A 72,089-nucleotide genomic window follows, 5' to 3' on the forward strand; every position below is an offset into this window, starting at 1 on the left:
ACTTCCCTATCTGAAGGCATTTTCCTACTTAGAAAGGTCACCCTTGGTTGGTCTGTAGAAATATTGCCCCAACAGGGAAAGCTCCCTGCTAAATCACTCCTTTACACAAGTCCCCCATGCTACCCTGTCCCTTGTCCACAGCACTGCCTGGGTCTCATGCTGGAAAGCCTGGGACATAAAAGCTCTTGCTCAGAACATCACCTACTCGATTCCATCTTTCCCAGCCCGCTTCAGCTGGACTTTTTCACATCACCCATCTGTTGACTCAGCCTTTCCCAACTCTTTAATCAGCCCCGACTAGGCTTTCAACAACCAAGATGGGGGGTATAGAATTCATCTTACTGCAGTAGACCCAGGGTTCAATGAACCAGGAATGAGGCTGGGTTTGCAAGCATCTCTCAGACATGCTTTGCATCAAGAAGTCCTCTTTGCTCTTTTTGTACCCCAGGGTCTCCCCAACTGGAGACCTCCACAAATTAGAGCCCAGGAGATGGCTCCTTTATCCTGTATCCCACGTGCTGCCTGATACCTTATTTTAGTCAAGTTTATTAAGATACAATTTAAATATCATAAAATTCACCCCTTTGTAGTGCACAGTTGTAGGAGATTAAACAAACACATGGTTGTGCAAGCACCACCAGCAAAATAAAGATGCAGAATAGTTCCATCACCCCCAAAAATCCCTTGAGCCCCTCTGTAGACAGCTGCTTATCTCATCCCCAGCCCCTGACCATTGATATGCTTTCTGTTTTCCAGACGGTCATAGAAATGGGATCATACGCCGTGTGTAGTCTCTCTCTCAAGCCTGGTTTCACTCATTTAGCAGAAAGCATTTGTGATTCATCCATATTATTGTGTATATCAGTTGTTCGTTCCTTTTTATTGCTGAGTAGTATTTTATTGTATGGATGTACTGCAGTTTGTTTATTCTGCACCAGCTGGAAGGATATTAGGTTTGTTTCCAATTTGGCATGAATATTAATAAAGTCTCTCTAAACATCCACAAACAGCTTCTTTCAAAAACATATGTGTTCATCCCTCTTGACAGCAATGAAGATGTAGATATCTTGTATATGTCTTGAAGTTAAAACAACAGGATTTGCTGATACATTGGATGAAGAGTGTGATAAAAAAGAGGAGATAAGGATTTTTCTAGCAGTGTGGGGCCTGGCCAACTGGAAGGATGGCATTGCCCTTAACTGAGATGGACAAGGCTACAGGTAGAGGAATTTGGAAAGGTGATGATGGTGAGACCATAAAGTGTTCAAATATGAGCATGGAAAGCTTGAGATGCCCACTAGACACCAAAGGGGAGATATCAACTAGACAGTTATTCCAGAGTTTGGAAGAGCAGACAGGCTTGGAGATACAATTGAGACCCATCATTAGCAGGCAAAATGTACTTAAAGCTATGAGCCAGGATGAGATTGCCTAGAGTTCGAGAAAAGATAGAGCAGAGATGACTTTTGTAGATGAATCCCCAGGGCACATTTTGAAGTTGAGAAGAAGAAAATAACTGGCCAAAGGAAAAAAGAAGAAGAAGAAACAGAAAAGGATCAGATTGGAATAAAATCTCCTGATTCCTCAAAGTCAAGTATAACAGGGAGGAAGGGACAAGCAACTGCGCTAAATGCTGTAATGAGTCAAAAAATGAGAGACATGAGGGAAAAGAATGATGCATTAAATTTAGCAACATGGAGGTCACCAGTGGCCTTGACAAGAGCAATTTCCATGAAGGGGTGGGAGAGAAGCCTGAGCAGACTGAATTGGGGGAAGGGAAGGGAATGATAGATATGATACAGTACAGCTATTTTTCTCAAATGGTTTTTTGAAAAGGGAGCAAAGAAAGGATTCATAACATGGAGAGGGATATGGGCTCAAAATTGGGTTTTTCTTAGGATGGGAAGTGTTACAGTATATGAAAATGACTTAACAGTATGGGGAAAAGTGATGATAAAGGAAGCAGAGGGGATAATTGCTGGGCAGAGATCTTGAGTAGGCAAAATGGGTTGCCAATGCTCACACAAGTGGAGAAGGGATTGAAGTGAGAGAGCATCATGAAGACTTCTTGTGTCATAACAGGAGAAAAGGTAATGTGCAGATTAGGATGTAGATTCGTTGATGGGAAAATGTGGAAATTCTTTCCAGATTGCTTTAATTTTCTCAACAAATGTAAAGGTGAGAAGCAAGTGGGGAGGAAGTAAAACAGTCATCTTGATGACGGGAGAATGAACTTAATAATGAAATATAATAGAATTTCCAGATAGAACTAAGGGCCTGCATGAGGCTAATGGCCGGACCAGTCAGCATGACTGTATTTCCTTCCAACCACGTTCAGATGGTTGGGTACTGGCAGAGAAGGTACAGAGAAAGATGCACCCACAGTTTGGGTTTTGCCAGGCAAGTATGATGGTGGAGAATAGGCAAAATAGAGCTATGGATGTGTGCAAGGGAACGGTAATAGAGTCATAGATATGTGCAAGGGAACGGCTCTGTGAGAGGGAGAGGAGTCCCAGGGGTGATGATGGGAGCTCTGCTCTGACACAAGCAGGACTAACAATGCCTCAATTCACAAGGCCTGTTTACACCTCACCCTTTGAACCGAGGTTTAGTTCCACTAGTACCAAGCTTGCCTAACTCTGCTTCCACCATTCAGTCCATACTGCAGACTGTCCATAAAAGAAGCTATGAAACTCCCTTGACAATCTTCCAAGCAACTTCCTATAGGATGGTAGGGTAGAGGAGCGGCCATCCACAACTCCGGCTCCGCATCTGGGCTAAGGCGAACGTTGTTCATTGCTGAACTTCTTAAAAGCTAGAGAGGAAAAAAAAAAAACCAGAGGGAATGCAAACAGTCGCCCAGGATTTGCCTATTTCTAGGCAAATGAACTCATCAAGGAAGGTGAAATCTCTATTTTTCCCTAGACTAATAATAATAAGAGGAACAACAAAGTAACTAATGATGGTTGCGCACACCACATACACACTGGACACCGTTTATTAGAAGCAGTTTGTATGCAGTACCTCATTTAAGCCTCACTTAATTTAGGTCCTCAATAATACACTATTATTGCCTCTAGCTCACGAATAAGGAACTGAGGCACAGAGAGGCTAAGTAACTTGCTCAGAGTCTTTCAGCTGGTAATTGGTGGAACCAGAATTTCTGACCAGGCAGCCGGGTTCCAGAGTCCATGCCCTCTGTCACCACAGTCCCCCACTGTCAAAAAATGCAAGAAAAATGATCATCTGGAGGAGACAGAGAGACAGGATCTGGGAATCCGAGTTCTGGAGGAAGCTGAATTAAGCCAAAAGTTCAAATGACAGCAGAAAATCACTTCCAGCGTGGAAAGACCTGATAGAATAAACAAACAGGAGCTCCCAGCATGTGACAGAAAATACAGTCCCAGAGGGTCACTAAGACACAGTTCGGAAACATCTGAAAACAAGGTGTAGAAGGAAGAAAGAACTCCAGGACTTCCGGGAAGGAGGCGGAGTAGAGGAGGCCGGGGTTGCCCGTCTCGGAGCGACAATTAGAGACACGAAAGGAAGATAGCCAGGACGCAGAGCTGGGGCGCGAGCGATCGTGGAGGGTCTTCTGCCCTGCGTGGGGTGGGGGTGGGGGGCCCTGGGCAAAGTACCAAGAAATGACGCCGGCGGGAACAGGGTGACTGGGCGCAGTGACCGCCCGCCTCCCCTGCAGCTGGCATGGGGTGCTTTTCCCTTTGGCTGTAGCTGGGAGAGCCCGCGGCGAACGTGGAAGGCAGCAGACAAGCTTTTGTCCGACTCCGCTTGTCAGGGAAAGTGCCTGCTTCCGCCCTAGTGATGCGCTGCTGTGGGCGCCTCCTATTTATTGGGGGAGGGGGGTGGGGGGGCGAACAGGGTTGGGGACCCAGCCCGGAGGAGGAGGGGGCCACTGGAGTGTGCCCTTCTGTCATCCAATCTGCAGAAGAGACCTGGGCCTTGGTGCCGCCCCCTTCCCCCACGGAAGACCACAGGTGTGTAAAGCGGAAATCCCCGGTCCCGGTGCCATGGTGGGGTGGGGAGAGTGTGGGGAGGGGTCTCCGTTGGGGTGCGTGTCGCTCATCCCCCTGTCCCAGAGTTCGCAGATTTGGGCTCCTGCTGTGTTCGGCAGCCCTGGCTGGAGTCCCGATTCCAAATCTTGGATGTGGAAACGTAATAAATCTGTAAAATAACCTTAATGAGACATTAAAATGCCCATCCGCAGCAGAAGATGATAAAGCCTGTGAAGGTCCGGCCAGACATGGCTCAGCGTAATGACCAAATTAAATCACCTGAGGAGACACAGAATTTGGAAAAGCTGCTTAAGCTTGTTCAGAAAGAAACAAAGAACATCAGGAAGATACCCGGGAAGCATAAAGAGGCAGATATGGCTCAAATGACCAAGTTCAATTATCCGAGGGGACTCAGAATTCAGCACTAATTAAGGTTATTCATAACAATATGAAAGATATCAAGAGGTTACTAGGGGAGCATAAAGAAGAATTTGAAAGAATAAATGAAAAAAATCAGACATAATAGAGAGGAAAGATACTGTAAACCAAATTAAAAACATATTAGAGACTCGCAAGAGTAGATTCCAAGAGACAGAAGAAAGAATAAGCAAATTAGAAGACAGGACAAATGAAGTTGGATGTTCAAAAGAACAAATGGCAAGAAAGTTGGAAAAATGCAACTTAATTTCAAGGAAATGACGGACAACATGAAGTGTACAAATACAAGCATTATTGGTGCCCCAGAGAGAGAAGACAAGAGTAAAGGGATGAGAAGGCTAGCTGAAGATAAAATGGGGAAAAACTTCCCAACCCTGGTAAAACACATTAATGTTCAAACCAAACAAACCCAACGAATCCCAAACAGAATAAATCCAAATAGGCCTACTCCAAAACATATACTTATCAGAATGTCAGATCTTGAAGAGAAGCAGAAAGTTATGAAAGCAGCAAGAGAAAAGAGATTTATTACATACGAGGGAATCTATGTAAGACTGAGGTCAAACCAACAGGCACCATGGAGGTGGGAGGGCAGTAGTATTATATATTTAAGATTCTGAATGAGAAAGACTTCCAGCCAAGAATTCTTTATCCTGCCAAATTGTCCTGCAAAGTTGAGGGAGAGATTAAAATCTTCACGGTAAACAAGTTTGCAAGAATTGGCCAACCAGAAACCTGTCCTGCGAGAAATAGCAAAGGGAGCTCTGTTGACTGAAAAAAGACTTGAGAGGAAGGTCTGGAGTCGGGCACAGAATTGAATACTGTTAACAAGGGCAACTTAAAGGATAAAAAGTGAGAGAGGGAAAAGATATATAGGTATGAAAAATAAAAGCTATAGGATAAGACGCCAGACCCAAGAATTGCTTTTACAGTTGTAAATTTGAATGTTGAGGGACTAAACTCACTAATTAAAAGACACAGATTGACAAAATGGATTAAATAACATGATCTACCTATATGCTGCTCAGAGGAGACTTATCTTAGACCCAAAGATACAAACAGGTTGAGAATGTAGGGTGGAAATAGATATTCTATGTAAGCTGCAACCAAAAAAAAGCACAAGTAGCTAAAATAATATCAGATAAAATAGATTTTCAATGTTATGATATCATAAAAGATCAAAAACTTGAAAATGTTCAGTAATATAGGTCATTACTATAACGAAGTTGGTGATTCTAATAACTTTCTACTTGATATTTTGAGAATGTGTACAGTTTTGATAGCTAATCAAATGGCATTTAAGTTAGGTTTAATATTTAGAGTCCAAGAAACTCTAGTGTCTGTATCTCTAGATTTTTTTTCCTGGTTTGCTTTAATTTTAATTTGGTTTATGAAACTTACTGTGCAGACATGGGCTTTACAATGATTCTATTTTATTTCTTCTGCCTATGGATAAGCTAACTAAGAAATCCACTTTTGGTGATTAAGATATTCATATATTAATTGTAAAAAATTTGTATCTTTATATTTTCCTGAAATCCAAAATTTGAAATTGCTCAGTAACATAGGTTGATATTTGTAATACATTTCTGCCTGATATTTTGAAAACCTTTCAGTTTTGAAAGCTAATCAAGTGGTATTTGTTAGTGTTATTTAATATTTAGAATTTAAGGAACTCTGATATCTGTATTTATAGATACAGGATAAGATGCTAAGGCCAAGATTTGCTTTTACAGTAATAATTTTGAATGTTAATGGACTAAACTCACTAATTAAAAGACACAGATAGACAGAACGGATTAAATAATATGATTTATCTATATGCTGCTCACAAGAGATTACTCTTAGACCCAAGAATACAAACAGATCGAAAGTGTAAAGATGGAAATAGATGTTCTATGTAAGCTGTAACCAAAAGAAAGCACAGGTAGCAATAGAAATACTAGATAAAATCTATTTTAAATTTTATGATTTAAAGATGAGAGATAAGATTTTCATATGTTAATTGTAAAAACATCCGTATCTTTATATTTTCTTGAAAATGTTCAGTAACATAAGTCATTACTATGGCAAAGTTGATGTTTCCAATAACTTTCTACTTGATATTTCTACTTGAGAATGTATACAGTTCTAATAGCTAATCAAATAGTATTCAAGTTAGTGTTTAATATTTAGAATTTAAGAAACACTGATATCTGTCTCTGGGGATTTTTTTCTTGTTTCCCTTCATTTTAAATTAGTTTATATAACTTATTGTACAAACACAGGCTTTACATTGATTATATTTTATTTAAAATGCCAAAAAATAAAAATGTACAATATCATGAAAAAAAAAAACAAGCAAGACCAAAAAAAAATCTTCTAAGTGAGTAAATGCCACTTAGTTACTCATTTACTAAGTGAGTGAATGCCAGTGAAAATGCCAGTTTTCAGTTAGATATCAGTGAAAACCTTACTCAACACTGATCACAGATTTTAGTCAAAATGAGGCTGGGCATTCTGATTTTCTCCTTTTGAACCCATGGTGTATCTACTCCCTTACTATGTTGTCTTCACCTCATTTAGTAGAGATTGAGAGTTCAGAATTGAAAGTCAGAATTGTTGAGTTTAAACCACAGCTGTGATGCTTACTGGCTGGTGACCTTGGATAGCTACCTAAACTCTCAGAGCCTCTGGTTCTCCTCTGCAAAAATGGGTGCAACTGCAGAACCTGCTCTGAGGGATGCTGTAAGAGCTGAAGGAACCTGTGTATGGAAGGCTCTCAGCATTGTTCCCACCAAGTAAGTGTCATCATTATTACATTTATTAAATGATTTCTCACTCCTTGAATTGCCCTAGCCATAGGTCTTAGACATGCCTAGACAAGAGGTATTTAAAAGCAATTGACCAGATTAAAATCTCACACAGAGATTTCAAAACCATTAACTTTTCTCTTCAATGAATAAATAAATCCAAGAAGTCCTCATTCTCTAAGAAAGAAAAAAGTTGCTCCAGGGAGCAGTCCGTCCTTAGAGGATCATTGAAGAGATGCCAGACTATTTTCCTTGAGGGCAGTGGTTGTTTGATGTGGTGTCTGCTCAGCTCTGCACATGTGGCAGCCACATCAGACCCTGGCAGCAGTGGTCAAGGTTTGGCCTGAAGTGGTTGCATCCCTGGGCACAAGCCCAGCCTGTGCGTGGCCACTGGGTCTCCTATTGCCCATTAGAGAGAGGACTCTCCCCTTGACAGTAAAATCAACAGGGTATAATTTCATTTTTGAACCATTTATCCCTTCTGCTGGGTGGGTGATGGGATATCTGTCTTCTTAGAAAGAATTGCCTAGCTCATGACATTCTAGCCCATGACAATTCTAGCCCATGACAAGTGATATATGGCTGCACCAAATAAAAGGGAAACAGATTCATACCAGGGTAAATAAGACGTTAAGTGATTCTGAACTCTTTTTCTTCAAACTCCCACCCCATACTTTAGGGCCAGTTTTTCAGGGCCTAGAAGAGTTTCAGGTACCCTCTAAGAACTAATTCTTCACGGTGTTTCACCATCTGTGTTAGAGTTATCTGGAGGTGGGGCTCAGGAACCTAAAATCGGACAGGCTCACTGGTCATTGGTACACACCCTCAGGATTGCAAGGCAGAGCTTTAGCAAATCATGGCCCCGGAGCCAAATATTGCCCACTGCCTGATTTTTTGTAAATAAAGGTTTATGGAAACACAGCCGTTCTTCTTCATTTACTTATTCAATCTACAGTGGCAGAGTTGAGTAGCTGTCCCAGAGATGGCATGGCCCCCAAAGCCTAAAATATTTACTCTCTGACCTTTTACAGAAAATGTTTGCCAATCCCTGCTCTGGACAAATACCATATTTGCATTAAAGTCACAGTGCGAGAAACAGGAAAATGCTCCAGATCCGTGACTGGTGGATTATTATCCTCACTCTTGTTTCCCAGATTATTATTTTAAATAATAATAACAGATAGCACATATATATTAGAATCCACTGTGGGCCAGGCACTGGCTGCATGTTAAAAATCTGGTGGTTTCTGTCTTCATGGAGCCCATTTGAGATTTGTATGTATGACTGATTTTATCAAGTCTAAATCGCCATTGATTACAGATATTATTTTATGCACCACTAAGAAAGAAAAACAATGTTGACAATTAAACCATGGCACAGTGTTTCCTTATGCATTAGAAATTTTATTTTCTAACTATTAAAAGAACTCTTCTGGATTTATTTTTATCACTTTAGGCATACATAAAAAATGGTAGGCAATATTACCGGTTAAGAGCTATGGTCTCTGAACTATTCTTCCCTCTCTGCAAGTTTTAATCATGACACTCTCACCATCTTATCAGAAAGTATCAACACAGAGTTTTCAGATCAAGTTCATGCATGTGCAGCAATGACAACTCTGTCACTTCTGCCACCTGGTCACCCGTGCTTATAAGAGGCCATCAGTCATAACCCAGTTTCAGATGTGCGCAATGGCTTTTAAAAGGCACGCATCATAGAATTGGTGAGATATCGTTTATGATCTGATGAAGAAGAAGTCAAAGAATGTCGGCTGGTTCCATGGGAAATGGTCTCCCACAGGCAGCTGAGCTGAGGCCAGGCTGAACAGAAGGAGAAGGAGGGTGGAGAACTCCTTCCCTGTGACAAACAGAACCAGAGATGGCCTCCAGCTGTCCCCAGCCCTCATCACACGGTGCCAACGTACTTGTGGGTGTCTGTTTCCCCTTGAGACCTCGATATCCTTCAGGGTGCAGGCCTGCTCTCGTTCCCCTCTGAGCCCTAAGAGACTTAGCAGAAGGCCTGCTTCTTAAACGAATGTGGGCTGGGAGGAGGGGTTCTGCAGTGGGAGCTTCAGGGACGCATCATGAGTGACCAAGTATGCTTGAGAGCTGAGAGTGGTAAGCTGAGCCTCTAAGAGAACTCATCCCGGGCAGGATGCTGCTTGGGGGATGGACATAGAGAAATTTTGAAGAAAGGTTCAGGCCTGTGGGGCTGCAAGGCTGTGGCTACAGCTGGACCTGGAGCTCCAGCCAACATGAGACTTGTCCCTGAAGAGCTTGCGGTGGAAATCTGATTTTATCGAGTTAGAATCTCTGCAGCTCCTGCAAACCCCATGCAGCGCATGCCCGTACCACTTAGTCCTGCTGGGAATGCCTCTTTCTTGAATAACTCAGCAGAGTGGGCAGCACTACCTTCTCCGTGGGTACACGTGGCTCCTTGCCTTTGGCCCACGATACTTTTAAGGACCCACAGAAATGTTTTAATTTCTTTAAAAAATCAGAAGGAAAAAATGAATATAATTGCAAGATCATATTAATCTTTATAACAACACAGTTGTAAAAAAAAATAATTTTGTTTTGTTTTTAATGGAGGAAGGAGGCCAAGAAGACAAACGTACTCCAGGTCCACCCTGAGAATGGACATGTGACATAAGTCGTGTCCATCAGACACTTGCCAAGGAATGGGACTCTCGGGAGATGAGTTATACCAACAGCAGGGCCAATACAGAGACTGTCTGTATACTGGTTACAGAGATGCACATAAATCAGAAACTTCGGCAGGATGCACTAACAGTGGTGTTTTCACCACTGGGCAGTGGGGAGGGGAATGAGCCTGGAGGCTGAGAAAAAGCTCAGTTGAGATTCTTCCATTTATTTAGCAAAACAAACAGGAGAAAAAGCCAAAAGAAAGAAACAAACAAAAAAGCCCCACCAAAAGCAAGTATAGCAAAATGCATAACTGGTATTAACTCTGGGTAATAAGGAAATGAGTGCTTATTTTATTATGGTTAATTTCTCAAAGAAAACCTGGCAGTTCATACATCCCCAAACCCGAGGTGACAGAATACCACTTGGCTACCTTTCCTTTTTGAGACTTGGTGGCTTCATTTTGCCTTGGGGTTTATGTGCTACCTTTCTCCCTTCATTCCAACGACAACAACAAAAAGCTGTCTCTGCTGTGTAGGGCCAAGGAACCCTAATTTATCCAGGTGCTCATTGTGGAAGTGAACATTTTGGGGGTGAAAGGGGCCCATTCACTTGGCTATCACTGAATCTGCGGCACAGCTGGCCTGGCTGAATGCTGGTCTCAGTTTCCCGTTGTGCCCGGGCATGCCCATTGGATCAGGGTCTGGGAAGAGGGTTCCTCTAGGAGAACCAGCCTGCCTGAGCGAGGGAATTGGATTTGAGGTATAGGAAGGTGCAAGGAAAAGGGCCCTTCACACTTACTGAGCATCGTCAATTAGTGTGGTGGGTACTTGTCCAGCATCCCCGTAAAAGCTGCCTCTCTGTGATTTATGTGTCAGTCACTTCATTTTGACAACTGAAGTGAAGGAACAGTGACCACGTAGTTTATCATCCCAACCAGGGTATGTTTCAGTGAAAGGGGACGCTGCTGTAAATGGGACAACGGACATAAGTGGGTCAGTCCCAGCCAAATCAAGACATTCGGTCACCCAGTTATGAAGCTTAGATCTATGCCTTGCCTGAGGTCACCCAGCTAAGCAACGGTGAAGCTGGGATTTGGGTCCCTTTGGCTTCATCCCCCGAGGAGAGCAAAGGTTCTGGGGAGCTCTGAGAATCACATGGTATAACAGTTGGGAACAAAGAGCAAGTCTAACGCAAACTCTGGGATCCCAAAATCTCTGCCATGCATCCTTCTTACCCCTGTAGAGCTCAGGCATAAAGCCCAGTTAACAATACAGATTCCTGCGTGCTGTATTCTTGGAAAGCGAGGAAAGGGGAGCACATGCCCCACTGCAGAGCTGCAGCTGGGGCCAGAAAAACCCCAAAGGGAAAGTGTGAGAGAGGAGAGGATAGGAACCTAGGACCCTGGATGGGAAGGAGTACTCAGGGAGCAGCTTAGCCTGGAGCAGGGGCCCCCCTTTCACCAGCCCTCTTCCCCCTCCCACCAGCAGACTTAAAGTCCGAAGGTCTAGGCTCCATCCCCCGCCCCCCACCCCAGACACCACGGAGATTCAATTACATCGAGAGACACGATGTCTGCCTCCCCTGGATTAATTTCCGGATCCTGCCAAAGCTTATGCTTATCTTCTTTTTTCTTGCTGAGAGTAAGAACCCTATAAAATCGCCTTTATCGGGGCCCAAGAATGAGCGGGGGCAAGGCTAACATAAGGATCGGAGCCCCGTGTCACTCCAGGCTCAAAATTTATGTGTCTCCCCATATAGATTTGGAAAGGGCCCAAGCAGAACAGTCTGCTGTAGAGTATGTCTACCTCACTTGCATCTAAAAGGATCCATCCCTTCAGGGTGGGGGGCAGGGCAAAGCATCCTCTGCCTGTTACATAATAGTAATAGCTCAGATAATTGTGAACATTTGCTCAAAAGCTGCAACATGCCAGGCTCAGTGCCCCCAGTCGGAAGAACCTGGCTCCCAGGGAGCTGTATAATAGCAATCGCGGTGAGACCCCAGAGCTAGCACTTACGGAGTGCTTACAAAGCACTTAAAACCCCTTCACATTGTCTTACTTAATCCTCACGATGCCCCACGAAGGCAGACAACATTTCTGCCCATTTTACAGATTGGTAAAATTAAGCAACTCGGCCCCCACCCCCCATGCTCGTTATGCAGCTGGTAAGTGGTTAACAAAAACCCCCTCTTAGGTGTGTCTGAAGCTAATGCCCCTTTCTTAGCAATTGTTTTTTAAAAAAAGCAGAGTGTGAAGTTATCCTTGCGGTATCTAGTTATCTCCAAATTCTACCTACACAGTGAGTTAAAAAATAAAAAGAAAGAAATCATTCATTGAGTAAATGTCCTGTGCTCAACAGCCAGCAGGTATTATCTCATTTAATCTGCCCAGCGACCCCGTGCCCCAGGTACTTTGACCATCAACCCCATTTTAGGGATGGGAAAATAGAGGTTTGACAAGGTGACCAGGTGAGGAGGTGGAAGGTCTTGGATTTGAAAAGAGGTAGCCTAAGTTCAGAATCATATGTTTGAGGCATATACTATTCTGTACTAACCTTCCAGGGGCTGGGAAATGTTCTGTGGGCTGAACAGTGAGCGCTGATGTGGGGTAAGAGCTGTAACATGTTCCCTGTGGTGTTACCGCAGGGTCTGAGATCCTCCAGGTCCAATTTAAGAAGTCTTCCTCCCCTACCCTCAGATCCCCCAAGCAGGCTGGATGGTGTTAGATTCCTCAGCTGTTGTTCTGTGTTTAATGTTCTTTCAAAGTGTGTTAGACCCTATCGCCCACGATTACTCCCAGGTGCAAAATTGTATGCACAAACAGTTGCAGCAGCAATTGACTGACTGTGAGCTCAATCAGTCCATTGTGAACACAATTAGCTGCTCCCTGCTCATTTGGAAGACGCTGGGGCGATGATTGCTTTGCAATTAGCCAGTTGTGGGCAGCTCAATTTGCTTGTGAAATTTTGCACCCTCAGACGTGGAATGTGTAAAAGGGGTGCACACCCAGCAACTTTACACTTTCTGCCCCAACCATCCAACCTGAAGTCCACCCATGAGTCTCCAGACCTGGGTGGTCTTAGCATTTCATGAACAGATCCTTAACTCCTGGATCACAGGGAAGATGGAGCTTCAAGGAAAGAGAGGACATAATTTGAGGTCGACCCTGGCAGAATCCACACTGGCTGAAGGAACAGACCTGTGCATTTCAGCAAAGGAGGAAGGGAGAGGCACCAGGAAGGTTTGGCAGCCCCATAAAGGAAGGTGTGTTTGGGATTGGGAAGAGCTAAACATTAATAATTTGGGTACAAGAGAAGTCCATCCAACAATGTATCAGTTTAGAATGGGTAACATTTTGCATTTTCAGAGTAACTTGGGTTGGGGAGTAGGTGAAAATGAGACACTGGATTGAATGGGAAATTGAAACACCATTTAAGTCACTGGTGCAATCAACAATTTTTCTCTTCCCTCTTCCTGTATCCTGCCTGTAAAAGAACAAACCCTCCCACTAGAGTGGGGCAGAGTCCTACCCACCTGTCTCTGCTTAGGGAAACCCGGAAATTCAGAATTTGTTATTGCAGCTGCCGACAAAAAGAGCTGTGGTCTGATTGGATGTGTTCTAGTTTTCCTTCAGCCATGAGTTCATTTTCTTAAAATGTTCGCTATATTTAAAGTGAGATTTTATTGCGTGATAGGACTGTCTACCTAGAAAGAACGTATCAGAGGGTTGTGGAGGGAACCACAGGGAAAAGCGATACCTGTACCAAGCCTCACTGCTTAACCACCCCAACTGTTTGAGAACCTTACTCAGTTTATTCTTATTTATTTCACTCTTTCTAACTACCCTAGACTTCTAAACTCATTAGAACAGGGCAGCATTATACCTAATAGCCAAAAATAGAAAAAAAAAAGTCCCATCAGCTGAGGAATGGATAACAAACCTTGGTATATCCATACGATGGAATATGATTCAGCTATAAAATAGAATGGGGTATGATACATGCTACAGGATGGATGAAACTTGACTACATTATGTTGCCTGAAAAACACCAGACACAGAAAGCCACATTTTGTATGGTTCGTTATCTGACGTGTCTCTAAGTTTACCTAAACCAACAGAGACAGAAAATAAACGAATCATACCAGGGGCTAGGGCAAGCGTGGAACAGGGAGAGACTGCTGATGGGTATGAGATTTATTTTCACGGTGATGAAAATGTTCTAGAGTTAGATAGTCATTATGGCTCCACAATTCTGTGATTATACTAAAAGCCAGTGGTTTGAGCAATTTAAAAGGGTGAATCCCAAGTTACATGAATTGTATCTCAAAAATAATAATAATAATAATTAATATGGTGAATCTGTTCTTTATGGGATTAGGAGTAGATTGGGCCATTGTAAGGACAACTTTCCATCAGTCTGTTCACAGGCCACCCAGAAAAACCGAGGGAATCAACCATAACTGAGAAGAGGGAGCTCAAGGTTATTTCTAACGCAGACCCCAAGCCATTCATTCATTCAGTCTAAAATAATTATTGAGAACTTGCTATATGCCATACTGTTTAGTAAGCATTGAAGAGGATGACTCAGTACCTTTTAATCTAGTGGTGGAACCAGGGTACGGGGGTGGTATATGGAAAATAAGTATGCTACTCCTTGGGCCAATATTCCCAAATTTCCACTCAATAGGGCAAGGTTTACAAGGGAATTTCCCAGAATCAATACATCTCAGCCAGGATTAAGACAACACAGTCAAGAATACAGCTTGGCTCTTTTTTATAATTCTGGAAATATATATATATATAACATAAAATATGCCAGTTTAACCATTTTTAAGTATACAGTTCAGTGGCATTGATCACATGTGCAATGTGGTGTTAGTGTCACCACCATCCATTACTAAAACTTTTTCATCACCAGAAACAGAAATCATGTATCCATTAAGCAGTAATTCTTCATTGCTCTAACCCCCAGCCTCTGGTAACCTCTAATCTACTTTCTGCCTCTTATAAATTTGCTTATTCTAAATATTTCATATAAGTGGAATCATACGATATTTGTCCTTTTGTATCTGGACAAAACACAAAATAAGCACGTATTATGCTTATTTTATTTGGCATAATGTTTTCATGATCCATTCGTATGGTAGCATGGATTAGACTTCCATTCCTTTCTATGGCTGAATAATATTCCATTACATTTTGTTTATCAGTTCATCTACCTATAGACACTTGGATTATTTCCACCTTTGGGCTACTGTGAATACTTCTGCTCTGAACATTGGGATACACGTATCTGTTTGAGTCCCTGCTGTCAATGCTTTGGTGTATATACCTGGATTTAGGATTTCCAGGTCTTATGGTAATTCTTTGTTCAACTTTTTATGGAACTGTTTTCCACAGTGGCTGAATCATTTTATACTTCTATCAATAATGAGGGTTCCAATTTCTCCATATGCTTGCCAACATTTATTGATTTCTCCCCTAGTTTTAAAAAATCATAATAGCCTTCCTGAAGGGTATGGAGTAATATCTCATTTGGTTTTGCAATTTTCTAATGGCTAATTATGTTGAACATCTTTTCATGGACTTATTGGTCATTTATATATCTTCTTTGGAGAAAATGTCTTTTCAATTCCTTCACCCTTTTTTTAAAATTGGGCTATTTTTCTTTTTGTTGTTGAGTAGTAGGTATTCTTTATATATTCTAGATATTAAGCCCTTGTTATATATATATATATATATATATATATATATACACACACTCTGCACCTATTTCCTTCCATACGATAGATTGTCTTTTCCCTTTTTTTGGTAATCTCCTTTGATGTGCAAAACTTTCCAATTTCAGTGAGGTCCAACTTATCTATTTTTTCTTTTGGCACTTATGCTTTTGGTTCCCTGTATAAGAATCCAGTGCCTAATAGAAGGTCCTAAAGATTTTCCAGCTGTTTTCTTCTTAGAATTGTTTAAGTTTAGCTTTTATGTTTTTGTTGTTTATACAGTTTGAGTTGAATTTTTATACGGTATGAAGTAGTTGTCCAGACACTATTCTTTCCTCCATTGAGTGCATTTGGCACCCTTGTTGAAAATCACTTGGCCATAGATGTGAGGGTTTATTTCTGGATCTTCAATTTTATTCCATTGGTCTCGTTGTCTATCTTTATGCCAGTACCAAACTGTCTCGATTACTTTAACTTCAAAGTAAGTTTTGAAACCAGGAAGTATCAGTCCTCCAGCTTTGTTCCTATTTTTTTCAAGACAGTGTTGGCTATTTGGAGTTCCTTGCAATATTATATGAATTTGAGGATTGATTTTTCCACTTCTGCAGAAAAGATGCTGATTTGATAGGGATCATATTGAATAAATAGATCACATTGGGTATATTGTCATCTTAACAGTATTGAGTCTTCCAGTTGATGAACACAAGGTGTCTTTCCATTTAGTATTTAGATGTTCTTTAATTTCTTTATGATTTTGTTCTTAGTCTCTCTTCTATTAAGTATACTGAACTTTTTATTCTTCAACTGGAGATTTGACATGATGTGGATTTGAAGTCAAACAGACAGATGGATCATCCAGGAGGCATGGGCAAACTATTAAGGGAGGCCCTGGTATCCTAATGTTAGCATCCACCTTCTTTCCTCCAAGTGGCAGCTAAAGGAGTTATGCACACAAAGAGCAATAGTCAAGTGGAAAGCAAATACTGTGTTATGACCCAGATAAATCAATCTCCCCAGTTCTCCTCCACCCTGTTATTCTGAGTCATATTTCTTGACAGTGGTATCTACATTTGTTGTCTCCATTTCTTTGCTTCATTCTTCTTCAAACTTGGATCTGGCATCTGCCCCAGTTCCACCATTCTGTCTGATTTCTTATGCCAGGAACACAAGAGTCCTGATTGGTGCACTTCTCACCCCATTGTGCAACTCAGGATTAAGATGAAAAATCCTATTGATTCAGTCTCCTAAATTTCTTCCAAACACCTTCCTTCATCTCTGCTTATGTCACCTTAATCATAGCCACTACCCTCTCCTCCCGGATGAACTTGGTGAATCCAAACTGGCCTTCCCCATTGACACTTGCCCCCCCATTATTGCTGACCCAAATCAAACATTTAAATCAGATTTCATTGGTCCTTGGTTAAAACTCTTCATTTGCCACTCAACATTCTTGGAATAAAGATTAGGATCCTTTACTGGGGCATGCTGCTTTAAATGGAAGTGGGTCCTAGAGCAAGATTAATGTCTTCATTTGGCCCAGGATGTAGTGTCAGTCATTCTTTCACCTGACTTTTTGAGGCCAGCAGCTCCAAGTGTCTGAAGGAAGTAGGAATGCTGTATGGAGATAGAGACACGCACCAGGTAATGAGTGACAAGGAAGGCTCCATGTATTCTTTGGCAGGCAATATTTCTTTTTAGGAGACAGCTCTTGGGCATCAGATCAACCACCTGGCCTGAGCTGCAAAGTCCTGAATGAATGATGGGTCTTGGTAGCCCTCATAGACCCTCCTTCTCATGTTATCATCCCTAATTTCATCCCTCCTGATTATAAGATTAAGATGATGATCTTAATCTAGGCTGAATGCTTCAATCTAAGGTATTCCTGAAGTGTAAGATGCTGTGCTGCATTAACTATATGTATTTGAAAGGAACAAAATATAAATAACTAATAAAAAGGAAAATCTGATTAGGAAGAAAATAGAACGAACCCTCAGGAGTTCAGAGGAAGAGATCATCGTTTTAGGCTGAGGGAATTAGGAAAGAATTGATGCTATGGATGATATTTAAGTTGAGCATTACTAGTAAAAAACTAATATTTATTATTGTTCTCTCTGCTTTACGTATATCACCTTATATAATCTTTACAGAAATTCCTGAGGTAGATATTTTGATTCTAGATGAGAACACCAAGGTCCCAAGGGGCCAAGCAATGCATTAGTAAGTAGAAGAGCTGGGATTTGAAATCAGGTCATTCTAGCACCAGAACCCACATTATAATCACTGCAAGCAATGTCTGGATAAGATGGGCTGACCCAGTGGGGAATTCCAGAGACTTATATTCAGGTCTGTGTTTCTCAACCAGGGGTAGTGAATGCTCCTTCCTCATTTCCTTCAGTGTTATTTAACCTTTGTTTTTCACTTCAGAGATGTTCAAATCCTTAATAAATTGCTTGGCTTCTCTGAGCCATAGTTTTTCTGTCTGTAAAATGAGAGCCTCAATCAAAGTTCCTTACAACTCTTCGTCCTGTTCCTGTATTACTTTTTTGGGTTCAGTCCTAATAGAAGAGATGATGCTAATTGGGGCTTTTCCATAAGACTAGATTCTTTAGAGTTCACTAAGGGAGCTTCCGATTCAATCAGATGTCCTCGGCCCAACTCCCAATTGCTAGGTTTTCTGCAGTGTGTCAACCTGCCCACAGCCCTGGCTTCTCCTTCAAATAGCTTCTCATCTCCTCATTCATAATTCTTCTCTTTGGTCTTGTGGTGAATTTGGAAGATAAAGATTTTTTCCCTTAAAGATCTCTCTCTGACCATAAAGGAATCATTTTTCATTGACTCCGAGCTATGTGTTCAGCTCCTTTATCTTCCAACAGCCTCTTAGCAAGGGGTAACAGAGCCCTGCTGCCATGTGTAACTCACCACTATTAAGAGGTAAAGCTTTGCTCCACCACCCTAGGGTAACCCCAAGACAGGTGCATTTGGACTTGGGGGCACAAGGTAGCCTTAGCACCCCTGAGGGAGGGCCATGCCACTGGATTCTGGCAAGTTGGGGAAGAGAGAAGAAAATCAGTTGCCCCCAAGTTGCTTTCCAGGCCCAAGAATCTATGGCCCTGAGTTCTGTTTTTATCACTTTCAGAAAATGGCTAGTCAACCTATTTTTCTTGAAAAGAATATCACATGCTGACAATCACCCCAAACTGGGGCCATCACCACTGTCCCTGACTCCTCATTCTCTTTGTGCCCCAAAGGTGTGCATCATTCCAGGTCTCTGAAATGTGAACACAACCTACTTCTCCTCCCCATCCCACCGCGTCTGCCTGTGATCATGTTTTTATTATATTAGATGGGATCACGTGTGTGTGGAGGGGGTACGTTCTGTAGTTAACATGGAAAATGCGTGTCAGACGCGGTGTTACGTATTTGCCACTCCTCTTCAGTCCTTTCTTCCTAGACACACAGGAAGACAACATTTCCAAGATTCCCTCAGCGCTAGGTCAGGGCCATGTGACCCAGTCTGGTCAATGACATGTGAGCAGAAGCGATATAAGCCACTGTGTCTCAAGTTTAGCCTTGCTTTGGAACCACCTCACGGTGTATACTGATTCATGGGGCCCAGACCCTAGAATGCTTACTTAACTAGTTTGGGGTACAGCTGACTGTTAAAATGTTTAAACCCTTCCCTGGTGGGTCTAAGGTGAAACCAAGTTTGGAAGCTGTTGTAAGCCACTCCAAGGTGCAGTGTTTAAAAATACCCTGTGTCTCTTCGCCTTCTGTGGTGACCTCATAGGCGAGTGATCCAGATGGCATAACTTACTTATAGGGAAAATTCCATCAGCCTGAGGATCTGAGTGACTTGTGGATTGTACAAATGACCTGAACAAGAAGTACACCTTCATTAACTTTGAAATGAATGCATTTTCGCAGCATAGCCTCTCCTATTCTGACTAATGCAGTGGAGATCACATGAGGTAAAAATTGCCTTCAGCCTATCCTTTGGAAGTGTCCTCAATAAAGTGGCCAACACATGAAGAAGGCAGAAATTGCAACCGACTGAGAGAAGAGTAAATTCCTATCTCCTATCTTGCACTCAGTATAGGGCAGTGGGTCTCAACCTGTGTTACATTCTTAGAAGTAACTTTGGAGCCTTTAAAATATGCCTACAGCCACAGAATTATAAATCACGTGATGGCACATTGATACTAAAGCTCCCTCTACAAGCCCTGATTCTTGGAGATGAAATTGAAAAGCACCCGAGCCCATTGACCAAGGGTTTCTAAGTCCGCGTGTGGATATATACCGTATTGAGTACCCTGCATCTCTTTCTAGCTTCTCAATAAGCTTAGGTCTTGTTACTCATTTACCTTTCGTGTTCTTCCTTATCATGTTGTCTCAGGTGTTGAAAAAATCCAACATATAGTAAGAATGGATGAATCTCAGGAACATTATTTTTAGCAAAAGAGGCCAGACGCAGAAAATACATATAGTACATACTATATCATTCATTTATATGAATAAATAAGCAGGCAAATTGATCTGTGGGGAGGAATTGACTGGGAAGGGTCATGAGAGAACTGTCTGGGGTGATGGAAATGTGCTTGACCTTGCTCAGGGTTGTAGTTACGTGAGCATATACATATATCATGTATCATGTATATATTTACAGAATATGTGCTTTACTAGGCTTAAGTTTTATATCAATACATCCTAAAAAAGAAAAGGAAAAGAAAGCAAACGTAGGGGTAATAATATGGTGAAGGCTATGTGCTCCTTGGGACCAAGGGACTCATCAGCTATTTTCTGTTAAATCCAGAGGCTGATGCATGTGACCTTGGTGGCCTTCACAAGCCTGATAATTTACATAGGTCTTAAGTCATAGGGAATTAGGAACAAATGAAAAAACAAGTCTCTCTGGGATCTCCGCTGCATCCCTAAAAGAAAGCTTGAGCAGGACCCAAATGAGGCAAAATGGAGGCAGATTTAGAGAAGATTAGTTAAAATAGCTCCAAATGGAGGACCTCCAAAATACTGACGGCTAAGATGGGTGCAGTTACATTCTAAAAAAAATTTAGTAGAGGAGGGAAAGGAAGCGGAGCCAGATTTGCTCACTGGAGAGACCAAGACAAGTAGCAATGATGTCTTCTTACCAGAAAGTTCCTGTCGTCCCAAAAGGCAACTCTGAAATACCACCAGCTGAAGGTTGATTTGAGGAAAAATATACTCTTGAGGGTTGGGAGAGGAAAGGAAGGACATTTAAGCTATTAACCTTGGTTATCAGTCATTTACACCTTCATGTAAAATACGTCAATCAATGGATTGCCTTTTAGCAGTTGCCTTGAATCAGCCTCAATCACTCAGCTCAGTGACTTTGCATCTCCAACACCAAAATAAGAACTGGCTTTCCACTGAGTCTTTAATGCTGACTCTTTCTCTAGAGAAGCCAGATTTCCCAGCCTGGGCCTGAAGGACCAGCCAGTGTTGGGGAGCACGTAGAGACTGGTAAGCAGTCTGGCAACTTGTTTCCAAGATGTTTCTTGCTCTTCTAGATTTTCCTAAGTGACTGAGGACATTTTATTTCACTGATTAAAAAAAGAATATCACTAAACTACCCAATAGCATTATTATCAGTTGTGAGTGTTGCTCCTTTTATTATTGAAATGTCTTTTACTGATATATTTAATAATAGCGAGATTCTGAGAACATATGAGGAAGTTACCCTCTTAAACTAATCTTATAATAGTGATTTTCATATTGAATACTAATGTTTTTTGTTATTTTTCCTAAGGGAAAAAAAAATGCCATCTGAAAGCCACGATCATGTATTTCCTCTTATCCAATATTCTGACTCCTATCCTATCACCTTATCCAGATTTTGTTTGTCAAACAAAAATTAGGTACATCAACTTCGTACCTAATTTTTATAGCAATGTCTCAAATGAGAAGAAATGTCACAATTAAATACCATGCTAGCTTTGGCTTGGCAAATTTTTTATACTATTTAAAAAATATTCCAATGGGAAATTTTTTTCTTTACAAGACTAGCAGACTGATAATGGTTTCCAAAGTGCCTTAGTTTGCCAAGACAGCTATGACAAATGCTATACAATGGGTTGTCTTTAACAACAGGCATTTATTACTTCCTGGTTTGGGAGGCTAGAAATGCAAGGTATGCACAGGGCTTGCTTTCTCGGAGCCTGTAGCATTCCAGCAGTCCTTGGTCACATGGTGACTGTCTTGCCCCTTGTGTCTGTTCCTCCAGTTTCTGCCAACTGTGGCTTTTGCTGGTTAACCACATCCGAAGGTGGACTTCAATCTAGGGGATTAAGATCCATCTGATTCAATTTGGTGTCATCTAAATAGGATCTTCAAAGATTCTATTCTCAAATGAATCCACACCTGAATTAATAATATCTTCAAATGTCCTATTTGCAAATGGGTCTCCCCTCCCCCTGCAGGACCCCTGATTAAAGCTTGAACATGCCTTCTGTGGGGGACATGGCTCAATCCCCAACACAAAGGTGTCCTAGTCCCTGGAACCTGCGAACGTCACCTCACATGGTAGAGGTTTTGCTGATGCAAGTAAAGGATCTTGAGATGGGGAGATCTGTCTGGCTTACCTTGGTGGGCCCTAAATGGTATCACAGATGTCCTTAGGAGAGGTGTGCAGAGGTGTGCTAGACACGGGGGAGAAGGCCGTGTGAAGGAAGCAGAGATCGGAGCCATGCAGTTAGGAGCCAAGGAACACCGGGCATCCCCAGGAGCTGGAAGAGGCAAAGAAGGGCTCTCCCCCAGAGCCTCAGGAGAAACCAACACTACCAGCACCTCGATGCTGGACTTCTGGCCTCCAACACTGCAAGAGAATAAATGTCTTAATTGTTTAAGTCACCCAGTTTAAGGTAATTTAGGGCAACCCCAGTAAACTAACACCCAGCATTTCACATGGCTCACGCTTCTCAGAGTCGGAATCACATGTAGCCTACTCAGAGAGCTTTTCTTCAATTAAGCCTTCTTAAGTTCCCTCCCAGTCTCTCTCTCTCGCTTTCTCCCCAACAGGCACTCACCAACATTCTTAGTTACATCAGCATGTTTTATATCCTCAATAACACTTGCCACTATCTCCGGTTATCTCGTCCATTCATTTACTCATCTATTGTGAATTGTCCTGTTTAACAGATGAATCTTCTGTAAATATGTCCCTGGCACATACTATGAGCTTAATAAATGCTTGTTGAAGGAATAAATGGCTTTCTCAAATGCATAAGGGTTTCAGAGAACCAATGTAAAACTAGATAAGAGAGAATAATGAAATACGACCCCTAAATGTAATAAAATTCTGAAATGTAGGGCACAAAATTATAACTGGGGAGGGGAGTGAAAGGAAGTACAGGGGAAGTGGAGTGGAAAATTTCTGCAGGAGAGCAGACTAGAAACAGCAAGCAAGGTCAGACCTTATGCTCTTTACTCCAAAGATGTTTGCCTCCCAAGGCTGGTCAAAGTCAAGACTGGAGAATCTAGAAAAAGGGGTCTCTTATTTTAATCTGAAGGCACAGAAATGGGAGGTCAAATAATTTGCCAAAAAAAAAAATTTAAAAAGTGGAACGAAAGAGGCAGTCAGATTGAAACATACGTATGTGGTGTTTTGATTGCCAATAAGATCAAACCCTTCTATTCTTTGTTGGCAAGAGCAGAGAGCAGTTGGCGGAACAGAAATCTCATCAACGCCCCCTCCCGAGGGGAAGTAAGCTCTCATGCTCCAACATACCTGTCTTCGAGGTTGACTGGTTCTGTTCAAAGTCCTCTGAGTTGAAGTCAGTCTGCTCCCCTCGCCCAAGGGTGACGTACCCAGAGCTGGGCTGTGTGGCTTGCAGTGGCTTGGCTGTGAGAACCCTCATCTCTGCCCACTTTTAAATACTGCTTGCAGCAGCTCCTTTTTCAGACGTAATTTCTCTTTTAATCACTTTCAGACCCTGCAGGGGAACTTTAAAATGAGACATCTTTAGCTTGACTTTGAAGTATGTTGTTTGTTTTTGGCTAACTGCAAATTAGCAGACGTTTTAATTGCTGATGTTTGTTATGACTTTTGAGTTTCAGTGGTCGGTGCGGTTGCTTGGCAGAGTGAGAACAAATGCTCTATGAAGTAAACTCAGGTCCTTCAACTAATTTGAGGAATGGGTGCCCCAGCAGCAATGTGGGTGCTATTCTTGTCTCCAGCTCATTTTCAGCCATATTTTGACCTGGAAAACCCGAAACACATTTGGCCCCGAGCACTTTTTTCCCTTGATTTTTAATCTTGAGAGCAATTTAAAGGAAATTTAATCCATATGTTTCTGATTAATTTAAATCACACAAACATTGTTTCTGAGAGTTATTTGATGTCCAAATGCCTTTTGAGACTTTCTTAATAAACTTTCCAAGTCTTAATGCTTTAAAAATACATACTCACATTTTGCCAAGGGTGAGCGGATTCAAGCTCCAGAGGATTTGGATTGCATTTGAAATTCTGAACGGGCAAATTATGGCCATGTTAAGATAAAGTCTGTGCCTACACAATACCCAAACAGCCCAATAGGAATCCAAAACACTAAGCTGTCATCCAGATGTTGCATAACTCCTGAATGTGCGGCAAAACTTCAACAAAACATCCAGATGGTTGACTGGCTCTTTCCCTCTTTATTCAGATGTTTGCTGTTACAGAGCTAAGGACGCGGGTGACAGCTGTCAATCCTGGCACACTCTTTATTTTAAAAGCATCTCTATATTCATATGTGGATCACAATGTTCATGGGATGGGCTGGTGGCAGTGTTGGGTAAGTTACAGGACTTGGAGGGCTGAGAAAAGAGGCAATCCAGTGTGTTTGAGTATTCTTCAAGGAGTGTGGGGACAAGAGATGAGACGCTTAATAACATGTTTATTGCAGTTTTCTAATTGGAAGGATTATGTTGGAAGGCAAAGCCAACAAGAAAAGGAAAGTGCTTCATGATCCTTTCTTCTAGAAGGGAGAAGCTCTGGGAGTGCCATGTATAAACTAAAGGCAATTTCAGATTAGGAAAATAATAATAATAATTTAAAGTAAAGATAATATTAATAACTAATTCATATAGATCTTTCACGCTCTACATATTATTCAATTACAATAATAATTGCAATTGTAATGCTATTATAATTGAAATCATAAGATGATTTCTATAAAGCCCTTCTAAGGGCTTTTCAGATGTTTATTCCTTTAATCCTTTCAATAATCGGTGAGCTGGGTATTTTGTTCTCTCTTTAAGGAGGGCCATTTACTTCATGGTCCCTGACAACAAGCATAAGTTCTGCTCTCAACTAATGTAGGTAAAAGTGGTTCCCTGCCAGAGATAATCCTGTCCCCCAGGGGACATTTGGTAATAAGTGGAGACATCTTCACCGCCAGGTAAGGAGGTGTCACTGGCATCACTGGCATGATTTGGAATGCTGCCAAAGATCCTACAATGCGTAAGATCAAAGAATTATCTGGCCCCCAAGTGTCAACACTGCCAAGGTTGAGGAACCCTGAGATAGACAAAAGACCTTGGAAGCTTTTTGGCATTCAAGTTACAGGCTCTTTGCTGGCGACAGGTGGAATTGCCAAGCTTTCCAACCCCTGGGAGCACTGCACGTTAGAGAAAGGAAAACTTTATATTTTAGTAGTTATTTGAAACTTGGATCACCCGGAGCAGTTGTTAAACCACAGACTGCTGGGCCCCCACCCACCCAACTTCCACCTTCAGAGCTGCTGATTCTGGACTTCTGCGAGTGGCCCAGGAATTCACATTTATCATATGTGCCCAGGTGCTGTTAAAGCTACCGTTCTGAGACCCACACTTGGCTTAAGGCCTTAGTGCTGGCATAGGGGGCATAAAGACAGCCCAATACTGAGCCCCAGAATTAGAAGGAACATGCTGGATCACTGCAGCCACTCGCAACATGGGGGTAGAACCCCTATAAAACTTACAGCACGAGGAAGCACTTAGAATGGTGTTCTTTGCAGGCAGACCTCACCCTGTCCTACAAAGGAGAGGAAATGTCTGAGCTATGCACACCCAGGTCCTCTCCCAAGTACACCAGTCTGAAAAGGCCATCCACCCTCTAAAGGGAGGAGAGAAAGTTGCAAAGGGAAAGAGAAGGAGAGGCAGGTTAGGCTGATGGAGATTCCACGTATAATGAAACATCACAAATGGATAAGAAATGCCTCCACCCCAAATGAGTCAGTCTCTCTTTGTCGATCAAAAACCCCCTTCCTGACATGTCACCTGAAAGTGCTTCGCTCACACACCCCAAGCCAATCTCTAGCAACTCACCCAGTTTGACCTTCTTCGAAGCATTTACCATGATCGGAAACTATTTGATGTTTGACTGTCTTCTCCCTTCCTTGTAGAAATTAAGATTCACGAGGGCAGGACTTTATCTCTTAGTCACTGTAGAATCCCCAGTACCAAGAAGAGAGCTTGGCACGTAGTAGGTACTTTGTAAATAATTATGAATGAATCGCAGCAAAAATGGAGGCAAAATCTATGCTATCTCCTTTTTCCACCATAAAGTTCTTCCCTCTCTGTCCCCCTTTCTCTTTGTCTCCCACCTTCCTATGTGTACTTGTCACCTCGCGTCCCACCTTCACTGTTCTCTCCTCCCCTTTTCTCCCCGTAGGATCCTCACAGGCCTTAACAATATGTGCTCTGAGTGTCCAGAAAGCTACACACACCAAGTACCCAGGATGAGCTGAACAGGTGCAGGGCCCCACCTGGCGCGTTCTTTGAAGCTCACCTTATCCATTTCTGGGAAGCACTATAAAATCTGCCTGGGAAGGAAAAAGGCCTATCTATGTCTTAAGCTGGAGCACCCACGAATATAGCAACAACAGCAACCCAATATATAATCCAAGCCAACTGTAATCATAGCTTACGGTCATTGAGTCCTTACATCTTATCTGATCTCCACAAGCCAACGAGTTAAATGCAATGATTTTCTTCACTTTTTTGGAGGAAGAAATTAAGGCTCAGAGACATTTGGGAACTCTCCAAAGGATAAGTCACTGGTTTATGGAAAAGTTGGGTTTTGAATTCAAGCATCTGATTCCAGGGTCTATGGGGTTAGCCAAAATAGAAAATCAATAAATAGTTACCGATTGATTGATTGATTGATTGATTCGAGCAGAATTCCAGGTTGAGAGTTCTCACCATCTGTTCTCATCTGTCATTGAGGTGCCATGTGAAATGAAGATTATTTATCTTACTGGAGCCAGATCTAGCAACTGATCTTTCATGAAACTCCTATCTAACATGTCATATTAATGTTATTTTTGCTAATAAGTTCACTGAGTAACAAAGAAGCACTTGATTCCAAATATGACACCAAAAAAAAGAGACCATCTCCATGGAATATTATATATTCCACAAGCCTTCAGATGCTTAAATGAATTTTCCAATGGAGGACAAAAGGCAACTAAATTCAGATATATAGATAGCTTTGTTTATGCAGTTTCCCAGGGAACCATAAGCCACAGGACAATTTGAATTAGAAAGTTAGCTTTGCCCCCTTGTCATTGATTTAGATTTTACTGGGAACTCTATAACCTTATGAACTTAGTTCCTGGCACAAGGAGAACTAAGGCTGGCTTTCAGATAAGGGTAATAGCAAAGTCCTCTGTAATGTGGTTTAAGAGACCCTGAAATTACCTCCACCAGGTACTTGGCCTTTCACGATTTGAATGGAGAAGGTTTCCTCTTTTAAAATGTAAAGATTCCTGGAAGTATCTGCAATCTGACTCCTCAATATCCTTTCTACTTCCTGGTCATCTGTTCTCATAGCTCTCTCCTGGGTCCCTGGCTTTTCTTCTCTACCTACTGCTTCTCACTTTCCTTCTTTCCTTCTTTCCTTCTTTCCTTCCTTCCTACCTTCCTTCCTTCCATACCAACCCTTTTCTCACAGTCTTCAACCTACCCTCACAAGCTAAGAAGCTCATGTTAGTTTCATTTTCTGTAATTTGTTTTATAAAATGTTAGGTATATTGCCTAAGCAATCTTAAATGTTCTGCCCCTCTTCATCTGCTTTGTTTCTCCTCCACTCTTCTGCCATCTGTTTGTTCCCTGGGAATTGCATCTATTCTTAATGTTTTTACATTCAGCCAGTCGCTGAGAAGTCCCAGATCCCTGTCTCTAGCACAATTCTCCACAGTGAGCTGCAGATACCCAACAGATGTTAACTAGTATCTCAAATTTACCAAAAGACACTATTATGTCACATTCTGCCCAGCCACCCTCTTGTGCGCCTCCTTCTTTCTCCAAATCGGCCAATGGGACCAATATTTATCTAGTCACTTAAGCCAAAAACCTGAGAATCATAGTGATTTTCCCTTTCACTCAACATTAACATCCCATCAATCACTGCATCATGCTTATTTTTCCTCAACATCTCTCAGACTTCCTCCTCTGCTCCACCCTTAGCATGGCCTTAGGTAAGATCACCATCTTCTCTTCCCTGGATGACTACAGTTGCCTCCTAACTGGTCTTCTTACTCCCAACTCCTGTCCTTAGCCTCAAATGCACCTTCAAAATGACTGTCAGAGCACTTTATCTAAAATAATTCCTATCTTGATATTTGACTGCTTAAAAGCTTTCAATGGCTTCTTATTCCTCACACACACATACCAAAAAAATGAGAATCCAAGCTCCCTATTATGATATGCCATGTTCTCCCTGATTACATACCTGCTAACTCTACAGCCTCTTGCCTAGGTTTGTGTCATTTTCTCATGTTCCAATAATACTCAGCTTCCCAGATTTCCCTGCACACTTCACAATACCCATACGTCAATGTCTTTGTTCCTTACCAAGAGTACCCTTCTCTCCTTTTTTCCTTTGGTCAACTCCACATCCTTTGGGGTTCAAGTTCAGAATCAGCTCCCTTGAGGAACCTCCCGCATGTACCCACCCACCTGTTATTCTGTGCCCTTCCTCTGGTCTCCACTCTACCTGATGCTTCTCTGAATCCCAGTATTCGCCACATGGCATAACAATTTTCCATCTATCTTATATCTCCATAATACAATGAGCTTCTACAGAGCAGGAGATGTGGATTTACTGGGAGGTAATTTTATATGTCCAGGCCTAGCATAGTTGCCTAATGGTCAAGAGCATGAATTTTGGAACAAGGAAAACCAGAGTTTGAATCCTGAGGTTCTGCTACTAAGTAACCATGTTGAGGATGGGCCTGTTGCTTCCCATTTCAAGGTCTCAGATTCCTCATCTACAAACTGGAGACGTGAATAATACTTAACTCATTGTGAAGGCTGAATGAGAAATGCATGTAATATAATTTACACCATGCCTGGCATATGGTAAATATTAGATTGATGGTTATTATGGTTATTATTGCAATAAATGTTTTCGAACTGAACTCATGATGAAATTATTGAAAAGATTAAGGTATTTCATGAGTGACAAGGCCCCACTCTTCTGCACACCCCCTGGGAACCTCTGATATTTCTTATCCATTAGTGATGGGCCACCATGAGTGTATGCAAACATTTAGTCTCTGGCCCTCCAGGGAGAAATGGGGCAAAGAAATAGACCCCATTCAGGTCCCTGATCCAATGTTTCTGCCCCCAAAGAGGTCTCCCCTGGCTTCCATATCTAAAGTTACAACCCTTGGGATTCGTTCCCCCTACCCAACTTTGCTTTCTTCATTGTACTGATCACCACCTGAAATTATATTCGTATTTAATTGTTATTTTTTAATTGTCTGCTTCCTCAGCTAGCATGTCCATAAAAGCAAAGGCTTTGTCTCATTCTCAGATGATTCTGATAATCCACAATAGTGTCTGGTATACAACAGATACTCAGAAATATTTACTGAGTCGGTGAATAAATCAACATTTCTTAAACTTTTTTGCTTCCCTTTAAAAAGCATTGAAAACTCCCAAAGAGCTTTTGTTTATATAGGTTATATCTATCAATACTTACCATATTAAAAATTAGAACAGAAATGTTTAAAACCCAAGAATATCCACCCACACTAGAACAAAGGTGCCGTCACACATGAGGAAACTTCCAGATGTGGGGTACAGAGTACACTCATAAAAGAATGAAAGCAAAAATAAAACAACACTTCGGTATTATCGAGAAAATCGTTTTGACATCATGGAGACCCCAAAAGGGTCTCGATCACCCTTTGAGACCTAATGGGATAGATAAGCAGCCAAGAAAAAGATGAAACTTAATAAACTCCATTGTTGGAGGTAAACACTTCTGAGGAGCCTTCGTTGATTGCGGCTAATCATCAGCAGGAACGACTGCTTTTGACTGTAGCATCCAGAGGCAGCCAGCTCAGAGCAAATACGACATTTTCAGATTGCTAGAGCACAGCAAATGAAGACTCATCACGAAGCAGGATGCCAAGGGAGTTGGACTCCAGAGTGGAGAGTAAACCATGCACTGCCGCAGGGAAGACAGCTGTGTGACAGAATCGCAGCAGAGCTGGGACGTGTCATCGGTGAGAGGGCTGAATAAGGCTACAGCAGGAGAAATGTAATGGTCACCAAAGAAGGCCTCTGTGCAAACCAGAACACCCTCAGGCAAAGAAAGGGAGTGCCTTGTGACTCCGCTGGGGTGGGCTGAGAGCCAGTGAGCATGCCCACTCAGCTTCCTGATTCCCTAGGTGTTCCAGGAAGGTGGTCACTTGGACTTGCTCTCCATGCTTCCTTCCTGAATGACTCAGCAACTGAAATAGGCAAAGTGATGGAATCCCAACAAAGTGTCTAGAGTTTGAGGTTCTGAGGAGGAGACAAGTAGGCTAGAAAGCAAAAGCAAGGTTAGGGCAGGGGCAGAGAAAGAACCAACCTTCCACAGCAAGAGCCGCCAAAGTTTTACCACCTGTACAGGTGAGAGGCATTCACACCTGGGAGGAGACGAGAAGCATCCAGCTCATAAAACCTGAATCAGAGGAGACCTAGCTAAAGAAACTCGAAACAGGTAGCTCCTGATAATGCAGAAGATTGAAATAAACAGTAAAAGACTTCTTTGTAGGACTAACAGGACTTTTCATAGGAAAGGAATGAGTCCTCAAAGAGGGCGTCAACGAGATGCCAACAAAGCAAGAAACAGGCTTTCTGGTGGGGAGATTATTTCTTAACTTAAAAATTCAACAGAGGATCTGAAAAACCGAATGGTCACTCCTGAGATCTGACTTGGTATCCAGGGAGACCATTTAGAAAAAAAATATTACAAGTGGGTGCAAACATAAATACTCCAGTACACAAGAATTAAAAATTTAAAAGGCTATTCAGGAGTGAAAAATAGGAAATTTAGAGGCTAGATCCAGGGGACTTAAGAAGTAACTGGTTGGAGGGTCAAAAGGAGAAAGGAAAAGAGGTGGGAGAAAACTAATAAAGAATAGAAGAAAACTGTGACCTAAACACGGCTCTCCACTCCTGCACTGGTCTGCCCTGCAGACTGAACAGCTCACTGAGCCCCAGGCAGAATGAGGGGGAAAGATCCACAGGGGAGATGGCTTGTGAAGCTCTCAGACTCCAAAGATAGAGATCCTTATAAGTTTACAGAAAGAAAACAACACGATTTTTCAATGATTTTTACCCATAGCCCTCAGGCTGGAATAGCTTAGGGGAGCAAATGTTAAAACATTTAACTAGCTAATCCTGAGCTGGCAGAAAACAGGGCTCAGGGACCAAACAGATATGATTGAGGAAAGCAAATGACCCAGAGGACTGTGGAACAACAGTCATTTTCAGAAGAGTTTACCTGCTCTTATAGGAGAGTAGTAGAACTGGGGGACTTTTCCAAGATGGCACGTGTCCTTGGCGCCTGTCTCTCCAGTGGGGAGTCATTGCTTTGTGAGCCACGGTTATGGATGGCGCAGTTTCGTTTTGCATTTATCTTCATTCGTTTGCTCATTCAATTTGTGTTCATCAGGTAGCTATTATGTGCCTGGCATTGGGCTAGGTTCTGGATATTGAGCTGTGAACGAGACAAACAAGGTCCCTGTCTTTTTCAAGTTCACATTCTAGCAAAGGAGACAAATAAGCAAGGGAATGCATGACAAGAAGATAACTAAAGACTGAGATCCGTGTCATCTAGGAAATAACCAAGGTAATGTGGAAGAGCGGACATAGAGGTATCAACTTTGGATGGGGTAGTCAGGGAAGGCCTCCCTGAGGAGGTGACATTAAGCAGACCCTTGAAGGATGAGCATCAGTCAACCAGGGGAAGAGCTAGACTCAAAGTGCCCAGGCAGGAGGACCAGTAAGGGAAAGGCCAGAAACAAGTGAGGCTTTAGGGTGTTTAAGAACATAAAGAAAGTCACTGAGTTTAGAGTAGCTAGACAGGAAGGGACATGGGGGATGCGGTGGAGGGCAGGTGAAAGGAGACACCATAGACAAGGGCAGTGACCATGGTCGTGGCTGGAGAAAGCAGTGCCAACCCCCCCGCTGACTCCAGCCGACTTCATCCTAGGGTGGGAAACCCAGCAGTGGGGGTGAGGGCTGCCTGTGGTGGCTGTCACACCTGGTGGGCTGGGGAAGCTGTCATATATGAAGCATTAACATAAGAAAAGGAGGGTCCCGATGTTTGGGCTTGTCACCCTGCCTTGACAGGGTGCACAAATGCGGGCAGGGTGGGGAACACAGACCGTCAGCCTCTGTGCTGACAGTGTTGGGTACCACAGCTGTCACTCTGCCGGGGCTGGCGCCTCCCCCTACCCACGCTGCCATTAGAAAAGCAGCTCCTCGCCCACTGCTTTTATTTCCACACAATGTGTCAATAGTTACTTGGCAGGTCTCTGCTGAGAGACATGGGCAGGGCACACCTGCTCGCTGGGGTAGAAAAAGGTGCAGCCCCCTGCCCCGCCTCCCCTCCACCCAGGGATTGTGTCCCCCCCCACCACCACCACCACCTTGCCTGCTCCTGGAGAAGCCTTGAGATTCTGTGCCTTGGGCTCAGACAGACTCACAAGGAGGAAGTTTCTGGACAGCGGCTTGGTTTACCCACTGAGACCAAGATACACAGAAAATAAAGCTCAAGTAAATGGGACCCAAGACAGTTCAAGGGTTTCATAAAGAAAATTCTTAAATGGCTCCAGAAAGCAGGCTGTGATTTTTAAAGCACGCCCAGACCAACCCTCACATCTGCTCAACCTTCTGTTTCAAGCAGGAAACTGGACAATGACGTCCAAGATGCCATGAAGCTGGGAAACTATAGAAGGGAATAAAGATGGATGGGAAGAACCAATATTTCCTGAGAGTTTACATCAACCAGCAATCACAAAAGTAGCAAATAAGTGACTACAATAATAAGGCTGCTAATCGCTGATGTTTATTGGATGCTTCCAGAATGCTAGGCGTGTGACTTGTAGCATCTGTTTAATCCTTGCCCTTGAAAACATAGGTTGGATAAAGAAACTTGCTCAAGGCCACAGCAGTGAGGTGCAGAGTAGGGCTAAGAGCCCAGGGCGTCCAGCGCCAAATCTGTGCTCCCCATTTAATCTACAGGATGACCCAGCCAGCTGGGAATCAAAGATGAAGAAACTGAGATCAAGTGAGGTTAAGTGGTGAGTGCCAGGATTCATACCAGACCTCACTCTTTCACTTTTCCTGGCGGCCTCAAGATACTTTCTTTTGTACCAGCTGTTTGGGCTCCGGCTTCCCCGTGGCGGGCTTCCCATCTGGATCTTTGTGTGTGAGTGCGTATGCTTCGCCCAGATGGTTGACAATGAGCAGACTTCAGATTTAAAGTGAAGCAAGGTGCAAATGCAGGCAAGAGCTGGAATTCCAGCTTCATCTGTCCCACATCCTTCTATTCTGCAGAGCACCCCATTTTCCCGAAGCCCACGCTCCTCTTGTTTGCAAGACAAGGGTATTGAGGTGTGGAGAGGGGACACACAATTTTGCACTTGCAAAATTCACAAAGAGGCAGAGCTGGAAGGCCCACTGAGACCACCCAAAGCAAGTCTCTCATTTTACAGCTGAGGAAACAGGACCTGGGAGGTTAAGTAAGTGCCCCCAAGGTCATGCAACCCATTACCAGCAGAGCCCAGAGGGGAATCCCCAGACCCCAGCTTTGGGCCTAAAGGAGTAAGCAGGGTGGAAAAACAGATGCAAATGTCTGTCTTGTGCTTCTGGGGCCTGGAGCTGGGGCCTGGGTGGCATCCATGGAAACCACCCCTTAAAGCGTTGCTTCTAGCTTGCTCCATTCCTGCTCTAGCCAGCCCCTTTCCCCCGGCAGAGCCACTGCTGGGCTGCATCCACAGAGGTCCGGAGCTGTGGGGCCCGGCTCCTCCAGCTCCCCTTCCTGAAAGCTTCAGGGTTCACAACAGACCTTCAGCAGCCAACAGCAGCTGACATGTACGGAGAACTTACTGTGTGCCTGACAATTCTACATACTGCGGTTTGCTGCAAATACGTTTTTCAAGTGTGGGTTTCATCGAGGTGGGTTTTTTTTCTCCCTTTTTGTTAATTCCAAGACTTCTCGGAACTTTTAATACACACGTTTTGAGCATTTTGATTCCTCAAAAGGGGAAGTGGATGTTCAGAGTCTCCTGAACTTTTCTGATCAAAGAATCCCCTTCTTTTTGATCTTCCAATCTCCATTTAAGGCTGTCTTGAGGGGTCACTTTTTGGGGATCCTGGACTGAACCAAGAGGGAAAGTTAAGGGCAGGTTGGAAGGCAGGGGCCTTGTAAGGGACGCAGCCTCAACCTAGACACCCTAGTATTCAGTTTATGGTAAAAAAACAAAATTAAATAAATAAATAAAATTTTAAAAAGTTAATATCAGACCCAACTCAACCGCTATGTTCCAGAGCATTTATGTATCTCTTACTTGATTTGGCAGGAGCCGTGCAACTGGTTGGACTTTTTCTGCTGAAGTCCTCAGTTCCCAAACTGGAAAGACTGGAGAAGGCTAGGGGATCAGAAGTAGCTAAGGTAACTTAGTTGCAGCCCATGGATTCTGGGAGAGAATTTACACACCACTTCTATAGCACTAATATTTGCCTCCTTCAAGATATTGAGGAAAGGTAGAGCTCATTGCAAAGGCTCCCCAACTCCTCCCACCAAAAAAAAAAAGAAAAACCCACTCTGCCCATTTGCACTTCTTTCCTTTCTAAATGGGTAGGATCTGTCACTATGAAAGTGATGCTGAAAGCAACATGGCGGTCTCTGACAAGTCACTGCATGAATCTGTGACTGTAAGAGTTAAATGCCATAAGCTGCATATCCTCAAACTGATATGCAGAGAATTACACCTATCACACTTCATAAATCTGCACAGTTCCCCAGTTGTACTAATAAACTTCTCTGTAGGAAGCTACTTGGTATGGAGACACAGCAAAGGGAGCCTGAATTCTGACCCTCCCCTCTCCCCTGGTGTGCTTTGGGGTCACGTCTCCTGGTAAACACTGGCATGCTGTTATCTAAACCCCACTACCACCACCGCCATTACTTCCAATTCCCTGAAGCCTAGAATCACAGTTCCCCTAAGGTAAGGTTTGCCAAGAGAATCAAGACATCAAACACAAGATAGAGAACAGCTACATTTTCCATAAAGAGAAGAAGTTTGGAAAAAGTCAGGGTAGGTATTAGGATAACAGATTCAGTCTTGCATTGTAGCTCCTCATGAACTTGTTTTCTTTCTCTTACCAAGCTGGAAGCTCTCAAGGCAAGGACTGTCATTACTGTCCCCCCACTGGGCCCTCACAGTGTCTTGCACACAGCAGGCACTCAATAAATATTTGTCTAATGATAGAGTTGAGACCCAGATGAAGATAATTCAAGCAGAAAGTTCCATTTCACCCTGGGGTTGAGTCGGCAGGAAGTAGGAGAATGGAATGAGGCTAAAGCACACATCCAAGTCAGTGGCTCCTACTAATTGCAGTTACCTGGGTACATTGGTATGTGGTAAAATGAGATTTCAAAGGATCCTACTTAGCAGCTCAGAGTACACAGTTAGACTAACAAGGCAAATACTCAGGTCCTCAGATCTGTTCCCCAAGACACGTCCTCAGGTCAGTTGCTGTTTTCTCCAACCCAGTTCAGCCACAGGCATGGAGACCCTTCTCAGGAAGCCCTGTTCTGGTCTACTTCTAGTTGAAGTAAATTACAGAAAGTACTCACGACTTGACATTGATCCTCAGCAGCAAATGGCGTCTAGAAGAAGTCTTGCCACCGTAAGAACTTGGTGGACAGCTGCGACTGGAAACTGATACCCTCTCTTTGCTTCTCCAGAGCCATTCTTTGCCCTTCCCCCACTCCTCTGTGCTCTGGGATGCTGACATTTATGGACTATACCAGGAGCATCTCTTACCTTTGACCTCTAGTGGGATTTAGTCAATGGAAGGTACTAGTAGGTATTTGGAGGGCGTGAGGAGAGTGAGATGGCAATGACTGCTCCCCTGGCTCCCTGTCTGCTCGACCAGCCATGTTCCTCTGCAAAGGCCACAGCTACAGTCTAACAAACCTCCTACAGCTACAGTGCTCTTTGCCCTGCCCCCCACCTCAGTTCCATTCACAATTCACTTCCCTTGCCCCTTCAGTCTAGCGACTATCCAGCTTTTCCACCATTCTTTGGTCTCCCCTTAGCCTTGCTCACATCCCTAAATAATTAAACTCTGCCAACTACCCCATTTAAATAGGATCACAATAAGGAAACAGAGTGACAGCCTTTGTTTTCACTCCCATCATATTTACACATTACCTGTACCCGAATTTATTTGTAGTTCCTCCATTTTTCTATTGGAAATAGAATCTCGTCCTACACACTGACTCCATCCCCTTTGTCCCACCAAGCTTTGGTCATCTCCTTCGTCAACATACAACCTCAGATGTGAGGTCAGAACTCCTGGTTTCTTAAGACTGTGTTTGACCGGCCTCAATCATCACCCATTCTCTATGCTTCAGCTGCAATGCCCTCCCTCTGAATTGGAGTTCTTTGAACTGCCATCTTTATACTACAGATCTTCTTATCTATGACCATAGTAATTCTCTCTTTTAGATTTTCTTTGATGACCTTCTGTTAAGGTTATACTTTTGAAATTATAATCATTTCTAGTTTTTGTTGGTATTATCAATGGTACGTATTTTGAAATTTATTGTCTAATTGTTTAGGATATATAGGAAATTTTTTATTTTCTATTCTGATTTTATACTATAACAACCTTTACGGATCCTTCTTATTAGTTGTAATGATTTTAAGTAGATTTATCTTAGTGTTTCTATGCAAGCAATTATACTGTTTAAAAATAATGACCTTTATAGTTCCTCTTTAACAATCTTCATACCATTTATTCCTTTACACTGTTTTAGTATGCTTGTTGGAAGTTCCAGTGATGATAATAGGAATATTAACCTTCAAGTAAATTCCTCTATGCTTGTTATATTAATTATGACCCTTGCTGTCATTTTTCAGCAGACACTCACTATAAGGTTAAGGAATTCTTTTCCTGATAACTAAGGGTCTTTTTTTTTCCTTAACAGAAAAGATATTTTGAATTACTTTTCTCAAATTTCATTTCAACAGTTTTTATTATAAAACACTCTTTTCTCCTTTAAGCTGTTAATGTGGAGAATTAGAATGAGGCACTCAAATTGAACCATCCTTCTATACCTGGGATACAATTTGCTTGGTCATTTTTCCATATTAATACAGTCTTTTCACATTCACACGTGAAACAAAGCTTGAAGTGGCAGTGAACCTGGGAAATAACTAGCATTAGCCTCTAAGGATCCTCACCACTGCATTTCTGGTTCTTAGTACAACAATAAGCAGTTGATATGTATTTGTTGAATGAATGAATGAACAAATGAGTTAAAATTGACAGGAATATTTAATAGGTTGGAAGAACGGGTCAGGTCTAATATTATAAAATAAGATGATAGAAATATAAATTCCTTCACAAGTCTGTAAAATAGCTCTGAAAGGATGGGACAGGAAACATGGCAAAGAAAAATGTAAATGAAACGGCTAAGGAGCTGAAGTTGATGGGAAGTTTAGTGGGTGACAAGCACATGGTAAGGAAACTGAGCAACAATTCAACCCTGGGCTGCACTGACATTGTCTATAGTTATGTGGCTGTCTATTCCTTTGATGCTAATAACCCTTGCTGGCCATAAAACCCTAGAGTGTTATATTCAGATTTCAAATGAGCCGGTGCTGACACCTCAGTCTCAGCTGGAGATGAATCTGGAAACCCGACAAAGGGGAAATAACAGGAGGAACTGCCTGACTTGCAGGGAGTTCACAAGACTTAGGATCAGAAGAACTTTGGGTAGATTTATTGAAATAATTAGCACCATCAAGTGCAAGAGGAATTAGATAATGCTATGGAACTCCGAAGAGTCAATAAAAGTACTTAATAGGGAAATTGCATTTGTTTAATATAATGAAAACCTCTCAGATAACTGAAGTGCTTAGTAATGAACTGAATCACCTTACAAGGCACTGAGTTCTTCTGTATTAGGTGAACACTGTGCATGGGCATTTGTCCGGGATGGAATGGAGAAAAAGGAACACCCAGGCCAGAGCTCTGAGAGTGGCTGCCCAAAATGATGTGACCTTGCAAATAGACAGTTGGTGCAGTGGATCTACCTATCACACGTGATACAAACTAACAAACAAACAAATCCACATCAGCATGAACTTGGAGTAATACCCCAACAATCGCCTGTGGGATTTCAATAGACTTAGTAGCGAAAATTACTGAATCTCCTCCAAAAATGTAATCAGTCTGCTAGGTTGCCACGTTGAAAGTTTTACTCCAACCCATTTTCTAGGGCAGAGGTTAAAATCTTTCAACCTAAGGCACATATGCATCCCACAGAAATTGTGTTTGGCCTTTACAGGGTTGTGTGCGTGTGTGTGTATGTGTGTGTGTGTGACAACCCTTGAAAATTAAGAGATCAGATACAAAAGTCCTGATTCCCAGCTTCTTCTGAAGAATCAGAAAGATTTGGCAATGCGTGGTCTGCATTCCCAAATAGCAACAAACTCTTCTGCTGACAACTGCTGACCCTCTTTGACCAGTCCTGCACGCACAGGTCAACACGGTCCCCTCCCGACTTTATCGTCTTACACCTGGGCTGCCCCATTCAATTTCCTTGTCTCCCGGAAGGAATCTGAATTGGTCACCTGTAAGACACTGCAGCAATTCATTAAAACATAAAATGAGAAGCATCTTAATGGATGTACAAACTGCTGGGGAAACACATAGATTTAACAGCTGCACTTTAGGGGAGTTGAAAAAGTCATCTCAGCAGCTCTGACATGTCGCCAGATCTTGAAGAATGAGTTCTTTGTAGCTGGAGCACAAGATTCACAGCAGAAGATGAGGCAAAGGAGGTAAGCAGAAACTAGATTGTGAAGGATCACAAAGTTTAGGAGTGTGTATTTTTGTCTTTTGTGTGATAAGGAGCCATTCAGGGGCTTGAAGAATGAAAGGGACACAGTCAAATGTATGTACTTTTTTTTTTTTTTAACATGGGCAGGCACCAGGAATCGAACCCGGGTCCTCGGGCATGGCAGGCAAGCACTCTTACCTGCTGAGCCACCGTGGCCCGCCCTGTATGTACTTTTTAATATCACTGCGGGATTTCCACCTCCAGCCATGAGTGAGTAAGGAGTACTGTACTTCCTCTCCTGCTGTAAATAACCATAAAGCTGAAATAAATACATAGATATATATTGGCAAGAAACCCTCATATATTTATGAGGAATACTTTCAGACATTAGGGAAAGCCCAAATTCATCCCTGATCTCTGCCTGTGGATAATTTCCTGCCACACAGAAGGAGAGGGCATGCCAATCTTGCTGGGATGGGAGGTGAGCACAGAAGTTCAGGAAATGGGTATGATTATAAAAGGCAAAATTAATGAGCCTCATGGAGGGTAGCTCGTCGGTGCCCTGATGGTGCAGTTACATACAGAAACCAACACTTGTGACAAACTTGCACAGAACTAAATGCATACATACAAGACAAAAAAAGAGTATAAGGAAACTCTGAATAAGTGCATTGTATCTATGTCAATAACCTAGTTGTGATATTGTGCTGTAGTTTTGCAGTATCTTATCACTGAAGATTCATTAACTTAGAATACCCAGGTTAAAGAAGGAAATTTAAAAATGGTCCCTGTTATATTTTTCAACTCAGATTAATGTCTTGATCTGTCTTTAATATTTTGGCAAGAAATCCAACGTTTTCCCCACTGCCCCCTTTCAAAATTATCCGATCCCCAGGGGAGAGCAGACAAAGCAGTCCAAACTGAACAGGGATACCCCTTGGCACAAGGACGGTCTGTGATGCCCATTCCTTTAAACTGCCATTCAGTGATGCTGCCGAAGGCCGGATGAGCTTCCCCAGTCTCGCGGTGCCAGTGGGCCAGTCTGTGGTGGTGCATCACGGGCCCAGGGGGAGGATTGGAAACCGTGTCATTGCCTTCATCACCAATCCGGAGGGAGGGGAATTGTCAGCTTTCTGAAACTGCTACGGTCACCAAAATGCAACCTCAAAATGTGTCTGACCTTTGTGTTGCTCCTAGAAAAGAAAAAGGAAGTGGTTGAAGAAAGGGTGGAATTAAAACCAAATCAGCAGGAAAAAAATCTGAAACAGCTGTGTTTTAGAAAGCAAACCTCAGAGGCACGCTTTTTATCTCCAATAAACCTGTTCCAAAATCCAAAAAGGAGAATGACCCAGTCACAGATTTATTTTTAAAAGAATACGATAGAGCACCTTGCTTTACAAAGCAGAAGCATTATAATTTTGTGAGTCAAAACCAACTTAGAAGTCAAAAAACTCCTGGGCCTCTTCCCATTTAGTAACTGAGGCATGTCTTGATTGATTAATCAATTCTTCTCCTCTCTCTCTCTCACTGCTAGAAAAAAAGATTTCTGACCTCTGTGTGGCAGAAAGAGGAAAGAGAAATGCAAGGCCTTCAATGAGAGACAAACCCACCTCTGTCTGAAAATGCTTTGCTATGTGTCTTGCTATGAAGTGGGTTATAAGGCCTACAAAGAAGTCCTAGCCATTGTCTTTTATAAGCTCCGGGTGAGTGGAGTTGACAGTTGTGAACACACAAATCCCCAACAGGGTGCAACCAATAAAAGTAAAGAACAAAGCAATCCTGGGGCCTAAAGCCAGGACTTTCCAACTGCCTAGTAGCAGCTGAGAAAGTTCTTCAAAGGGCATACATTCCAGATGGATCTTAAAGGATGGCTAGGAGCTCCTCTCCCAAGGAGAATCATGTCCTATCTTTACACTGCTTGGGGAATTTCTTGAAATATGCATGTGTGTACCCACACATACACACACACAGATACACACACACACAGAACACAGGTGAAAGTTTACATAGTTCACAAAGGTAGGCTTCTACTCTTTGTTGATAATCCAACTTCCCTGGCACTAGGATCAGATGTAAATTGTTCCCAGGAGCCTCCATCAAAAAAGGCAACGTATACTATAGTAAATACCATTTTAGAGCATCATTAAAATGGGCATAATTATAAGCTTCATGGAGCTGTTTCTTATTAGAACCTCAGTATAAACTATCGAAAGGCCTTTCAGTGGAAGCAGGTCTACGAGGAACCAGCACAATGTCCATTGACTTGATCCAAGAAAGCATGTAGAATATTTGAAAGAGGAGATGGACTTCAGACCCTCCAGGCAAGCAATCCTCCTTGATTATTTTTTCTCTCCAGACAGGCTGTGAAAGAGACTGAGGGGCTTGACCACAAGCTTCGTATATCACTGGTTATCCTGTGTTGAGGACGACACAACATCACAAGACAATCACACTGGGGATAGTGAAAGTGAAAGTCAAGAAGCCGAGTAAGGCTGTGAGCACCAGTGGAGAGGAGAATAGTCTAGAATCTGTTCTAATAGGCCAGGTGGAAGACAAGGAATCAGGAGAGTGTAATGCGATGGGGAGGAGCGATGAAAAGAGAAATCATAGACACCATCCAGGTTTCTCTTCCTGCAATAAAACAGCCTCTACACTTTCACCCAGCCAATAGCATGAAACTCATCACCAGGGAATAATCCATTTGGGAGCATCTATTATTGTCTATAAAGCCCATCCTTTTAATAATTGTTTCCTAAGCTCCTGGCGTGTGCTATAGAATTTATCAGCTATTGAGTTATTGAAGGCCTGGTCTCTATCCTTGAAAAATGCAAGTAACTCATGATATAATAAACAATTCTAAGGTGTCACACCTGGACGAAATTCCTAAGGTCTTCCATGGAGATCACAGAGCCATCCCCAGATTCCTAGACATTTGCAAGGGTAGATCCTTGCAGACTGTCTGTACTATAACTTCACCACAAGGAAGACAGATGAAGGATTATGAGGTCAAGGGAAAACATCTCCACCTGCTTCCCCAGTCCCAACCCTTACACTGATCAAACCTCTACCTAATTAATCATCCATCCCGGTAAATGTCTTCTGATCCTATTAAACCATAGGTCCAGGTGAAAGTGATGGGCCAGCATCTCTGCTAAGACCTCCCAACCTTCATTAATAAAGTTAATAGTGGCACTGAGCTATCTCAGGATTGCAGTAGGTTAAGGGCTGTGCCTTTCCTTGGGGTATAATTTTATGTTCCTGCTCCATGCAGAGGTAATGTATTTATTCCCAGTTGATCCTTTTTTCTACACCCTTTTAGTTGTGTTCCTAAATTGACAAATTCCAGGCTGCTGGGGCTTGTCATCTGAAAGGAGAAAAATTAAAGGCGCCAGTAATCAATCTGTGTTGTGGGAAGATTAACATGCCTGCCCCTCAGGTTAACCAGGCCTAAATGCAAATGGAATTGAAATGTTCAAGTGTTCCTAATCATGCATGCTGTGATTATGAATCCAATGTTTATTTATCACCCTTTGAATCGCCGCACACCAGGCAACTGGAAGAGACAGAGGTCAACAGACCCAAGGTGAACTATGATCCCAGCTAGATGGCAGCCAACTGATTTGCGGAAGCAAGACCAGGTGGCAGCCCATCCAGGGGCAAGGGCCAGGTTTCCTTCAGCAGAGGGCAGCGGCTGGGTCTAGTACTGGGGGTGGGCGGCTGCTCCATGCACACTTCCAAAGGCAGAACGTCAAGGGCACGGATGAGTTATGTAAGCAGGGCCCACACTGGCCCTTTCTCAAAGATCAAGCTGCAGATTTAGTTTAAGGACTTTGGGGGAAAAGAGCTCCCAAAAGCAGATACACAGAGATTGATGGCGCTCCACACAGTTGGATGGGCAGGGGAAGAGCAGCTCAGCACCATGGGCTCATGAGTCGCTGCTTTGAGTTCTGCATCCTTGCAGCCATGTGCCTCCGTGTGCATTTGTGTATCCATGCATTTTCACTTCTGCATGGGTGTAAAAAGTTCCAGTGTATGTGGGCATGTCTCCACGTGTGTGTGTGTCTGAAGGAATTTTGTGTTCATTGTTTATGAACCAGCAGCACCTACCTTCGAAGTAGGGTGTGTTTTAAAATTGAACTTAAGTCAATAGTTTGAATCTTAAAACACATTTCCCCAAAGAAATAATGTTCTACTGAGCTTCTAATTTTCTCAGAAATTCATAACTTACCTGAGAGGTAGAGTTTCGCCTCACAACATGGGTAGGCTTGATTATCAGACAATTAGAATAGGATTCGGCCAATACAGCATTGAGTATTTAACTCCATGCCAAGTGGTTTGGCCTTTATTATGTGGGTCAGCGTTTCCCACACTGTTATTTCAAGTACCAGAATTTGTATTTTGGTTTTGTTTTTTTTTAATTGGGGGATGGACACTTAGTGACCAACTTTTTATTTTGCCTAGTACGGATTTTAACAGCAAAAAACAGCAACAGCAGAAAAATGTAAAGAAAGGACTTTTTTTGCACTGAAAAATAGGTAGGATATGATTTTGGTAGGAAAAAAATGAGGGGGTAGCTCTAAAAATTTAGGAGACTTACCTTAAGGAAAACCTTTCCACAAAATTCTTTCTTTACCTTGTTTGCTGTGAACATCTGAAGCCTCTTCATGGTCAGGTGTACTATTTTTCAGGCATGGTTTGGGGAAACTAAGGGCTTCATGGAACTCTAAGCAATTCCGTAAGACCATTTTAGTTGTAGAGGGCAGAAACGGTATCATTTATGAGAGTAGGAAAATAGACAGAGGGATTTTTTGGCAAACTTTTACCTTGTGCCCAACAGGAATAGAAAGCCAGGTGCTGATCTGAGGAGTGAAATAGCCATGTTAACATTCTAGAAAGAATGTCTGAATGGCAGGAAGAGAAAAAATTGGAAAGGATGGTCCAGATATTGGGTTTGGCTGCACAACAAGTCACTCTAAAACAGCAGCATAAAATCACCATTTATTATGCTCTTGGATTAGGTGGGTCACAATTCAAATGGCACAGCAAGGCTGGCTTGACCCTGCACCATGGTCTCTGGAGTCTCATCCCAAAGGATGGGGGCTGGGATCATGGGAAGCTCCTTCACTCACACGCACCTGCAGCTGGAGCTGGCTGTCGCCTGGGGGCAGTTCCTCTCCTTCGGCCCCTCCAGGTGGGCCAGTTTGAGCTTCCTCCCAGCATGATGGCTGGGCAAGCAGGGTGAGAATGTGGGGGCCAGGGCAGAGGGGGCAGAAGGCGCACCCTTTGTGTGACCGGGCCTGGGATGTTGGATGACACCATTTGCACCAAACTCTGTTGGTTGGAGCCATCATGAGCCCCTGCCAGAGTTGGGGGAAGAAACACAGACCTACCTCCTGAGGGGAGGATGTGATCACACTGTAAAAAGAGAGTTTGCATGTGTGAGTGTGTGTGTGTGTGTGTGTGTGCATAGCCATTTTAGGAAACACAACACAATCTGCCACAGAGGCTATACTGCGAATAGTAAAGCTTTCTCTCTCTCTCTCTCTCTCTCTCTCTCTCTCTCTTTCACACACACACACACACACACACACACACACATACACCACAATTTTGCATTCAATTCCAGGGGTTCATCAATGGATTCATCAATCCCCTGAAGGTCACTATAAACCCCAAAACAAGAAACCCAGCGTATGGGTGTTTCTTCATAGCATAATGTCACTGTTTTTCATGAACAGTTGCTCCAGTTGCACAAAGTGGAATAAGCACTTAGAGTCAAAAGCATAAATGTAAAATCCCAGATCACCTGCTTAGCGGTTAGTGGCATTATGCGTCACTTAACTTCCTTCAGTTTTAGTCCACTCATCAGTAATACAGGTATCACAGTATCTGTTTCATGGAATAGAGATCCTTGCTTATTTACTTATTTTTTCGTTTGGCCTTCTTTCTTCTTCATTCCCCTTTTCCCGACTCAGCAAGTATTTTGCAGCTGGCCTCAGCCTCATCCCCCTCTGCCTACTCCATTTCTCTTAGCCGCAAACCTCACTGACCACAGACTTGCCCAGGAAGTCATCTTTGGCTTACCTTCAAGGGAAGATGAGGCAAGACTTGAAATCATGCCACCACCTCAAGCCCCCCACACTGGCCATGGACTAAAGGGAAAGGAGCTGAATAAAAGTAAAATGCAATTGCATAACATAGGTGGGAAGGTGGCTGTTAACAGATTTACTACTCGACTTTATAAAAATCTGAGAATTTCTTAGGAAAAGCAGAGACACAGATTGGCTTCACAGACAATGTCACATGATGCAACAAAATCAATGCAGCCTGGAGTCAAACTACACCTCTCACCTGCTGTGTGGCCCTGAGCATCACTTGACCTTGCTACATCTCACTTTTCTCAAAATTAAGATAATAATGGTACCTATCAAGGAAGGTTAGTTTGAGGAATAAATGAGATAATGCATCTAAAACCCCTGATGTAGTCTATCAAAATAGTTGTCAAAGTTGAGTAAACATCAGAATCACTTGAAGTGTTTGTTAAAACTCAAATATCTGATTTGTGTTTCTGATTCAGTAAATCTGGGGTAAATCCTGAGAATTTGCATTTCTAACAAGTTCCCAGGTAATACGAGGCTGCTGATCTAGGGCCACACTTTGAGAATCATTGGTCTAGTTCAGTATGATGACAACAACTGCTTAAGGAATTCAAAATTCACACAAAGTAAAAGAGAAATCTGTTTTACATAACTTAAAAACAATGCTTTAGTGTGTCTCATGTTAGATTCCAACAACTATCGACAAAATCTTCCATTGTAGTTCAGATCTGCTAGACTTTGCATTTAGTATAAAGTTTTTAGCATATGAATTGAAAGAAATGGGTAAGACAGAATCCCTATTACTTTTAGTTGAGTGAAGACATTTATTCTGAGAGTGAAACAGAACTGAGAACAGGGAAGGGAAAATTTGGTAATCTCTGGTTTGAGGGATTTCCTTTGCAAAATGATGGGATTTAATTAAATAAACTTCCAGATCCTTCCCAGGTCTCCCAAGCTAGAGATTCTACAATTAATTGTAACCTAAAGCATTCTGATGGTAGAATACAACAGCTGTGCCCTCAGGAAATCATTTACTGTGCAGAACGATTGGCTCAGGCAATTTGGAGAACAAGGGAAGGGAGGAGCAGGTTTCTAGGTGAGAGAGTGAGTTCTATCTTGGATTTACTGAGAGTGAGGTGCCAAGTTACATTCATAGTAGGACATGGAACCTGTTAAAAATGCTTAGCACACAATCCCCTCCCTCATTCAAACCCTTGGTGTCTGTTGGAATGGCTGATCCACTGTCTTTGTATCGTAGGGAATAGCACTATTCCTAAGTCTAAAGAAACAATGGGAAATATTTCAAAGAAGAAAACAATTGAAGATGTATTATTTCCACAAATCGTCTGTTCTTTGATATGCTTAATTCCCAGCCAACCAGGCCCAGTAGTGATACTGCTCACTGTTTTCATGACAGCAGCTATTCCCAAACTTTCCCTGATGACCGAAGTCCAGACGATGGTGGATTCTGCCACCCTCACCTAACTTGTTAGAAATTGAAGGAATAAATCCTTCACATATCCAGTCTGACCAATGACTTACTATAGTTCTACGCCAGACTGAGTGGCAGCTTTCTAGTTCTGCAGAAAAGATAAAACTCACCTCCACCCCCAAAAGAGTGGGACCTCGCAGGTATGAGGATCATGGATCAAAGTATCACCACTGCATCAAAGCCTGAGAATCTGAGATCCCAGATGAGGCCACACTCTAGAAATGGGGTAATGGGACACTCACAGCTGGACAACTGTGGCACAAAGAAGGAGCACTAGATGAGATTCCAAAGTCAGGGGTCTGTCTGCCAGGACCCCTCAAGATGAGGATCTCTTGGCTGACATGCATGCTATTTCAGTTACAGCAAGTGTCCTCTCATTTAAGTGATGGTAATTGCAACTGCTACTTTTGCCCTGGGAAATACTGAAGAGGAAATGGCAGCCTATATAGCCAGGGGAAGAGAATATAAGTCAAATAAGATCTGGACTCCACAGATATAAGTAAAGAAAGCTCAAGATTTAAGGTCCACAAAAATGTCTGTGTGTGTATGTGTATACGTGTGTGTGTGTGCGTGTCCACATATCTGAAGTACAGGAAAGAGATTTGGAACAAAACAGGAGACAGGGAGCCAGCAGGAGGAAATGGCACAGGGGAAGGGTCTCTTGGGGAGGGCTTGTTCAGTGGGAAGTCACCCTAGAACAGAGCACTAAGGAAGCCCTTAGTAAGAGGAGACAGGGAAAAAGCACACACAGAAGCATGAGAAGGAGCAATCAGAGAAGTAGGAGGGAAAAAAGGAACTGTGGGGTCATGGGAAGCATCTGGCATGAGATCTTCAGAAAGGACAGAGTACTTACCTATTTCAAGTGCTGCAGAGAAGCCATCTAAGCTATACTTTATAGGTCTTATCGCAAACCATAGCTCTCTCTCAACCTTCTCTGCCTCCTCATTTAGCCTACCTTATTTCAAATCTTACAGCTTAATCAAACACTAGGTGGAGAATTTTTGCCACAAAAGCTAATCCGATTCAGGAGTTCTGGACTTCACCTGTATGCTCCCCTCCCCTTTATAAAACTCTTCTGATATTATCACCACAGTCACACATTCCTCGAGTCAGGTTTTGGAAGGATACGATAGGTACAGTCTACCCTATTTTCAAGAAGAGCTTTCCTCTGTTTATCCAAAACATAGGTAATTATATCAATAAAACTTTCACCCTGCCTTCCTTTATTCCACTATATTATATCCAGTACAAGAGACCTACAGGAATGGCTGTTCCTCTATTGATCATTGTTACACTCTGTCATCTTACAGAGAAATCTGTCAAGAATAATGGAAAACATTTTGCAGATTTTATTGACTATCATTGGCCTTTGACTGTGACCAGGAACCAGATATGGGTTAAGCCTCATAAACTCCTTACAGACTTTCAGTAATTGAAGCTCATGCAGAACTTTCATTTTAATACCCTGGTAAGACTGGCAGGTCTCTGGCAGACCAGAAGAGAGTTCTGAGCTGTGTGAAACAAGGTTTGTGCCCTGCCCCCAGCTCTATACAGTGCAAAGACGAATGGCTGGAAGCTGCTTGTGGAAAACATGTTCCCTTCCCACAATGAATGGAAATGTAATGTCTTTCTCTATACTGATTAAATGGCTTATCATCATCAATGGATATTTAGTGCCAATCCATGCATGTAATCAGCAGATATTTATTGCAGACCTACTATTTGTTAGCATTGTGCTAGGTTCTGGGGATGCGATAGTGGATGAGATGGGCACCGTGCTTCCCTCAATGCACTTCCTGCATTGGGAAGAGGACAGACAAACAGCAAACAATGAAAATAGACTATGAGAAGTGTTTTTGGTAGGGGCAGTGCCGGGGCTTCAGAAAAGCAGCTCAGGAGGTGAGTGCCACTGCCACTCACCAAGTTCCTCTAACCATAAATCCTGTCCTCTTTCTCCTCCCTCACCCATAGCGAACTACCCACCACCAGTTCCTGCCAATTCTGCCTCTTAAATATCTCTCAAAAACTGAAGGTATCTTTTCTAGATATTATTACTTCAGTTCAACAATATCACATAAATATCCATTCTATCCATTTACACTTCTCACAGGAACTGGATAATTTGTACATTAATTTGCTAATATATTCATTCAACACAACTTTATTGAGCACATACTATGCAGCAGCAAAGAAGGCACTCATGGTCCCTGACCACACATAAACATACAAAATCCCCATTGACTATATTGCCACCAGATTAATTGACTCAACATTGAAATGGAAAGAGAAGTTAAGTGAATTTGTTTCATGTGCTCTTCTGAGCATACAACCCCGTGACTCTCAGCCTGTGCTGCACATATCCTAAATTTGTCAGAATGGCAAATTCCACTCTTTATGTTCCTGCCCACTTGGATTTATATGTTTTAACCCAAAGAATTAATGTGAAGATCTGAAGGGGAAGCTCTGGTTAGCCTGGATCATGCAGTGACCACTATGGCTTTCCTGGTGATAAGTGATGGAAACAGGGTGCTACCTGGACTCAGGACCCCTACCAATCACTGAGAAGAAATAAGACATAACACTACATAAAAGATGGCAAACACCTGGCTGATTTATAGCCATTCCTCCCACTCCTGTCCCCATATCAAACATAACTAATTAACCACAAATCTCTTTTCCCCGTGATCCCAGGCATGGCCTTAGGTTCTTTCTCAACAAAACATCCCAGCAGCCTGTGCCAATCAACAAGACTTGGGCCCGAGGATAAAAGTTTGTCATTTCTACATTAGAATTGGTCATCATAAAATAGGAAAAATCAAAATACAGAAGCAAAGGACTAAGGCAGAACTGCACAAAATAAAGGAGGGAAGCCAGGGTGGAGACCACAGTTTCCTGGTCTTTCTCATTGGCAATCTCAAGAGTGGCTCCTCCCCCAACCTCCAGGATTCTGTTTGGTTCCTGCTTGAGCAAAAAACTCATCCTGGACCAGTCTCTGTGTCCGGGGGTGGGGTCCTCTACTGGCCAGTCTGGGGAGAGGAGTCAGGGCCTTTCCTGAAAAACCCTCCCTTATGGGAAAGGGGAGGTGCATCACCCAATGAAAACAGACATGGGGTAGACCAGATAACCGGTGTCCCCATAAGAAGTGCAAAAAGAGCAGGGGAGGAGCTCAGAGGAGGAAGAGCTGTCACTCAACTGGGGGCCTCAGAAAAGGATCCATGGAATAAGGGGCATCTGGGATAAGGGCAGAGAGATAGGGGTTGCTTCAAGGCTCAGAGATGGGAGGGAGGGAAAGAGGTGGACACAGGCTAAGGGATGAATGTGGAGATACTGGACAGTCATCAGTTCCCCACATTCAGCTTCTCTGTCCTGCCCATCTATAGACTCTAATCATTTACTTATGACTGAGCCAGCTGGGGTGGCTGCAGTGATCACATGTGAGCTATTTTCCTAAAGATCACACTTAGTTCATTTGCATGATTAGGAAATTAGCAATTGCCATTTCTGATCTCAAAGATAATTCAGAACACAAAATATTCTAAGAATGAAATTGGAATAAAAATGGCATACTTTTAAGGTATAAATTAAAGTTCAGCTGAATAGCACCTATAATAACGTATCGTAGAGATTTATAATAATAGGTGATCCCCTCTAGGGTTTCACTCTCTTCCTTGCTGAGCACACCCTCTGCTCTCCTCTTTCTCTCTCTCTGTCTCACACACACACTCACACACACTCATATCACATACATACATTCTCTTTCCCCTTTGAACTGGAACAGTGATCCGTCCTCTGTGATTAAATTAGTGTAAGTAATAAGATATCATAGATTTGATTGATTTTCCCAGCAATGGTTATTAACCAGCCCAATTCAGAGCCAAGCAGGACCATTATTCTAAACATTGATTTCTGAACAGGCATGCAGGGGAAGGAAATTCTCTGCTACAGAGATATTCCATAAGGAATTATCAGATAGGATGATATATGGAGAGGATTCTCAGATATGGCAATGAACCTCATGAAATCCTCAAATATCACAATACACAGATGTTGGAGCCCATGGAAAGACTGAGCCATGCTGTAAATACACTTTAACAATGGTCTCGGGGAATACTTCTTAGAAGCACCACAATATCTAAAATCTAAAAATCAAATTCTATCTCAAACACTGTATTTAATCCAACTAATATATGCTTTGTAACTACTCTGAAATTGCATTTGCTGGAGGCAAGAAGGAAGGGTGGACTCTGCCATCAAGGAGCTCAGAATCAATACCTTGTATTTCTTGGGGAAGCTTGGAAGTACCCTACTATGCTGGTTTTAAAAGATTGTGTATCCTAGAAAAATTATGTTTTAATCCTGATCCAATTCCTATTCAGTACTATAGGTTAGAAACTTGATTAGATCATCTCCATAGAGATGGACCCACCCAATTGTGGGTGGTAACTTCTGATTAGATGATTTCCGTGGAGGTGTGTCTCCACTCATTGAAGGTGGGGTTGTTTACTGGAGCTCTTTAAGAGGGAACCATGTTGGAAAAACCTTTAGAGTGATAGAGCCATGAGAGATCCATGAGGGCTGAGAGTCACATAGCCAGAGACCTTTGGAGATGAGGAAGGAAAACGCCCCCAGGGGAGCTTCGTGAAACAAGAAACCTGGAGAGGAGGCTAGCAGACATTGCCATGTTCACCATGTGCCATTCCAGTAGAAAGAGAAACCCTGAACTTCATTGGCCTTTCTTGAGTGAAGATAACCTCTTGTTGGTGCCTTAATTTGGACATTTTTATAGACTTGCTTTAATTTACACATCTCATGGCCTTAGAATTGTAAATTTGCGATTTCATAAATTCCCCCTTCTTTAAAAGTCATTCCATCACTGGTATATTGCATTCCGGCAGCTAACAAACGAGAACACTTCCATTCAGAAAGCACGGGTACTTGGAACGTGGCTATTCCTCCCTTGATCCAGAATATAAATTACCGCATTTCAACAAAGGGTCAGAGATGGTTCATGTATCAAATGGGAGATTTTCACAGAAATTTGGGAGAGGCATCTCTTTGACAACCTTTAAGGTGCTCGGAGTTGTAAATAATGGCATCAATCTCTCTGAGCTTCAAAAAACATTTAAAAAATCTGCAAAATAAACAGAAATTCTTCTCCCCATTTTCCAAACTCCTATGACCATCTCCGCCCACTGAACAGGATGGAAGGGAACTGGAAAATACTTCCACAGTGTTTCCTTTAAGGGTGTCAATGGCATTTCTGATATGCTCAGGAAAACTAGATATTTCCATTCAAATTCAGATATTTTTAACTGTTTAAGTTTTATGCGTATTGTTACTTCTGGTGATAAGGTCAACACACTTATAGAGATACTGTTTGCAAAAACAGGCTTTGGAATTAGACATTCTGGGTTTACATTCTGATTAGAACACTTTATTGGACATGTGAATTAAACTCATCAGTTCTCAGTTTCCTTGGAAAATGGGGTTAATGATAGAAATTACCTCACAGGCTTGCTGTAAGAATGAGTGAAATAATGCATTCATGCAAACGCTTACCCCACTGCCCAGCACACAGTGGTGTACAAAAATGATATAATGAAAGGCCTTAGCCATTTACCTTAAAGAAGGAAAGATATGATTTGGTCTATAACTTTACAAGGTTGTAGATGAATCACAGCTTCCTGACTTCCTCTTTTGCTTCTTCTGGCTCCACAGGTACAATCAGATCCAATGAGAAACCGTTGAAGGGAAACAGGTCTCACTTCAGTGCTAGGAAGGACATTTTTGCCATCAGAGCTGTGTCACATTGCAGTGGACTGCTTTGAAAGGTGGTGAGATTTCTAGAAGTGTTCAAGCAAAGGCTTAAGGATCAACCATAATTTCAGGGTTTTCTGTCCTGTATTTAGGGGTGGATTGGGTTATATGACTGCTGTGGTCTCTCCTAATTTAGTTGATTGTGATTCAGTGGCATAGTATGTAAAGGCATCGCACTGGTCACCCATAGAATAATGCTGAAGGCAGAAACAAAGCAGAATTGAGATTGTGAGAGGACCGGGGTTCTATCTGCTTCACCTCTTATCCCCTGTACTCAGCAGAGATTCATGAAGAGAAGGCATTCAGTAACTCTTAATTACATTAAAAATAAAAAGTGCAGATAGAATTAATAGCTATTGATGTTCTTATTTTTAAAAAAAGCATAAAGATCTTGAGCTCCCTGTTGACTTCTCTGGACCTTTCCTTTTTTGTTCATAGGAGTCGCACGCACACATACCCCACCCCCACATCATACTCTGGAATTGTAAATGACATTCATACAGTTGTGTGTGTGTATGTGTGTGCGCGTGCATGTGTGAGTGTGAAGGTTGGCATGCCTATGGGACTTCAAGTCCCATATTTGTCTAAATGCCATTGATTTTTTTGCCTAATTGTTATTCACTATGCTAATTTCCCCTACAAATCTCACATTCCATTGATCAAAAAGTAATAAACTCTCCAACAAACAAAACAAGCATTATTGCAATGTTGGAAAAACATCAGTTAATATCAATACCATATTTACAATTATCTTTAACCCAAATTTTACCCATGATGCCATGCATAAAGGAGCCTATGAGAAAAAAAATCCCATTTGCCTTTTCCTAACAGACCAAGAGGAAGCAAACGCAAAAGGGCCTAAAGATTCCACAGTAAGGAGTTGATAGCTGGAATAAATGTTATTATCTCGATGGAAAAATCCATCCTTTGTTGTGTTTTCGCTTTTTTTCTTTTTTCAGTTCAAGGCATGTGATAATCATTGTAGGAGCTACAAAAGTGAACAAAACATCTTTTACCATATCCCAAAATTAATGTTTCTGTGAAAAGAATAAAAACAGAATTATTTCCGTAGGAACCTGTAGCCTTGTTGATTTACCTTGCACATTGCAAACCATCACCGTGGGTGCCATCCTTTTGTCTGTCCACATTCCTTCCCCTGGTATGGCAACAGCAGCCTTCTTTTTGAGAAATGCTATTGGCACACCTCAGCCATCTGATTGCAGGGGAGAGCTGCCAATCATAGTGCTCCACCCTCCCACCACACTTTATTGGTCTAAGGGTGGCACCTGACCCAAACCTACCCAACCAACATCCATCCTTGGCATTTTTTCAGGCTGTAATTGCCAGCAGCAGTGATTCCACCCAAATGGAAGAAGCTGATATATAAGGATAAAACTGACAGGCTGAAAGAAGCAGAGGACAGAGGTGATGAAATCAAGTCCTGGTAACATTAGAGACCATGATCCCAATATCCCCTCAGGCCTAGTTGAAGATTTGCTTAAATGAGCTGATAAATCCTAAATTTAAGTTGGGTTTCCATCAACACCAAAATGGTCCTGGCTTATACAAGTCTAATAGAAGCCTATCCTGAGATGAAGGAACTTAAGACAGATGACCCAACAGGATGCAGGAAAAGGGCCCAGGACTGAAGGCTACTTCTGATACATGGCCATCAAAGGTTAGGAATAAGAGACAGGAAGTTAGATTTGGTGATGGATCCCCCAAAACTCAGACCCGTGGCCTTAGTCCTGTTTAAACTGCAACTTCTTTCTCAGGTGAGGATTGGGCCCCAAAGAAGAGCTCAGGAGCTTGTGACTGGATCAAACCTTTTTCTGGTATAGACCTCCCTGTGGTTTCCACCAGCCCCTGGCCTGAAATTTAAACTTCCATGAAGAAATTGAAGAAAAAGCATCAATACCACATTTGAGGTTCAGGATATGTACATGTTGTAGGGAAAGGAGATGTCTGTTTATTGCTCTGTTTTGATTTGAATCGAACAATTGTGGAGGCTTTACCCAATGAGCACCCCATGTCCCACAGGGAGATTTTTTTGTGAGTCTGTGTTCATTTTTAGTTCTACAGTGGCCAAACCTCCAGATATGAGCCAAGGTGACTTATACTGAAAGCTGCGCTGGTCCTGCTGGGCTCGAGCAAAAATATGCTTTGGGCACCCAAGATTTGGGATTAAAGTGCAGTCCTCAGACATTATGGGTCTGTAACTTGGAGCAAGTTATGGAACCTCTCTAAGCCTCAGTTTTGCAGAGACGATAATACCATGCCTGCGGATCAAACATTCTATAATCTCCAGGATAGTGGTACTGGCTGAGGCTCCATGGAAAGGCAAACCCATACCTGGAATGAATGTCCATCTCTGTGAGGATGAACCGTTGTCCCTCACAGAGGGCTCAATAGAGATGCTGTCTGGGGATGGTGTGGTATGTGGCATGACGAGTGGATTACACGGCTCATGGAACACTCTTGCACCAAGTGGCCTGTTGGGCTTCACGATGAAGGATAAAAGGGAGAAGGAGCAGAAGCAGGTTGGAGAGATTCTTCCCATTGCAATGGAGAAAGGAGAGAAGGAAGGAAGGATGATTGAGTAGAAAAGACAGCAGCTCCGAAGAAGTCTTGGGCATCCCAGCGGGGACTCCTAGAGCAGATTATCTATTAGAGCAGCCCTGCTCTAACAGGTAGTAGTGAGTGAGGCCTGGTAAGCCCACCATACTCATGCCTTGGCTAGGATGACCCCAGAGAAAGTGTGGCCTCACTTTGGACCCTGAGATGGATTCAAAGGTACAGAGACTGGAGACAGTCCACCAACTATTTTCCTTGCAATCAGTTCTCTTGAAAAGACAGCAGAGTGGCACAGCTTTGTGACTGCCACAAATTTGTTATTTAAACAATACATTTATTCACAAAAGAAACACATATCCTTGGTGAAAATCAAAATAACCTCAATGAATATAAAACAAAAGATAATGGTAGCTCTTCTTCCCACTTTCTGACACCCGGTTTACTCACCACGAGTAAACACCTGCCTCATCTTTTGTGTGTACACACTTTTCAGGGAGGTTTCACCTATGAGCACTCACGACCTTTCTGTTTAAATAAAAATTGGCTGCGCATAATATTCGTGTTGTTTTTATTCATTCAGATCTTTCTTTTCTATAATACAGATCTACTTTACTCTTTCACAACTATAATGTTCCATTCTGCAGTTGTACCTTAAAATTTTTAACCAATTCTATATTGGTGAATCTTTAGATTGTCTCTAGTACTTTTCTAAAAGAATAATGTTGGGTACAGTTGTCTTTGTACATTTCTCCAAGGGCTTCTGTGGAACAAATGTTGGGTGAAAGAGCAGGTACGTTTTGTATTTTGACAGGTGTTCGCCTCCAAAGGGCTCATACAGCAATACACCTTCACAATAATGTTTGGGTGTCTGAGCTATTCTGTGTTGCTCCTGAACCCCATCTTCTAGAGGTGGGGGATCCCTAAGCAGCAGAATGGAAGTGGCCTCTGCCATCCACCCTCCAGCCTCTCAGTCTCATTTCTGCAGCCCAGGCCTGGGAGTCACACCACACGGGTTACTCATGCTGCAGCCCCAAACCACAGAGCACATTCCCAGCTGCTGGGACGAAGCTGCTTCTCCCTCATTCGGGAATGTGGGTTCTATTTTTCTTCATCTGTGGAACACCGGATTTACATACATTTAATTTTATCATGCTGGGAGGGGGCGGCTTCAAAGCCAAAAACCGTAAAGGAAAAGATTAACAAATGTCTTCATTAAAGAAATTAAAATATCACATGAACAGAGGCACTGTATTCAAAGATAAGATGTTAAATAAAAATTTCAGGAGATATTTACAACTTATGTGACAAAAAAAGGGGGCTAAAAGCCTGTCAATAAAGAGATCTTACAATATGATTTTAAAAGGGGCATTCCAATATAAAACATGAGAAACGGCATGAACAGGCAAATAGCAAAAGACAAATACAAGGCAGAGGGAAGGCTTGACCTCAGCAGTAGTCAAAGATATGCACATTTAAATATCGATGCATCTTTTTGCGTCTATCAAATTATCAAAGAGTAAAACGATCAAAATTATCTGCTGACATTGAGGCTATGGAGAAATGTGCACTCAAACTATTGTGGAAATATGGCTTTTCCAATCTTTCTTGAAATATGAGGCCACAGTGAATGTCCATACACCTAACTCCAGGCATTCCCCTTCTAAGCCAATATTCTATGGACATGATCAGGTAATTTTGTAAACACGTCCATATGCGGATGTTCATATCAGAGCTGTTTATAATAGTAAAATTGGAAGAAATGGAGGCCTACTTATAAAGCAGATAAGCACATTATTACATTCAAACAAAGGAATATTATGTGGTTCTAAAACAGATACAATAGCCCTATATATGTTGGCATAGAGACTTGTTAATACCACATCATGAAGTGACATAATCAGACTCGGAAACTCTGCTTGTGCATGGAAAAATCAGGAAAAATCAAGAAAAATTTTGTTATATCCCATAATATTAACAGTAATTATTGCTGTTAGATATCATTATTTTTTTCATATCCATCTTACTTTAAATTGTACAAGTGTGCCTTACTTTTACAACCAGAAGATAAATCAATAAAGATAATTTCAACTTAAATAGAGGCTAGAATTGCAAAGGAAGATGTCTACAGATAATGAAGTCAGAAGGAAAAGAAAACCTGAGAATGCAATGACAAAGAAGGGTCCATTGCTGTGGGCAAGGTGAGATTTACCTCTGGATCCTTGTTCTTGTCCAGCTCCCCCAAAAAAATCACATTTGGATACCTACCCAGTGCACACGCCCTTTAAAAATAATGTCCTAGAACTGGCACACGTAACGTCACAGGCACAAATCCGTGTGCCCATCAACTCTCAGTAGAAACATGAGCAGTTCCGCTTATTGAAGGAACAATATCATTTGCACAGAGCACACACTTTGCAGCAAGTTTGCCCAAATAACCCAAACTCAAAACAGAGATCTGTGAAAACTTCCAAAGTATTAAACACAGAAAAAAAAAAACTGTTTTATGCATAATCCTTTTGAATGTATAGACAGATGGATACTCTTTAATCGCATCGATTCCTTTATGTCTCTTCATGCTTGGTTCTTTAGTGGCAGAGGCATTTTTCAAAAACACAGACCCTCTTTTGTTTAATTAATAATCCCCCCGACATAAATCACCCCAGCAGCACACTCTCTAAGCAGCCTCATGGCAATGACCTACTTTAAGAGACTTTTGTGTATAGCTTTGGTTTACTACGTATTTGGAACATTACTGCTCAATAGCCATTTTGGGAGATCAGCATTTTCTTTGGTAAATTTAGCAATGAGGATCCATTTTCCTACCTGAGATGGAAGAATCATAGAATAATGGAACTGAATGAAGAGATAACGAAGAGGGGCTGCTCATTTCACTAGGAAACTAATACTAATGATTGTTATTATATGGCTAACACCTATTGTGCACTTGGCAAGCATTGGCCTGTTTGATCTCATAATGACCCTATATATTGTTTTATATTATATATATCTTACTATATATTTCCCCATTTAACTGATGGGGAAACTGAGGCACTGGCAGAGGCAAAAGTCAGACTCCAGCAGTCTGGCCCTGGAGCTCATCTCATCACTAAGCCACCCACAATGGACAGAACTCTGATACTCATTTACTGCCATTTACGTACCAGACATCCTATAAACATTATCGCATTTATTTCTTACCATGACACTAAGTTAGGATTATCCCTACTTCCAGATAAGTGAATTTAAGCTCAGAGAAGACCCTGGCAGGACTTGAAGCCTAAGCTTGGCTTTCATTCCCCGACTTCACTGTCTCTCTGACCCAATGTGGTGAAAGATCAGGCAGGTCCAGAACCAGGAGGAAAAGTCAGGACGGTGAGTGGGGGCAGGGCATGATAAAAGCAGGTCTAGATGATTTACCGGGGAATCTGTGGTTTCCATTCTATTAAGTAAAACCTTTATCTTCTCTTGGGACCACACAGTTCCCTGGATGGTGCAGTAAATCTCAATGTGATCCTCTGTGGGAGAGAAAAGGCCCCCTGCTTGTAGAGCAACCTTATGCCACACCCTATAGATGATCCCCATTGCACACAGCTACCATCGCCACAGCCAGGATCCACAGGCGTCTACAGGATGGAACATTCTGGAAAAAACAAAGTCAAGCCTTGAGACTTGTTTTTTCCACAGAACCGATTTGAATTTGAGAAGACGAAAATAAACGTGATGAATGTTACTTGTAAAAGAAAGATGTCATTATGCATGGCGTTTATTTGCCCTAAACCCATGTTTCTATTAGGTTATTATTAATTAGCATTTGTTTAGCATCAACTATATACTCAAAACCAGACAAACCTATAAGAGAATATTCCTACCCAGGATGGGCTGCAAGAAGGATTTCTTTAAACAGCTCACCACCCACATTTCACCCCCAGAGGAATTACACACTCTCCAAAGAAATGTTCTGACAATAAATTTTCAGGAAAACAACTCAAATGAAAAGAATTGCTTCCCACAAATGGGACTTCTCATGCACTCACCATATGGGGCAAGCAGAGTCTTTTGCCAAATAAAAAGTTTAAAGGGATTTAAAAAAAAAAAGTGAGATTCACCCAAAGTAACTATAAATGTACTGGGCTCATAGTCTCTTGAAAATTGTAAATAACTGAAAATAGAAAGTGAGCATAGAAATAGTTTTGCAATTATTTTATTGCAAGAACACTTAATAAAGATGCAAATAAACTTGGTAACATTTATGCACATATCAAGGATATAAGATAAAGGCATGAGGCTTCTCTTTGAACTGCGCCATAGAAACAACAAAATGCCTGGATAGAGTTTTGCCAAATGTGGAGGGTATATGTGAGAATTGTCCATGATTTATTGTCTCAGTTTGAATTCTCCCCAAAACAAATCCTCTGAGGATCTGGGTGGGTGCCAATTGCTTGGGATCCTAGGCAACCAGTGAGAGAGTGGGGAAGAAAAGAATGCTGATATAAGGGTGTGATCATAAGCCATTTATAACTATGGGTGCCAAGGGCTCAATCCCGCTGGAGACCTTTTGAGAAAACGGCTCAAACACACCCCAGAATTTTCTCGCTGAGGGGTGACAGCTGGGGCATTTTCCACCAATGCTCTCTCTCATTGATGGAGGAGGGGCTCCTGTACGGTGCACTTCCGGTCTACCTTGTGCGTGGCCAGAGAAAGCCCTTGGGCAAGGAGACACAGGTGCTTAAAGTAGGAAGCCACTGGTGCATTTCAGTTGGCTTTAGCATTTATATATATATATATATGTTTTGCTCTCAGGTTTTCTCTGAGCCTCCTATAGGCATACTTTGGAGTCATGATGGCTTCAGCTCCAGACCACCGCAATAAAGCGAGTACTGCAATGAAACAAGTCACACGAATTTTTTGCTTTCCCAGTGCATATAAAAGTTACATTTGCACTGTACTGCACTCTAAGTGCAATGGCATTATGTCTAAATCAACAATGCACAGACCTTAATTAAGATGTGACACAGAGACATGAAATAAGCACGCGCTGTCGGAAAAAAGGTGTGATAGTCTGGCTCAATACAGGGTGGCCACAAACCTTCAATTTGTAAAGGAAAAAAAGAAATATCTGTGAAATGCAATAAAGCAGTGCTCAATAAAACAAACTATGCCTGTATTTACAGTCCTTCCTTGTTGGCATTTTTGTTTTTCTTGGTTTTATATTTCTTTCTGAATTGCTTTAAGTATTATTCTTAATGCTTTTAAATTTGGGGTTACAGTAATTCGTTAATTTTTTATTTAATTTACTTTTAATCTGCATTTGGTATGATTTTAGCCATTTGGAAATAAAGGTTGTTTTCATTTTAGATTCCCACTATCTCACCCGGTAATCCCTAACCAAAGTGTGTACAGGCATCTCATGGAGCAGATTCCCAGTGTAGGGAGGTTCTATTTGAAGAAGCACATTACATTTTTAATGCAATTTTATATTTGGAAATTGAAAAATGCCTACTCCTTTCTTGTATAAAGCCCCACTGAATATTCTTGTAGAATGTGCATAAGCAAAAAATGTGGTTGCTCCTAATCTGGGTTGTGATCCATAAGACTGGAGTATGTACTAGGATGCCTGGGTAGGGCCAGGCATGATATTTGTCCCATGGAACAAAGCACCCATGGTTTTAACCCTTCTCTTCCTCTCACTGGATTCCCATTTTCACTGAAAGACACTGAAATAACACTGTCACTAATGGACCAGCAAAAGGAAACCAGCAACCCATTAGACCATTCACAGCACTGACCCCAATGACCTGAAATGAATATAATATTCAACTCTATCAATTATTCAGCCAATAACAGGGAAAGTGTCACATAGATCATGTTTCTTAAATGAGACTAATCCTTACCCCCGGGCATCATAACGTCACACATCTTGTGTTTGCCCTTCTCAGCCAGTTGGGTCACTTCAACGACCTCATCCATCTTTGTGCAATGCCAATTCAAAGGGAACAGGCCAACGGTCTTACAGATCATACCTGTATTCTGTGATAATATCTGTCACACCAGCTCCGGTCCTCTCAGGCAGGATTTATCCATCCTTCTCTTGTATTTCCCTAGAGGTTTTGCATGTATCTATGTCATCGTGTAACATATTATCGTTATCCCAAATTATTTGTTCAAGTGTCTATCTCTCCCATTAGTCCATGATGACACTTCTGTCAAAAAATACTCATTTGTTCTTACCTATTAAGTGCTCATCATGCACCAGCTGATGAGGATATGGCAGGTGGCAGGCTTAATAAGTCCCTGCCCTCGAAAGGCTCACCTCCGGCTCAACAGATTCTGAGGCGTCTGCTGAAGGTCAGCGCCCACCTGTATTTCTCACTGGCTCCAGTTAAGGGAGGAATTTTAAAACAAATTCCTTTCCTATAACCCTTTTTAGGTGATGATTTTAAACAATTCTCTCTCTCTCTCATTTTTTTGTCAGGCATGGCTAGTGATAGGCAAACAGGGATCAGACAGACATAACCAAATAAGGACAGGGCTGAAGAAAAGATGGGGAAAGACATGAAGCCTCAGAAAACTAGTTCCAAAAATACACTGAGCATCACCTTCTCAATCTCTCTGACCTGATGACTTTCTCCCCTGTCCCTTTTTACCTCCAGCTGTGCTCCATCAGATGGAGCAGTCCTTTAACTGGCAGCAGAGCAGAGTTCATAATTCCAATGGACTATCTGCATTTTGGAGTAGCCACTGTGTGAAAGAGGCAAACTTAGGGTGAAGTTTGCCAAAAAGAGCTTCTCCTCCCACCAGATGGTGAGGTCAGTCACCATTTGCTGACTTGGTAGCATCCTAAGGAGAGCTCAGTAAATATTCACTCAAATCATGATCTGTGGGATGTGCTTCTTTTGCACAACCTTATTGAGAAAACCTGGACCAGGCCAGTCTCCTATAGGTCCAAGCAGCCTGTGTTTTACATATTGTGTGTGTGTGTGGAGGGGGGGGGGGTCGGTTACTTAAGATGCCTTTGGGAAAATAGTTCTGTTTTCTTAAAGGTAATAGTTCATAGACTGCTGCCTCACATGACTGATATAAGAAAATTGAAATATATACATCCAACTTTTTAAGGAGACCTAAGCATTTATGCTCCAAAAAACATAGCAACCAATGATATCAGTGACTAGCTCCAAATGTACAAAGAGAACACAATTGTAATGAAAGCACAATTATAACGGAAGAAATTAACAGACCCATTTGAGGTCAAGACTAAAATTAGGCTGAATGAAGAGACTCAAATATCATCCACAAATTTGTCTCAACTAGGCTTCTAGAAGTAACAAGACTTCCAATTTCAATTTCTTAATGGAGTTAAACATCAGTGCAACAAGGAGGTAATTATTTCAGCTTGGACCCCATACTCAAAGTGAGCACTGAAAATCTCTTGTTACTCACTTTAACTGAGCATAAATTCTCTCTAAATCTGTTTTTTGATGTCGGATAGTAAATGAAAAGAATGTCCTATTTCTTGAATGACATTAACCAACTTTTTGAACTTCAGAAAATTAACCATTTATAGCACAAAGAAGTGTCAGGATTCCTATTTCCCTGAAGAGTTCTCCATTCTTTTGTCCCCAAGGAGGAGTATAATTGGGGCAGAGTATATTCTCACAAGGAGATTAGGTCCAGGTTCAGGATCTTGACTGATTTCTTGTCAAGTTCAGCACTGCATCCTTAACACATCTCAGAACACTCTTAGGTGCTGCCCCCTGTATACAGACAGATTTTCCTTTATCTGACTTTATAGGCAGATCAAAGCAAATCTCTCCAAATTTCCAGCAGATATGTGTTTACACACAGAGTTTGCTTCTTCTTATGCAAACCACACACAGTCTTTTGTGCATTGATGGGTTACAGTAGAACTCATATCCAGGTTCTTGGGAGCTCTGGTGGGGTCAAGAAGCCTTGTCAGAAGACCAAAATTCTATCATCTCTTGCCAGCCTTGCCTATCTGGGTCCTTCAGAGAATATGGGCTTAAGATGCAGAGTCTCTTGGAACTGCAGAGTCCAAAGTCAGCTGAGAATGCTGGGAAATAATTATATTTCCTACGTTTCTGTTTGGCCAGTTCTGGGGTCCACTCCTTTGGTCATGGGATTTACAGTCTTACAGAGGCAAAATTCTGTCTATGTTTCTGGTGTGGGCACCCTCAGCCTCAGTGGGGATCAAAATAAAGTGAAGACTGATCATTCTAGAATGGAGAGAGGTGGTAGAAATGGAGGCATGGACTGCAAGACCCCTAATAACGTCCTCTTCTTTGGGAGGATGGAGAAAAGACAACATCAAAAGAGAGTATCCTACTACTTCCAAGAACCATTAACTCCCTATGGAATCCCCAAGTTATCCCCAAAAGGAAAACTTCAGGCACAATGCATTAACAGGCAAAAAAAAAAAATCCTGTGCTGCTGGTCATGATCACCCATGGTTTCCTTTAGTTGGTATAAAGCTCCTTGTTCAGACACCTTTCCAGCGGGCGTTTAGGCGTCCTCTCTCTCAAATGCCTCCCTCTTTCTTCTCATTGCCCAGAAGAACCCAGCTGCCACTGCTATGGAACAGTCTGAGACTCTTGTGTTTGCACTGAGGCACTGGCTCCAGCCTGAACTTTACATCCCTCAGTGGCCCCCTGAGACACTTACTGATGCTGTATCTCAAGCAGCCAAATAGCATTACTTTGATGTTTCTGATTCCTAATAAAGTCTCCATCTCATTACTCTCCCTTTCCACTGGAAGTAAGAGATGACAGGAAAGAAAGGTCGTAACTACTGTAGAGAAATTCAGGAAACCTGAAATGGAACCTTTTTAACCTTTGAAAGAGGCAGTGCAGGAAAGGGAGATAAGTGTCATAAAAAAAACAGATATGATCTATTTCTCATTGCTTCCAGAGTTCCCCAAGTTAGAACACTCATTTGGACCCTCCTAGCTGGTTCCATATCTAATCAGTCACAGCCCCTGCACAACCTCAGCCCAGAAGAGAAGGCAGCTCCATAGAATAACGATGATGAAGATGATGATAGTGTTCTGAATTCTTTATCTGAACACTATTGACCTAATTAATCCTTACATAGCCTTATAAGGTAGGTACTGATTTTATCCTAGTCTGTTAGATAAGGAAAATAAGGCACAGACAAGTTAAGTGGTTTTCCCAAAATAATGCAGCTAGTAAGTGATAGAGCAGGGATATGCACCCAGGCACTCATATGAGCCCAAACTCATAATCACTAAGGAAAAGAGTTACAGAAATTGGCAGCCCTAGTTAGAACCCCAGCTCCACCATCTGCCCGGGGAATGCTAGACCATTATTTACCCACAAAGTGGAAATTCCTGTAGGAATCTCACAACAGGGTTGGGAGGAGCAAATGAGACCAAGTCTGTAAAGCATCATGCCTTGTCAAGAGGACTGTGCAGCAAACATCTGCCTCCTCCATCTCTCTCTGATGCCCAACATGGCTGCAAGAGCTGGTCCACTGCTCTTCTACCTGCTCCCCCCCATTGCCGGCCATGCTCCTCCATATTGAAATGCAGAAGATAAATATAAAAGTGAGGCATTTATTCTTCACCTTCACAAATCCAGTTGTAATTTCTGCCCCACTGCCCTTCACACCCATATACCAAAGGAGCACCGTCCTCTGTGCTCTCCCAAGGAGTCCCGGATGTCTGGTCAGGCCCTTCTCTGGGGAACCAAGATGGTCATTCATTCAACAAAATATCCATCATTCATATTACGTACCAAGAGCTGTAAAGTGCTGGGATATAGGTGGTGAGTGAGACAGACACAGTCCCTGATGACACAGGACTTACATTCCATGAAAAGACAGGCACAATGAGGGAGGTGGAATTAATAAATAAGTACGGTGATGATCAATGCCTTCAAAGAAACAGACAGAGTGCTGAGAGAGCCCTTGGTTGGAGTGGTCAGGGGAGGCCACTCTGGGGAGGAGGCTTGAAAGAGGTGGGGAGAGTCAGGAAAAGAGTAAATGAAGGGCATTTTGGTCCTGGGTCAACAGCATGCTGTTGGAATGTTCTCTCCAGACTCCCCAAGCTCCTCCAGTGACAGACAAGAGCGAGCTTTCCTACACTCCATCACCCTGGCAGGAATCCCAGCTTCCCGCTCACTTGCTAGGTGATTTGTCTCTTCTTGGTTCCATTTTCTCCCTCTGCAAAATGGGGCTAATATTTGTTTTGACTGAGGAGAGTTGTTGCCAGAAAGGATTAAATGAGATAATAGCGCAGAGTAAAAGCATAGCAAATCTCATCTACTTTATAAAAATATCATTGTTCTCAGTGGAGGCAGGGAGGGGGCGAGGGAGGGTAAGAGGAGACTCAGACCCCCATGACATTCTCTATACAAGCCCCTCTCTATGGGGTCCCCTGCCCACCAGACACTGCCATCTAAATGACCCAGAAGAACAGGCTCTCCTGATGCTTTCGGTGGCTTGAAAAGCAGTTTTGGCCTTGCAGAGATTCTGGCGGAATTCTTACCCATCCTTATCCTCATCATGAACATGGCAAACATTTTCCCCAGGCCTATTCCCAAAGAGAAGGTGCAAAGTTGGTCAGCGACTCAGAGGCTTCCTGAGGCTCTCATTCAAACCCCAGGATTCAAATCCCAGAGAATCTCAGGCGCAGGCCGGAGTGGCCTCTCCGTGGTCCCAACGGCTGACGGAACCAGTGCAACGCAACCCCCAGCAGTAGTGGCATTTCTTTTGTTTGGGCTCGAACAGCACTGAAGTTTCCATTTCCTGTATTTACCTTGGTTCCTGTGTCTGGAAAATATCCCACCTCAGTCTGTACCTTCCTTTCCCCTCTGGCAGCAGCTGACCTCTGCTTCTCCCACACAAAGCCCGGTTTTCACGAGTCACAGCCCCACATTGTGAAAGCGAGTCAGGGGCAGGTCCCCTCCCCCACCCTGCCCATCGCAGAGGAAGCCCCTTTGACCTTCCACTATTATTACTCCTATTGTCATCCTAACATGGCCCTTCTCATCATCTTCGCCCACCCGGCACCCAGCTCCTCACTTCCCAGGGCCCATTGTTCTCCACGTCCATTCAGTCCTCTGCTCCCCCACTTCCCTTAGCCTCACGCATCCTGTACTAAGCCCTTCAGGGAGTCCCAAGGCCCCCAAACCATCACCCACACTGTGCCCTCCATCCGCTTTTGCTGCATGCCCACCCAGCTTCCCTTCCACCCCCGAAGCCCCGGCCTCTGGGTCCCTGTCCCCACTGCACATCCCCCTCAGCTCCACCTGGCTGGCAAGAGGAACTTCTTCGGCTCCTCAGACTCCACAATCTTGAACTCAGGTAGGAACTGGAATTCCCACCACGGCAACCTCATGTCAAACAGCTCGTGTCCCTTAACTGCTGAAATATTCCTTGTGCCAGTCTTGCCTCCTCCAGGGCTTCCTCTACCTGGCGCTACCAGAATGAGCTCCTCCAAAAAATCAAAACCAACTACGCTGTCTATCCCACTGCTTAAAACCCTTCCGTGCTTCCCTTAGCATGAAACCAGGACTTTCATATTTGATTCCTACTGACGCTGATAATCTCACTCAAGCCACTCCCCCAATGTCCCAGGCTCCCTGAGATTCTTAGCATTCATGAACAAGCCATTTCCTTTCCTGCCTCCTGCCTCCAGCCCTTTGCACGTGCTCTTTCTCCTGCCCTCTGGCCCTTGTCTGGTTGGCAAACTTCTTCTTGCCCTGCAGAACCCAGTACAAAGGCAAGTTTTCATAGGAAGGCCTCCGTGATTACACAGTGGCTCAGACCCCCATGAAATTCTCTATATCTGAAAAACTTTTTTTGAAAAGGGACAGACTAAATATTTTAGGCATTGCAGGCTACAGGGCCTTTGTCACAACTAGTCAACTTCCTCTGTGATGTAGATCAGTCATAGACACTATGAAAACAAATGAGCATGGCTGAGTTCCAAAATAACTTTATTTAAGGGCACCGAAATTTGAATATCATATAATTTTCATGTGTCACAAAATAGTCCTTTTTTATTGGCGTAACGCATGATACACAAAATTTCCCATTTTAGCCATTTTTGAGTGTACAATTCAGTGGTATTAATTACATTCACAGTGTTGGACTCACCAACACCACCAGCCTTTACCATGACTTTTTCATGACTCCAAACAGAAACTCTTTTTAACCCTGTTTAGCAATAACTCCCTATTCTACTCACCTTTCCCCACCCTTCCCCACCTCTAGCCCCTGCTAATCACAAAATATCATTTTCTTTTGGTTATTTTTCAATCACATAAAATTGTTAAAGCATTTTCAGTTGGCAGCCATACAAAAGCAAACAGCAGGCTGGAAGGGGTCCAGGGCTGTAACTTCCCAACACCTGCACGAAATGATTTGTCACTCCTCCCTCTGCATTTCCTTAGCATCCCGGGGACCTCCAAGGCAGCACTTCTGGTGCAGTGTTTAACAGCTGCACATATCACACGGCCACCACTCATGACCACTGAAGACAAGAACTTCATCGCATTTGTCATCTCTGTGTTCCTAGACCCTTATGCCTAAAACACAGGTGATGCACCAACTTTGTTGAACGAAGGAATGACCTAGTTGGGGTAAGAACCAGCGAAAGTGACATAATTCAGACTTCAGGGTCATCTTGCAGACGTTTATCCTTTGTTCAGATGAGTTGCTTATTCTTCATGATGTTATCTAGTGACAGAGTGGTATGAAATGCAAGCTATTAAAAACTTCCGATGCGTTTGTTTCTTTTTTTGAGTTTATTTCTGAGAGGTGTGGAGCTGGGGCAGTGTCACAGATCGGGTCCCCAAGAAGCAGAGACTGAGATGGACGCTGCAGGCGGTTTATGGATTAGCACTATGGGGACCAGCGCCTGGGGGTGGGGTGCAGGAAGGAGAAATTAGACTGTGAAATAGTTAACAGAAGCCACTAGTGGTCCCACAGGGGCTAGCAGCTATCAGACTAAATATAGAAAATTTCCATCACTCCGGAAAGTTCTATCAAAGAGGGCCACACTAGAGAAGGAGCAATGGCGGAAGGTTTCTAAAATAAAACAATAAGGGACATGGCCCTCTAGAAGGTCAGCCCAGTTGGAAGAATTAAGCTATAAGGCAGAAACCGTAATGGCCCTTACTTAAGAGAATCCCAGCCATTGGATTTCTACTGACCACAGCTCTAACTCCACCATCCTTGATCAGTCAAGCCTGTAGGTTCCAATCCTCTGTCATGGTAGAAGCCACTTGCATACTGGTAAGGATGGACTGTGGCTACAAGAGAATATGGAAATGTGGGCTCACTTTATACACTATTCAAAATTAATTGGTTAACATTGAGGTATCTAATAGATTAGGGTGCTATTTCTCAACACAAAACCAAATAATCTTTGTTTCCCGGAGCCTGCCGCTGCCAAAAAAATAAACAAATAAAATAATCAGCTTGAACCAGTTGTCTTCCTCTTTTGTTGTCATCATTTCAAAGCCAGTCTAGAACAGAAAGGAAAGCCAGGTTTGTTGATGGTTTGCTATGTCAACGCCACTGCCACTAAGGAGCAGTATGGCCATGGGCAAGTCACAGCAGTCCTCTGGATTCCCATTTATCTCACTCATAATGTGAAGATCACGAGCCTCATGCTACCTACTCTCCAGGAGTTTTGCAAGGATAAAATGTGATAACGAATGACAAAGCATTTTATAAACTAAGTGTCCAACTAATGTGAAAGGGAAGCAATGCATTTAATGCAATAGTCAAACCCACCTAATCAGTAATGTGTCCACACCATGTAGTTAATCAAATCTACAGTATGTGCAGTTCTTTAGGTTTTAAAACAATGGTCTCAATCTTTTTTTTCTTCCTGATTTTTCTTTCCCCCTTTCCTTCTTTCTTCCTCTTCTTTCTTTCTTTCTCTTTTTCTTTCTTTCTTTATTTTTTTGCAGCACACTTATCAGAATTTAAATCTTTGAATAGTGCTAAATAATTCAGCCATAACAATGACAAAATCACTCCTACATTATACCAAATGTTGATAGACACATCCTTGGTTACCGGATGGTGCATTTGCTTTCCCTTCTTTATTGTGATGCTGCTGGAGACAGCAGTTCACCATCCTGACCTTATTTGCTTAGAAGCTCACTAGTGACATTCTCATGAGTTTCAAGAGAATGCAGGGTTTAGTTTGTTGGGGGCTTTTTTGGGGGGCGGGGAGTACTGCCTCAGCATTAACCACAACTCCCAGCTGTTACCGATAAGCCATTGCATCTCACCACAACCCGTTCAACTTACAATTCCACATAGAGCCATTATAGCCACATACTCAGCTGCAGGGAAAACGTGTGTTTAGTTTTGATCACAAATTTGCCAGCACCCCCTGTAATGTGGTGGAATCCACTCACCAAATCATGGTAACCCATTTGACTCTACATGAGCCGGGATTTCAGGACTGAAAAATGAGACACTAAAACCAACAACACAGACCAACTGAAAACCGAATGTCCCAGAACTGGCACTGTGTTTCAACTGCATTGCAGCACATGCACTTGGGCAGCTGTTAGCCCTTAGGCTCCAGGTGTCTATTGTCTGGCTCCCTTCCCTGGGTCACCCCGCCATTACCTCTATGGCAACATCTTCCCCCCATTTCAATCCACTCCAGCCACAATGCCATGCCTTCTTGCTTTCCCTTGCATGTGCCAGATTTGACCCTACTTCCTCTGCTGGAATGCTATCCCCTAGTTATCCATGGGTCTCCCTCCTCCATCTCTTTGCTCTAATGTCTCTTTCTCCATGTGGCCTCCCAGAAATGCCCCAGCCGACACTTTTACCCTTTCCCAACATTCCCTATGCCCCATCCTAACACCCGTACACCCCATCCCCTGCCATATAACTCTCTAGAGTATTCCATGGTGTGTTTTATTGTTTATTGTCTGTCTTCCTCCACCAAATGATAAGCTCCATGAACGCACAGATGTTTGCCAGTTTTGTTCACTGTCGCATTCATAGCACTTAGATAAGTTTGTGATAGAGAGTCAGTGCACAGTGAATATTTGTTGGATGAAAGAATGTCAATTGGTCTTAACAATGATCCTCATTGGGGAGGAAAATAAGAGTCAAAGGGTAGAGGGTTTGCCCAAAGTCAAACCTGGATTTAAATCCAAACTCAGCATTTGCAATCTCTAAGGCCTTTGCTTTCACCCAATTTTAGTCTAATTTAGTCCATCTCTAAAATGAAGATGAAAATTCCTGCCTCAAACTTTTGCAAGCCTCCTGATCAAAAAGTATAACAGCAGCACAGAAGCACAAGAAGGAGGGAGTGTGTCTGGGGGTGAGAGAGGGCTTTGGATGATCTCAAGCCATGGCCATGTTCAAGCAGGTGAACCAAAGTCCTTGGACAGAGTGAGGAGTCTCCCAGCCACTGCCAGTGAACGGAGGCCCATGCTCACTCCACACGGTTCTCTCCTACAGAACCCTCACCCTTTCCTTGTTTCTCTGGGTGATCACTCTCTCGCTAAGCAAAAAAAACCACAAAACAAACCCAGTCTCTAGTTTCTGCCCAGTTTGTCTTTCACAAGCACATAGGACGTGAAGCAGGGCCCTCGTCTGAGCCAGGCTCAAGGCAGGTCTGCTCCTCAACATGCACAACAAGGCTGTTTTCGCTGGCTGGCCCCAACAATGATCATTTTCTCCTTTTAGAAATGGCTGAGTTGTCACTGCTCCTCTCCAAGTTTGTACCAGGGCATGTGGTTCAGAGATCAGATCTGAGAAGGGCCTTCACCTCAATTTGACATTTCCCCTTCTGCAGCGGTGTTACTTGGGACGCCGTCAAATGGGATGAAAGAAAAAAAACACGCTCACTCTGGCTTGAAGTTGGCCACATTTGCAGGAGCTCAAGTTGCAGCGTAAAGGAAGAATGAGTTTGGGGTTTGCGATTTGAGCCGAAAGGCCAAATAGCTTTCCACAACCAGGAGAGCAAGGTCCAGGAATGTTGATGCCATGAGATGAGAGCAAGTAAAAAATACAGAGAACTTTGAGAAATTAAAATTGCTGTGATATTTATTTTTCTGTCCCCTCTATGGATAAAATTTTCTTCAAAGTCTCCAGAACTTGAATATCCTCCACTTCAAGACAAAAGCCATTTTATTACTTTAGAAAATAACATGAAAATTTTTATTTCATCCTAGAAAAATATTGTTTACTCTTTTTATCTAGAAAATAAGGACAAATTTTCCAACGGCGTGCCTTTTTAAAAAATTTAAATTGTTGTATACAAGTTACAATTTGCTGAAATTTGAAGGATCTGCATACTTTAGATTTGCTAATTCTCGAGAAGCCATAAACATGGGAAAATAAAACAGCCTTCGTAATTGTTGTCAAACTCAGCTGCAAAATCACTCAACTTCACATTGAAAATTCTCTTAGCTCCTCCTCACCCCCATGGCATAAAACAACAAAGAAAAATATTCCAAGAAACTCCTTAATAAAAATAGAGACATCTGATAAAGCCTTCCCTTGTCGGATTTCCACTAAAACACCCAAAAGACCGGAAATATGAACCAAAGTCTGCACCAGCCCTGGATTTATTATAATCAGATGGGAGAAGAGATAAAGAAGGAATCAAAGGTTAGCAGGCCACAGCTTCCTCTATAAAATGGCAGCCTTTCTGGAAAAAGAGTGGAAGTGACTCACAGGGTTGGGGGATGGAAGCAAGGCATGGGAGACCTTATCATCTCTAGGGGTCAGCGGGTCAGCAGCATTTTGTTTCCAACACAGCATCTAATGGTCCCCATATCTTCTCCTGGCTCTGTCAGCCACCAGGTAGAGAGCACCAACTGCTTTGGAAGACCAAAGAGCAGGACCTGTTTCAGCCAAGTTGTGGATGCCATGCCAAACGTGGAGAAGGCATCACCTGTCCCATTGTTAAAGACGTCTTCCATGCCACCAAGTCCATCTGTGTTTCTAGTTCTCATTCCTTCCCAACCCACCAAGAGCTGCAGGGTCTGAGTCAGGAATGGGAAATTAGAGCAAACCCAGACATTTCTCTTCTAACATTCAGCCCAAAGAATTGTGTAAAAACTCAGGGAAATTAATATTAGAAAACATATATCAAATTCTATTTAACTAAAAGCCAA

The 72,089-nt window shown here is 42.6% G+C and overlaps 1 long non-coding RNA gene across 2 annotated transcripts; it reads right to left on the reverse strand.

The window, feature by feature from the left end:
• Positions 1-21,739: 21,739 nt before the first annotated feature.
• LOC143683524 (uncharacterized) lies at positions 21,740-28,369 on the reverse strand. 2 transcript variants are annotated; one of them, XR_013175514.1, is made up of 5 exons: positions 28,336-28,369; positions 26,750-26,817; positions 23,371-23,586; positions 22,226-22,458; positions 21,740-21,921 (listed from the first exon to the last, which is right to left on the reverse strand). It is a non-coding gene; the product is annotated as an uncharacterized LOC143683524 (long non-coding RNA). The 2 variants fall into 2 exon arrangements; XR_013175515.1 differs by lacking the exons at positions 26,750-26,817; positions 28,336-28,369 and adding an exon at positions 25,929-26,042.
• Positions 28,370-72,089: the final 43,720 nt, after the last annotated feature.

The sequence above is a fragment of the Tamandua tetradactyla genome, chromosome 1 (assembly GCF_023851605.1).
Source record: "Tamandua tetradactyla isolate mTamTet1 chromosome 1, mTamTet1.pri, whole genome shotgun sequence".
NCBI lineage: Eukaryota > Metazoa > Chordata > Mammalia > Pilosa > Myrmecophagidae > Tamandua > Tamandua tetradactyla.